This window comes from Schistocerca nitens, chromosome 4, assembly GCF_023898315.1.
Source record: "Schistocerca nitens isolate TAMUIC-IGC-003100 chromosome 4, iqSchNite1.1, whole genome shotgun sequence".
Taxonomy (NCBI): domain Eukaryota; kingdom Metazoa; phylum Arthropoda; class Insecta; order Orthoptera; family Acrididae; genus Schistocerca; species Schistocerca nitens.
This window is the reverse complement of record NC_064617.1, coordinates 512,383,699-512,455,787: the sequence shown is the minus strand read 5'-3', so window position 1 is coordinate 512,455,787 and position 72,089 is coordinate 512,383,699.

The following is a 72,089-nucleotide window of genomic DNA, read 5'->3' as shown; positions in this document are numbered from 1 at the left end:
CAGGCTCCAATGCCACATAGGGTGCAGAATAAAAAGTCCCAGAAGATGAAGAAATTAGTAGTTAAAAATATTCATGATCCACATAACATATCGTATGTATTAAGACTGCCTGTTAAGTTTCGTTTTGCTTGTTGTGTATAAGTTTACTTGGCGTTTATGAACCTTTGAAGTTGGTATTGTTTTGTTTCGGGAATTTGTATTTTGTTTATACTGGTTATTGGATCCATAGGCTTATGGTATTCAGCAGTATTTTATTATGCACTAACGCTTCAGGAAAAGGGAGGGGATGTGACGAAAAATTCCTTTCTCTCAAGTGACACAGTAGGGGAAAAGGGTACAAGTGTGCACTAGCGGTGCGCTAATAATATCAGAAAATAGGAAATGTATGTGCTGATGTCCAATTAATAGTTATGGGGTTGCCAGCAGGAGGGTGTAATGGACTGTCCAACCCAAATAGTAAGCATGTGAGACACAATTATTTCTGGGGAAATCTAAAATGACAAAGTGTCGGAGGAAAGCATTATCCTCTATCTGTATTTACAACGAATGAGCGTGCATTGATTATATTCGGTATACACGCCAGAGATTATAATTATAAATTGCCACGAAAAGAAAGCCATAGAGTATGACTAAAATGGAGCTAAAATATAGTGGAAGCCCTATAAATGGAACAATTTGTGACGTAGCTGGAATAATACAGCGTGAACATTAATAAAACCGAAAAACTGCAGGGACAGTTTCCTGATTGGAACTGGAGGAAAAAAGGTCCTATGAAATGCATCATTGCCACAGTATGTGGCGCCGACGAATGACAATTCCTCTGACCATGTGCCTTGTATTCCTTGTGTGCCGCACGCTGTGTGACTGACGCAGCGTACTGTAAGCAGCAGGATGGTGCAGTATTCATGTCGGGAACAAGCCGAGATGATGTTTGTGTACGGCCAAGCTGATGGAAACGGTCTAGAGGCAGCACCGCTATACCAAAGAAAAGTACCATCACAGACAGAAACCACATCACACAACATGTCAAGCCGGGTCCTTTAGAAAGACGAACGTACAGGGACGCTGCCGACTGTGCGTACAATAGATTTGGAAGAGCGGTTTCTACAGGATACTGAGACGAACCCTAGTACAAGATCCAGCAAGTGGCCCACCAACATGGTGTAAGCCGAAGTATGATTATGTGTATCCTGCATGACAACCGCTCCTATCCCTATCACTTGCAACACACAAGGAACACACGGCACACGGTCAGAGGAACAGTCATTCGTCAGCACCATCTACTATCGGAACGATGCATTTCCAGACAGACGTTAATAGGACCTTTTTTCCTCCATTTCCAGTTACGATTCCGTCCCTTCCAGTTTATCGGATGTATTTATGTTCACCCTGTATTTGACCTACCATCCACAATTACAGGTATGACAATGGGAAAGCTAACACACCCTTCGTTGTTTTGTCTAGAGTGGCCATTAGAGATACTTTCAGTCAAAAACATAATTTTTTAAAACGATATCTTAAACCCGGAAATCCTTAACTCATCAGACCAACGTATAGCGCCACAGGACGGTGAGTTTCCGCAGGACACGTGTTGCAACACAACCAACAGTTCCGCGAGAAACAGCGTAACCATTTTATAAACATAAGCTTTTCAGCTACAAGTACGGTAACGACACTGGTCGCCATTTGTGTAACTTACATTTATTACAAGAGAAGAATGGTACAACACCCAGACGTGCCTGTGCATAAGTTACCTGTTACTTGGTTTAGCAACATGACTCTGGTACCGCGCGCCGCGGAATTTGAATCCGCGCCAGACGCCATGGACATCGAAGACCCATAGAGGTCTTTGCACCATCGCGCCGTAAGCTGTGACGGCGCGCGCCTCCTGGCCCGCTTTTAGTGTGAGGGCGCCACAGTGGAACACCTGGTTGCAGCGGCCAATAGCGGAGCCCCCGATAGAGTACCTAAGCGCCTGCCTCTCGCTTAGCCAGCCAGTCTAATCTCGCGTACGTCTGTTGACACATCGCCTCGCGTTAGACAGCTTACTTACTTGTTCTGCGTACGGGTGGACGTGTTTGTTAGGTTTCCTTGTGACTCTGTTGTTCGACCTTGTTTTTGTTCGTTCTGTCCTTCGTTGGTCGTGTCCGTCCTCTCCCGTTGTTGTTCGCGGGCCTCTCCGCAGGTCCCGCCGCGCTTTCCGTCATTTCTACTGTACGACCGTCCCGGTCGCAGTTACAACGATGACAGGAAATGCTACAGAGCAATTAAAGCCGAATTATAGGTCTAAGCATAAGAAATGTGAGTAAGGAACTCATTAGAAATTGGTGTGATAATTTAAAGGGATTGTGACTTAGGGAATTAACTTTGAATCAAAGCAGAGATATTCCATGGAAGGATGAATTAACAGAACACGTATACCTGTTAGTAAAGTGAATAAATTGTTGTTGTTGCCTTCAGTCCAGAGACTTGTTTGATGCAGCTCTCCATGCTACTCTATCCTGTGGAAGCTTCTTCATCTCCCAGTACCTACTGCAACCTACATCCTTTTGAATCTGCTTAGTGTATTCATCTCCTGGTCTCCCTCTACAATTTTTACCCTCCACGCTGCCCGCCAATACTAAATTGGTGATCCCTTGATGCCTCACAACATCTCCTACCAACCGATCCCTTCTTCTAGTCAAGTTGTGCCACAAATTTCTAAAATGGTTCAAATGGCACTGAGCACTATGGGACTTAACTTCTGAGGTAATCAGTCCCCTAGAACTCAGAACTACTTAAACCTAACTAACCTAAGGACATCACACACATCCATGCCCGAGGCAGGATTCGAACCTACGACCGTAGCGGTCGCGCGGTTCCAGACTGTAGCGCCTAGAACCGCTCGGCCACACCGGCCGGCGACAAATTTCTCCTCAATTCTATTCAACACCTCCTCATAAATTAGGGACCAGTTTTACGAAGGATGAGGAATTCTGCGCAGCAGAATGGTAATGAAGTGTAGAAATAAAATTCTGTTAGAAACGGCTGTGACGACTTTAAGTGGAATACGTCCGCTGGCTACACAACGGTGGCGCAACCAATGTCAGGAGTGTTGAAGTACAAACAGAGATTAATGACTCATAGTGTGCGACTGAGGGCGTCGGAAACCCCTGACTCAGCACCTGGAAGACAGTGCGAACCAGACACTATACTCTTCAGGAACGAAGTTACATATGGTAACTTCTCCTAGGGATCTCATGGAAATGCCATTCAGGATACAGAATCTGCGTAAAAGAACACTCTGAAGCTCTGAAGTTAAACATTAGGTCAGCCAAGAGTGCTGACAGGCTCAGCAAAAATGGGTGCACATTCGGTCACCTGTCCAGGGGAATCACGTCATTGACTGCCATAAAATCCCTGCCTTCTGTTCACTAATTCTCAGAGTTAGGCCACTCCATCAACATCACTTATGCTAGTGAAAGGTCAGCTCTGTAGGATGCTCTGGTGACGCCAACCAAGCGTCTACAGCCGCCGCCACCTTGGAGTCCACAGTTGTGAAGGAAATGTAAACTCTGTGAGCTGCACTCCTGCTGGTGACAACGCCGACTGACTGAAGATAAGGGCCGGCCTGATCCTCCGTGGATGAAGAACAGATCTGTCCATCTGCGAGCTCTTCGGTTTGGTAGCACGTTGCTTGCACCGTTACTCCTGGATATTATAAATGCCTCCTTACCGGCTGGATACTGGAACCGCTGGGCCCTCCACCGAAACGCCATCTCTACAAAAGACGTGCGGATTCTGGTTCTGAGCCTGAGCGCAGCTACACTCATCGCGAGCGCTGGGGTTCCTACAGCTGTTCACACTGTCTACGACACAAACTGTAGCGACGCGGTGGCCGCCCGCCACGATGGAGCCACAGCACCGACCTGAGACAATGCATGAGCCAGAAGATGCCTCGCCGGGCACTGACTTTCCACCCTGCGCCTTCGTGCCACGTGGGCTCTAAGTGGTCCCTGATAGGTTGCCCTGAGAAGAAGACGACGAGTGATTGTGAAAATCTCGTTCATAAATGGTTGTTAATAGAATGATATCTCATTAGTGCTCCAGCGCTCCATAGGATCACTCACCCTCACTCTTTGCTCGACCTTATATCAACGTGTCCTCAGCGCTAGTTGCTACAATATAGCGAAGCTTTTTCAGTTAATTAAATGAGTATTTGACTGTAATTGCTAAGTGAGATTTTATGTAAAACATGGCTCAGAAGTGCTTAATCTGTGATGTGTTCACCAGAAAGATATTGGATTGGTAAACGATGCTGCTTGCTGATATCCGTCATTGGAAGCATATTGCAAACCTATGTAACCATGTTGTAGTCACTTGGAGGTGAATTAATGAATGACCAGAAAGTTATTGCACTTCTCTCTCTATTAACTGTGTTACTGATGTATGGCATAAATGCCTTCCATTCACGAATTGCTGGCACTGATAGAGTGGGCTTCACTTATCACACATCCACAATACATCTTGCAAGATGGGTCTCATAATGTCTTCTGGAAGAGGACTGATCAAATTCAAAATAAGGACAGTAATCTGCTCTAATGCATTGACTGACTTGTGTTGAAATATCTCAAGTTCCATAACATTAGGTGACCTATGTCTGTTACGGGGGGAGCCAATTTAAACTGCTATTCCTCTTAAAATGATGGGTGAACTGAGACTGGGGTGCTGCATTTGATATCCTGAAGCTGCAAAAAGTATTCCAGCCATTGAAAGCAGGGACAATAAAATCGATATTGTCGAATACATATTGACAGCATGTTGCACTTGGGGCAGGCTCTTCATTGTAGTTGCCTGTTGACAGCTCTAGCTTCTGAGATTTTTTGACATAATACCTTACTTTTGTAGTTGCTTTCTGTGATGTAGTGCTGTAGAGAGAATGACGAACTGCCTTCTCGCTCTTCATTTTTCAGACATATCAAGGAGGGAAGTGCATGACTACAATCTGTTGACCTACCTTCCCTCACAAATCTTTCACCTCTGTCATTCCGCTCTGTTACACTCTATCACTGTACAAAAATTTGCGACTGGACGAATTTTGTACCATAATTTTCCTTCGTTGACTGGACTATATTGGGTAGTAGTTCTATACCTAATATGTTGTTGTTGTTGTGGTCTTCAGTCCTGAGACTGGTTTGATGCAGCTCTCCATGCTACTCTATCATGTGCAAGCTTCTTCATCTCCCAGTACCTACTGCAACCTACATCCTTCTGAATCTGCTTAGTGTATTCATCTCTTGGTCTCCCCCTACGATTTTTACCCTCCACGCTGCCCTCCAATACTAAATTGGTGATCCCTTGATACCTAATATAGCTGATGTCAAAGAATTCGCAATTAGCTACTTAATTACGAAGTATTTCGTGCAGCTATGGATAGTCAACACTCTCTGTTCTTACGGCCATTCTTATATGTATTACAAACCTAGGCATGTACACAACGATAACCAGACGGGTATCGATTCCTCGTTGTCTCATTCTCCCTGTTGCAGGAATCTAAGTAATGTTGCGAGTACTACACGATGAATGTAGTGGATTACGATATAAGGATGTAAACAGTATGACACATGGAAGTCTGTGTCGGTCTGGAAGAGTGCAGGGATAGCCGGCGCCGGCGCGGGCGCGCGTGGACGAGGAAGTGTTTACACCGCCGGTACTCGCTCTTGTTGTTGTCTGAACAGATCGCAATGCAACACAATTTTAGAAAGACTACGCTCCAACTCACGTTTGACAACGAATACGCAAGACCAAAGGCTTTTTAAATAGATCGTTTTACCTGCTACAGACCTAACTGGAATACACCTATCCATTGTAAGCAGTACAATGTACGTCAAGATGACCGATGAAGCTGCGTGTGAAAGAACTCTGCCGCTGCTCAAAGAGGATTTAAATTTCGACACTGATGGCCATATCAGCGATGTAACAGTAGCTTCTTCAGGCTTGGGTGTGAGGGTCATTCAGATCTTTGAATTGCCGTATGAGGTACCAGAATCGATGGTTTGCGACCTTATGGAACGGTACTGAATCATACGCCTGAACGCTGGGCGAGTTTTAGCACCTATTCCGTGCTAAACGGCGTCCGACAGGTGCGGATCGTCCTTAACAAACATATCCCTTCTAATTTATATATTGGAGGATGTTGAGCTATTGTGATTTACGATGGTCATCCACGCATATGTTCTGGCTGCGGTAGAGAAGAACATATCCGCTCGGAGTGCATACAACGCCGTGTCATGCAGCTGCCACATGGAAAGCGTCACTGCGAGAAGTTCCCATGCAACTGCTGATGACGTACATGTCGGTGGTCCGCGTGGAGGTGTGGCCGAGTTGGGAGCGTGACAATGACGTGTTGATGCAAGAGCAGACCGAGTTAGGGGGGCATGGAGGTGACACAGAGATTGCAACTAGACCCAGATGAGGGAGGAATCTTCCGCACCCTCAGATATAGCACGCGGTGTGGAAGTGGAGGTCGAGACAGTGGCGGGAGCAATGGACCAACAAACGCTCGACGAACACAGTGAGGAGTCGCCTACGGCAGGAGAGGGCAGGGTGCGCAAACAACGATCGCCGGAGTGTCGCAAAAAGCGTCCTTTTCTAACCTAAGGGACACGAGAGTTATTTGAGCCGAAGAAATGTCTGACACGCAACGCGTGCATTTAGAGAACGCTGACATGATTCCTTGAGATGGTGTCGGGATGTCCTGCCTTTCAGACGGTCTCTCTTCATTGAAACAGACTGAACGGTACTGCCGACGGAGGAGTCAGGGACAATGTGCCGAGCAGTTCTATACGCTACGGTCTGGAACCGCGCGACTGCTACGGTCGCAGGTTCGAATCCTGCCTCAGGCATGGATGTGTGTGATGTCCTTAGGTTAGTTAGGTTTAAGTAGTTCTAAGTCCTAGGGGACTGATGACCTCAGAAGTTAAGTCGCATAGTGCTCAGAGCCATTTGAACCATTTTTTTTTTTTTTTTGACAATGTGCCAGCAGCCACATCGAAATGCATCAGAGGGCGTTTCTGGGATTGATGGCCAATGCGACTGGGCAGTCGAAGAGATACAGGAATTGGCACTCCCACTTGATAACGTCTCGCTTACAGGATGCACATCACAGAACGAAAACAACAGAGGGCAGCTCGTTGGCGGGCACCCCACTGAGCACGAATATAGGACTACAGCCTTTGGATTTCACAATGACATGACGTGAGCATGACAACGACAGCGGGCCAAGCATATAAGGTGGGAATAGTAAACATTAACACCGCACGTTCACTTGCCAAGATGCAACTTTTCCAGGACATAATTTACGCCACAGACTTGGATATTCTGCTGGTGTAGGAAACCTGCGTGGTTACCACGCTTACCTAGCGCCGACTCCAGACGGAGGACGTGGCACAGCGATATTAATCTGGGAAGGGATTCTGATGCGTGAGCTCGATTACCTCCCTTCGGCTTGGGGTTTGGCGATGACCGTGAATGGCATTCGTTTTGTCAACATCGATGCACTCTCCGGATCTGACAATCGACCGGCGCGAGCACGATTCTACTAGGAGGAGATTGCGCCCCTCTTCCATGGGAGATATGACCACATATTGGTAGGAGGGGATTTTAGCTGTGTTCTCACACCAAAGGATCAAACCCCTAAATTAAGCTCCTGCTACGCATTGCACAGTATCTGCCGGGACATGGCATTAATGTACACGTGGGAAAATATCCATGGGCAGCGCGAGGGCTACACGTTTCTTACTAGCCACTAGGCGAGATTACTAGATCGGATTTATGTTTCTGACGCATTAAGAGATCACGTGTTGGCTGCTGGAGTTGGCCCACAGGTTGTACGGATCACCTTGCATATTTATGCACGTTAACCCTCCCACGGTAGCGGGTCTGGAGGCAACCGTAGTTCGTGGAAACTTAATTCATCCTTATTGGTGGATGCCAAATGTCGCCAGCGAATCGAAGAAACATGGCAGACATGCACTTGCCGTCTGCCGATGCACCGTACGGTTCTTTCATGGTGGCTACAATGTGCAAAACTGGCGATACGACGAGCTCTCATAACGTATGGCAAGGAAAAAGCTAAATGGCTCCGAGATACACTTGATTATTGCTACATGGCGCTCCGTGACCTGTCCTCTAGGTCCCCATCGGCCGAGCGTCAAGCAGACGTCCATCGCTTTCAGGCGTGCATTTTATCCATCACGAGACGTAGGCTGGAGGGACTTTCGGTCCGTGCTCGGTGCTTGGGCAATGTCGATGGAGAACATACTAGCATGCATCATGTGCCCAAGAGACATGCGCGTAATATCCTCTCCTTGATCACAGTGCTCCATGATGGTGATGATCGGCCCTTGAAGTCACAACAGGACATTGCTGGAGCATTACCGCCTCCTTTTCACCGGGCCGCCGACGGACAATCGGATAGGAGAAGAAGTTTCGCGACGGATGCAATTGGAGGTGGATAGTCCAGAAGCAGAGGCGTCATTGGAACCCCTAACGGAAGATGCAATACGCACTCACGAAGGGTGCGGTGCATAAATCCCTTGGGCCAGATGGATTGACACTCGAATTTCATCGCGAATTTGCGGATTTAATGATGTCCCAGTCGGTGTTGATCTACAATGAATTACTGAGCCCTGACACGGACGTTTCGTCGCAGTTCATGGCGGGACTGCCTATACCAATACCGAAAACGGCAGGTAGTGTCAGCGCCCATCAATTTCGACCACTCACAATGCTCAATACTGACTATAAGATCTTTGCGCGAATGTTGGTGGCAAGGCTCAAGACTGTAATATCCAAGACACTACTACCAGACCAGGCTTCTCTAGGGATTTGGAGCAACATCCATTCTATCCTAGACGAATTCCGTGACATAATTTCCCTGACGGAAGCTTGTCACATGCGAGCTGCGTTAGCATCGGTGGAATTTGATGGTGCCTTTGATAGGATCAACCACGATTTCCTTGCCTCGAGCAAGCGTCGTATGGCGATACCTCAGGATTTTATTACCGTGCTCATGCGCCTCCTTCCCATCGCTCCTTCGAGGGTGAGAGTCAATGGCAGGAAGGTAGGAACGATTCCTGTTTGCAGCTTAGTTAGGCAAGAGTGTCCATTGTTGATGATGCTGTTTGCAATAGCGCTCGAACCATTGATGCAGACTCTTAGACGGGCTCTTGCAGGCGTCCGCCTCCGTGCGAGTTCCTTCACGTGTCGTGCATATGACGGCGACTTGATGATACTCGTTCGATTGGAGAACGAAGTACGTCAGGTGGTTGCCCTTCTTACTATGTACGGAATAACGACGGGTAGCAAGGTGAATAAAACCATGATTATGCGCATCGGACGAGGGCTGGACGCTCTGCACAGTCCATTTATGACGGTGGACATCTTGCGATGCTTAGGAGTATTGTTCACCCCATCGATACGGCAATCAGCGGCGCCGAGCCGCCGACGTCTGCTCCAGCACGTCCGACTGTACATACGCAACAGTTCACTCCGAACCTAAGACTGCTCTAGAGGGTGGAATACACTGATGTTCATCTGGCCTCGCGACTGCCGTACCTGGCACAGGTACTGCCAATGGCACATGGTATTGCTGACAGGTTAATGGCAGCCTTTGCGTGCTATGTCAGCCAAGGGATGTTGTTTAAGGTCAAATACGAGACTTTAACTCTCTCACACAATTCTGGAGGACTTAATCTCTATACCTGCGGGCGATGCTACTGACATGGAACCAACGGCAACACGGAATCACGTCCGCGATCCTAGACGTGCTTCTTCCCCCGTCCCTTGAACCGCCGGTGGTGGCAAGCACAAAATAACCTTCTTTTTTTCACGTCGCACGATTCTTTGTTGATCTTAGTTATGTTCAGTTACATTCTACAAGGATCTCCACTACTCGTGAGATAGAGGGACAGATTTGGCAAGCTGTCCATATGCCATTCCTCACCACGGCAGCGAGACAGTCAACCGCCAAGGATTGTACGAGATTCACATGGTCGATTCGCCGCTCTGCCTTGTATGTGGCATACAGGACACCGACGAACATTCTCTGCAGTACGGTGAGGCAAAGGATCTTTGGCGGCTGACGAAACGCACAATGGCACTCCTCCGACGCACCGACGAATCCACGATCACGACTAACGCTTTATTTTTCCCAGACGCTGTCTTTTTCCCTCACAGAAAACGTCGGCAATCCGCTGGATTGGAGGACACGCATCGCACTACGTGCTCTCGCGGACCGTGATATCGGCATGGACTCTTGGCATTATCTACTAGAACAACACGAAATCATCCGACGTCACTCTAAATACAAAACGCACTTTGCGAGCTTTCTAGGCAGCATGTGTCATGACCCCCGAAGCCGTGGGGAGCCCCAGGTTTACGTAGTTTCGCGGGTTGGAATATTGCTCCCAGTGAAGTGACGAGAATGTCACTACGGCCCTATATTTCTTTCCTTTCTTTTCCATATGTGTTTTTCCTGGAATATTAAAATTAAATAAATAAAAAAAAATAATAGTAAAAAAAGAATTACATACATGTTTCCTTGCCGCTGCCTCTCCCTTATCCCGTAAGGAGACGGGGACACCGTGGCCAAGCCTCCAAGCACGACCCCTGCGCACTCTGCCCCCTGATATATTGTACCTTCAAAAGAAAAGGAGCCCGTGTTCGATTCATGGTCATAATTTAAAAAAAGTGGTTAAGGCAACTACTCGCGATAAGTGTGAAATCTGGGCTAGAGTCCAGGTCTGGCACAAATTATCTTATGTCATTATTGTAGTAAATATATACCTAAAACAGCTGAGCTGAGGTCCAGGGATTCGCAGCCAGCGAGTAAACTGAGATGTATTGGCGTAAAATTATATATGTTTATTATGCATTAATGTGTTAATGACTTCCGTTCACATGCACAACCATGTGGCGATGGTAAAATATTATACGTTTCTCGCATGCTCTGTTGGCTATATATTGTATATGCTTACTATGCACTGATGTTTCGATGACTTCTAGTCAAATGCACAACTAAGCGGTGGTGGTGCAATATAGCATGTTTTGCCCATGCACATATTGGTGATAAGCACAAGCTGACAGTTGCAGCGTCATTGTTTGAACAAGCATTGTCATAATATTATTTGCTTATTACACATTTGTCTCTGTACCGACTTCCGACTGCATAACGACACATAAGCTGGCAGTTACATCATCAGCATTATTCTAACACCGTCCGCTCCCAGTAGATGAGCGGTTGCCGGGACGGTAGCTCAGCGTGTTCGGTCAGAGGGCTGCTCTCCTTCTGTAATAAATAAACTGAGTAAAGGAATCAACGATTAACTTTAACGAATGTCTTGTGACGTCCGCCCAGACCAAACCCAAAGAACAATGTCCAACAAAATGGAAAAAAAAAGTGGTCAGCGCGACAGAATGTCAATCCTAAGGGCTCGGGTTCGATTCCCGGCTGGGCTGGGTCGGAGATTTTCTCCGCTCAGGCACTAGGTGTTGTTTTGTCCATGATAATTTCATCCCCATCGACGCTCAAGTCGCCGAAGTGGACTCAAATCTAAGGACTTGCACCTGGCGAACGGTCTACCCGACGGGAGGCCCTAGTCACACGAAATTTTTTTTTTACATTCTAACACCAATTTGGAACAAGCATGCTGGCTCTGAGTATAAATAAACCACACTGAACAGCTGCTGTCTGCATCAGTTCGACCATCATTGATTGCTACTACTGCATCAATGTGGCCAGTTTGAGTGCCCTAAAATGATGACGTGAGTCATGCAATGACGAGGTCACAAGAATATTGTAGGAACGCAGATGTCAGTACAGACTGGGGAAGGAGGATGTCTGCATGTCTTTCTCTCTATGAGTTTCTTTTTAAATAATAATTTACGTTTGCAAACAATGCTATAAGATGTTTTTTTTTCTAGGTTTTCTGAACGCCGTTCTATCCATGTATGAGCGGAATAATTGGATGCAGTATACTTTTATTCCATTCCAACCATTGCAAGAAGCTGCAAGCATACTGTCACCACTCTTTGGTGTGCTCCCTGCCGCCGTTGGATAAGCAGCTGCCAGCAGAAAGTCGTATACTCCTAGCTCACTCATTTGTTACATAGTATAATTCTTAATTTCTTTGCGTGTTTTTGGTACTTGCATTGTTTAATTCACAAATTTCGGGCGTAGTATAGTATTTGAGAGTTGTAGCATCGCGTTTTAGTACCTGAATAGTGTAAATTCGCGTAGTCGTCTGTCTTCTGTTTTTGTTTTGAACGGCCAGTGTCGGTTGGTCACAGCCAGTGTGCTCCCTGCCGCCGTTGGATAAGCAGCTGCCAGCAGAAAGTCGTATACTCCTAGCTCACTCATTTGTTACATAGTTTAATTCTTAATTTCTTTGCGTGTTTTTGGTACTTGCATTGTTTAATTCATAAATTTCGGGCATATTATAGTATTTGAGAGTTGTAGCATCGCGTTTTAGTACCTGAATAGTGTAAAATCGCGTAGTCTCCTTCCGCCGCCAAGCAGTGTGTCAGCAGTACGCAAGTAGCAGCATTACTGCATTTACTAGGCAATCTTGTATTTTAATAACCGTTTAAATTTTGTGTCGATTTGTTTGTGCTCTCTGTAGATTAATTCAGACGTTCTTTGCACAACAGTTTTTAGTATGGACAGGGACTGCAATTGCTGTGTTCGGATGCAGGCCGAGTTGGCATCCCTTCGCTCCCAGCTTCAGGCAGTGTTGGCTTTGGTCACGCAGCTTGAGGCTGTTGCCAATGGGCATCACTGTGGGGGTCCGGATGGGGTTTTGTCGGGGACGGCCAGCTCGTCCCACGCATCCCCCGATCGGACTACGACTGTGGCTGCCCGGGATACTGCCCACATTGAGGCTGATCCCTCACCTGTGGTAGAGTGGGAGGTCGTCTCGAGGTGTGGCAGGGGGCGAAAGACATTCTGGAGGGCTGAACGGAAGGCCTCTCCAGTTTGTCTGACGAACCGGTTTCAGGCTTTGTCTCCGGCTGATACTGATCTCCGGCCACAGATGGCTGCTTGTCCTGTTCCAGAGGTTGCCCCTCAGTCTGCAAGATCCGGGCAGTCGCAGAGGGTGGGCTTACTGGTAGTTGGGAGCTCCAACGTCAGGCGCGTAATGGGGCCCCTTAGGGACATGGCAGCAAGAGAGGGGAAGAAAACCAATGTGTCACTGCGTGTGCATACCGGGGGGAGTCATTCCAGATGTGGAAAGGGTCCTTCCGGATTCCATGAAGGGTACAGGGTGTACCCATCTGCAGGTGGTCGCTCATGTCGGCACCAATGATGTGTGTCGCTATGGATCGGAGGAAATACTCTCTGGCTTCCGGCGGCTATCTGATTTGGTGAAGACTGCCAGTCTCGCTAGTGGGATGAAAGCAGAGCTCACCATCTGCAGCATCGTCGACAGGACTTACTGTGGACCTTTGGTACAGAGCCGAGTGGAGGGTCTGAATCAGAGGCTGAGACGGTTCTGCGACCGTGTGGGCTGCAGATTCCTCGACTTGCGCCATAGGGTGGTGGGTTTTCGGGTTCCGCTGGATAGGTCAGGAGTCCACTACACGCAGCAATCGGCTACACGGGTAGCAGGGGTTGTGTGGCGTGGACTGGGCGGTTTTTTAGGTTAGATGGCCTCGGGCAAGTACAGAAAGGGCATCAGCCTCAAAGGGTGCAGGGCAAAGACAGAACATGCGGGGACCAAGTAGCAATCGGTATTGTAATTCGCAGGAGAGCTTCTGTAAAGTTTGGAAGGTAGGAGACGAGGTACTGGCAGAAGTAAAGCTGTGAGTACCGGCCGTGAGTCGTGCTTCGGTAGCTCAGTTGGTAGAGCACTTGCCCGTGAAAGGCAAAGGTCCCGAGTTCGAGTCTCGGTCGGGTACACAGTTTTAATCTGCCAGGAAGTTTCACATCAGCGCACACTCCGCTGCAGAGTGAAAATCTCATTCTGGTATTGTAATTGTAAACTGTCGAAGCTGCATTGGTAAAGTACCGGAACTTCAAGTGCTGATAGAAAGCACCGAAGCTGAAATCGTTATAGATACAGAAAGCTGGCTGAAGCCAGAGATAAATTCAGCCGAAATTTTTACAAAGGCAGAGACGGTATTTAGAAAGGATAGAGTGCATGCAACCGGTGGTGGCGTGTTTGTCGCTGTTAGTAGTAGTTTATCCTGTAGTGAAGAAGAAGTGGATAGTTCCTGTGAATTATTATGGGTGGAGGTTACACTCAACAACCGAGCTAGGTTAAGAATTGGCTCCTTTTACCGTCATCCCGACTCAGCAGCATTAGTGGCAGAACAACTGAGAGAAAATTTGGAATACATTTCACATAAATTTTCTCAGCATATTATAGTCTTAGGTGGAGATTGCAATTTACCAGATATAGACTGGGACACTCAGAAGTTTAGGACAGGTGGTAGGGACAGAACATCGAGTGACATTATACTGAGTGCACATCCGAAAATTACCTCGAGCAATTAAACAGAGAACCGACTCGTGGAGATAACATCTTGGACCTACTGATAACAAACAGACCCGAACTTTTTGACTCTGTAAGTGCAGAACAGGGAATCAGTGATCATAAGTCCGTTGCAGCATCCCTGAATATGGAAGTTAATAGGAATATAAAAAAATGGAGGAAAGTTTATCTGTTTAGCAAGAGTAATAGAAGGCAGGTTTCAGACTACCTAACAGATCAAAACGAAAATTTTTGTTCCGACACAGACAATGTTGAGTGTTTATGGAAAAAGTTTAAGGCAATTGTAAAATGCGTTTTAGACAGGTACGTGCCGAGTAAAACTGTGAGGGACGGGAAAAACCCACCGTGGTTCAACAACAAAGTTAGGAAACTACTGCGAAAGCAAAGAGAGCTTCACTCCAAGTTTAAACGCAGCCAAAACCTCAATGTCAAAGTTAGCGTAAGGAGGGCTATGCGTGAAGCGTTCAGTGAATTCGAAAGTAAAATTCTATGTACCGACTTGACAGAAAATCCTAGGAAGTTCTGGTCTTACGTTAAATCAGTAAGTGGCTCGAAACAGCATATCCAGACACTCCGGGATGATGATGGCATTGAAACAGAGGATGACACGCGTAAAGCTGAAATACTAAACACCTTTTTCCAAAGCTGTTTCATAGAGGAAGACCGCACTGCAGTTCCTTCTCTAAATCCTCGCACAAACGAAAAAATGGCTGACACCGAAATAAGTGTCCAAGGAATAGAAAAGCAACTGAAATCACTCAACAGAGGAAAGTCCACTGGACCTTACGGGATACCAATTCTATTCTACACAGAGTAGAACTTGCCCCCCTTCTAACAACCGTGTACCTCAAGTCTCTAGAGGAACGTAAGATTCCAAATGATTGGAAAAGAGCACAGGTAGTCCCAGTCTTCAAGAAGGGTCGTCGAGTAGATGCGCAAAACTATAGACCTATATCTCTGACGTCGATCTGTTGTAGAATATTAGAACATGTTTTTTGCTCGCGTATCATATCGTTTTTGGAAACCCAGAATCTACTCTGTAGATTCAGAAACAGCGATCGTGTGAGACCCAACTCGCTTTATTTGTTCATGAGACCCAGAAAATATTAGATACAGGCTCCCAGGTAGATGCTATTTTCCTTGACTTCAGGAAGGCGTTCGATACAGTTCCGCACTGTCGCCTGATAAACAAAGTAAGAGCCTACGGAATATCAGACCAGCTGTGTGGCTGGATTGAAGAGTTTTTAGCAAACAGAACACAGCATGTTGTTATCAATGGAAAGACGTCTACAGACGTTAAGGTAACCTCTGGCGTGCCACAGGGGAGTGTTATGGGACCATTGCTTTTCACAATATATATAAATGACCTAGTAGATAGTGTCGGAAGTTCCATGCGGCTTTTCGCGGATGATGCTGTAGTATGCAGAGAAGTTGCAGCATTAGAAAATTGTAGCGAAATGCAGGAAGATCTGCAGCGGATAGGCACTTGGTGCAGGGAGTGGCAACTGACCCTTAACATAGACAAATGTAATGTATTGCGAATACATAGAAAGAAGGATCCTTTATTGTATGATTATATGATAGCGGAACAAACGCTGGTAGCAGTTACTTCTGTAAAATATCTGGGAGTATGCGTGCGGAACGATTTGAAGTGGAATGATCATATAAAATTAATTGTTGGTAAGGCGGGTACCAGATTGAGATTCATTGGGAGAGTCCTTAGAAAATGTAGTCCATCAACAAAGGAGGTGGCTTACAAAACACTCGTTCGACCTATACTTGAGTATTGCTCATCATTGTGGGATCCGTACCATATCTGGTTGACGGAGGAGATAGAGAAGATCCAAAGAAGAGCGGCGCGTTTCGTCACAGGGTTATTTGGTAACCGTGATAGCGTTACGGAGATGTTTAGCAAACTCAAGTGGCAGACTCTGCAAGAGAGGCGCTCTGCATCGCGGTGTAGCTTGCTGTCCAGGTTTCGAGAGGGTGCGTTTCTGGATGAGGTATCGAATATATTGCTTCCCCCTAATTATACCTCCCGAGGAGGTCACGAATGTAAAATTAGAGAGATTCGAGCGCGCATGGAGGCTTTCAGACAGTCGTTCTTCCCGCGAACCATACGCGACTGGAACAGGAAAGGGAGGTAATGACAGTGGCACGTAACGTGCCCTCCGCCACACACCGTTGGGTGGCTTGTGGAGTATAAATGTAGATGTAGATGTAGAAACAATGGCTTCCTGATAAATGACTTATAGGAAGGTAAGGGTTATTCGGAAAGTAAGGAGCGATCGGTCGCGAAATGCAAAATACAGTGAAAATCTGATGAAGTTTGGCACAGATGCGTTGGGCACTGTGCGCAGTACGCCCGTCGATGGCATCATGTCGCTCTTTTCAGTTCTGAGCTCATAGTGAGAACGTTAAGATGGCTAGAAATTAGCGTCTCCTGCCAAGTATGAGGGCCTCGCGAAATATTTCGCCCGAAGCTATGCAATCCACATGACATAATCATCATGCGATTCGTTCTACACGACAATTCTCGACCGCACTCTGCAGGAGCAATGAAGAAGCTCCTGCAGCGTTTTCGATGGGAAGTGTTTGATAACCCACAATACAGCCTGTAATTGGCTACCCCTGAGATTTATCTCTGCTCAAATGAACCGCTGGCTACGAAGACAATATTTTGAGACGGACAACGAGCTGCAGTCCAGAGTAGAAAATGGTCGAAAAGCGCTAGCGGCTGTCTTCTATAACGAGGGATTGAAAAGTTGGCACAACGCTACGACAGTGGCGACTGTGTAGAGAAGTAGCTGGAAGATGTAGCCAACCGTTGCAAATAAAACAGTTTAGATTTTCACTGTGGTTTCCATTTCGCGATCTATCGTTCCTTACTTTCCGAATAGCTCTGGGTGTGCGTGCGTGTGTGTTTTAACTAACGATTTATGTGTGCAGACATTGCCTAAAAATGCCTTGCTTTTTCTCTAGGTGACCTAAGTATAGTATGTGAATAGAATGACAGCCTGCTATATGATATTATTACACCCCAAAATAGATATTCTCATCACAAAACTGCTGAGGCTTTGGTCTGATTGTAAGAATCGTATATGTAAGTAATATTACTTCTTCTTCTACATATAATTCACGCTTGCTTTCAGTACTTATGATGCATGTTCTTTTTTTCTGTAGATGTGCCTGCGAGATTGTAGTGAAAAATGTTGATGATGAAGTGAGTGGGAAAATATTGAAATTTGTGAATAATATGCCAAATGACGGTGTGATGGTTAAAACGCTTACTGGCTGCAGCAACATTAATGAACCTCCATGTTAGTATCAGAAATTATTATTGATTTTACATTTTGTGTGTGTGTGTGTGTGTGTGTGTGTGCATTACACAAAGTATATATATCAATCCACCTTATCGTTTTCAGGAAAGTGGAACCATTTGGAGGTGTTCTTGCACCTACAATAACAACCTAGTGAGCATTCCAACAATGATGCGTTTGTCTCCCCAGATGCGTTCACCACAAACAGGCGTGATGACGATGGTGCATTCATTGTTGCCTGATATACCGACGACGATGTGTTCATCACGAACAGGTCCATCCACAGTGGTCCATTAGCCCCACCCAATTCCATCACGCCCTAAACCACTTCAACATTGACAATGGACTGTACCTAGCTGCAGCAGCCCTACAGCCCACTCTTTATCTGATAAGGAGGTAAAACATGAAGCCAGTTTGGACTACCCATTGGTTGAGGGTGCTTTTGGTGACAGAATCTTGCAAGCTCACACTGACAATTCTAATGTGCGCCACCGAAGTCAAGCCACTTTCCTCCAACACATGTCACGCCGTTATGCAAAGGGAGTTCCTTGAAATCGTCAATGACCCGCAGTTTCCCGCCGTTACGTGCAAAGCTGTTCTGTACTATGCCCTTACACACCTCCCCCCCCCCCTCGCCCTTATACAAGGCAGTGATGTTTAGGAGAAAAGGATTGTCAACTGTTGTTCAGTGTCAAACTGGTAAGATATTCAGCTGTGTACTACACCTCGATGTATACTCGCATGTTTTCCACCCATTTTCAACCCTCTGCCGAAAGATTTTGCTGATAAAAGACCATGTCCAGAATACTGCTGCTCATGGTTGCTTTTGGCGTGCGATAGAAATTACTCGAAGGATGCAGTGTTTATGGATACACACAAAATATCCAATGTCTGTAGGCTTCTCATTCCCCGCAACAGTCCAGGACATACCAAAGTTACAGAGGCAGAACCTTGCTTTCTCAAGTCATGTTTACAGCTGGGATGTAGATAAAGGCGAGCCAAATGATGACGAAGACCTCACTGTAAAGGAGTAAAGTAGTCAAATATCTCTATTTCTCCAGAGTAGCCAGTCAGCGTATCAAACAAGTAGATTTGTTACTGCTCTCTGAGAGCGACAACGACAACTAGGCCTAGATCAAAAGCATGTCCTTCCTACTTTCCGCCCAGCTGAGTAAAGATGGGCATAGACGACATTTGTGCCGTAGATGCCTCAACTATTTTACTAAGAAAATGTTTCTAGAAAGGTATCTGACTGATTGCTTGAGCCAGGAACTGGCATGTGAGGAAATGCCTACCAAGGATGAAAAGTTCTTAAATTTTAAGAACGCCCACCACCAGGACTGACTTTGAGAGCTTACCATTTCCTGTGGCGAGTTGTGAAGATGATCCCACTGTCTATCACACCACCTTCACAGAACGACACGTGCTGTATGTGGCAATGTGTCAAGTGGTAGCATCATAAAACTCTTAATTTCAATACATTCGAATCATACGTCGGTGATACTGCTACGAGATGGTTGCTCTCTGAGCTGTTGGCGCTATTTATAGTTGAAACATTCCCATGGCCAAATCGCAGGAGAATGATGCCTTATACGAGCAGGCCGTTTACTGTCATATTTTTGGGCTGTCATTGGATAGACAAGCGGAAACTCCACCAGGGACCACTGTAATCTAGCGAAGAAGTACTGCAGTACAGCTCATAAAACATGAAACTTGAAATACCCACTGATACGACAAATATCCACCATCTTCAAATCTGAGTTGATATGATGATCGCTCTCTTGCTGAGAACTTTGCTGATTTCGGTCTGAAAGGTGATTAGGTCATAGTCATACCTGACAGTGTAGAAATCTACATTTCATCTTCCAAGCGAATCACGCCTAGAAGAACGATCCACTTCCTGAATTCAGTGTGTTTCATACAAATATCTCTTCAGAAACTTGCTGTGTGTCAGGAGGAAATGCATACCACCAGAACTGCATATCCTGCTGATGCAAGGATTCAACTTGTCAGGAAAAAGGCTAAATTCAAGGAAGAGATCAATGAAACCTCATTGCCAGACGTAACTGCATTCACCAGCAAACTCACAGAGGTTGCCACAACGGAAGCAGAGTATGGGCATGCCGTGAATATTGAAACTCGTCAGGCTGTAGCCAGCCTCGTGTGTCATTCCCATTTTTACTCAGCATACTTAATCAATCGATAAAATTGGTCTAATTAATCAATAAATATCCGTGAGAGTGGGTGATGATTGTAGAGGGTTTCCTTTAATTTATCTTAATTCTAAAGTGCATGTTTAATTCATTCTGGTAGTTAGCGGAGAGTGGAAACGTGGTCCTAACAATTTCCCTTCGGCTTGGCCGTCCTCCAACAGATCAACAGATGAGGTACCTGACTGTATGCACGTTGGGGGGGGGGGGGGGGGTAATCCCGGCCACCAAATGTCTTGTGTGAGCGGCCTCCCATTGTTGAATTCACCGCGGAAGAGAGCAGCGAGCGTCTTTGGCAGAATTACAGAATTAGGCACACACGGGAAAGAATGCATTTGCTTCAGCGAACGCGCCTTGTCCTCGTTAGTTGGCGAATATGAATGTAGAGGTTTCTCTGAACGCAGGCCAATTTTATAGCGAGTTTTATCAACTTTTTGGTTTATTATTCTACCAATTTTCCCGTTTTACAGCTAATATGATAACGTATCCTGCCAATTTCCTTATTTCACGTCTTACCAGTTCGCCAACTTTACAGCCAGTTTTACCAATTTCTGGATTTGGCATCCTATCAATTTGTCATTCTTACAGCCAATTCTGCCAATTTCCAGACCTGCTATCCAACCAATTTGCCAGTTAACTAACAATTCTTGTGCCCAGTTTTCCAGTTTCTCCACTTTCCAGGCTTGGCACCACACATTTAGCTAAACTGGTTATGGTTCTCTCTCTACAGAGCACAGATGGAGAATGGAGAGAATATTGCACGAAAGCAGTGGGGCCTTCGGGCGATTGGCTAGGAGCATGATAACATTGACGTTTCGTAAGTGGCTAAGAGCGAAACGGGGGTGTGGAAGTCAGTAACTTTGAATATAACATGGAAAATTGCTTCAGCACTGGAAATGCCGACACCAGAATGTGATGACCTCAGTGCAATTCCTTGAACGCTGACACCAAAAAGTGCTGATTTCAGTGCAATTTCTGGAAAGCTGTCGTCTAAAAGCGCTGACACCAGAGACTTTGGAACCACAACTTGTACTACTATCCAGCTGTGAAGGGCGTCACAAGAGTCCTGAATGTGAGCATTGCAATAACACTTTAGTCCTGACCACAGTTCTTTATTAAAATTACAAAACAATACGCTTTTTGGAGTTCTGCCATTCTCAAAGGATCTAAAAATAAAATTGAGCATATATCACGCATAATATACTTATGGCTAGATGTTAGTGTGCCTTAATGCGACACTTTGTATCCACACTGTATAGTCACCATCTTCATAGCGGCTGCTGATGTCTCTGTTCCTTCATTTGTCAAAGGCAGCGAAGAAATTATTTTTCTAAGTGATTTGAAGAATATTAACTTTCTGTCTATGAAATATAATAACTACAGCGATCCTGTGGTAGATCACCACGAGCTCGAAAGTTGGGTGCTAACTAATCCCACTTTCCGCCCGTTGTAGATTATGAACATTTGATTTTAAAAAATGGATGATAAGCAAAATATGTAATCCTATATTTAGGAATTTTAAACACACAGCAAGCTTGTCACTGATTACTGCTTACTGCCCCATTCATCCCACTGTCTACCTTTGTTACTACTAAGTTGCCTTTTACGTGTAAGGCTATATTTTCAGTTTTCCTATTTTTATAGCATCAGAATTTGCTTCACTCTTGGTTTTAGTTTTACCTGTCATTCTAATATGTTTATGGAGTTTGTTTTATCGCAATTATGTGAAAGGTAACCAAATGTTTGCAGACAGCTCTATTTTTCTACTGCGTAATACAAATTTAATTGAGAAGTGTGTTTGTGCTTTCGGTCTTCGCATCGGTTATATATTAATGGCTCTCATAACCACAGAATGCAAAGTTTGGCAGTGGGTGGTTCATCTATTTTATGACATATCGACCTGTAATGTATAAGAATTGAAATGCCCTTATTTCTTTCTTCTTACACAGAATTGAATAATTCTGACGTTAGATGCAACTGTATACCTCACCCTTTCTTCTTCTTTTGTTCCGTACATAACTTTTATCATGTACGATTTTGTACGCTAAACTTGTACTGCTCCTGCTGCGTACACATCGTAAATACGTATGCGTGTAACTTTTGGAACTTTTGTAACACTTAGTATTCAATACAAGCTCAGGCTTCATTGTACATCAGATCTGTCTATTATGGAATATGCACACAAAAATCGTATAACAAATATCAGCTTCAAGCAATGCCATGCGTATTTTAGACACAAAATTGGAATTATGACACAGAATGTACTTTAAAGGTTAATGTATATGGTTTAGCAAAACCAAATTATTTTTGTAACCCTAAGGTACATATTTGCTGTATATTGGAACAGCCATTCATGTTAACGGCATCTAGCGGAACTGCTTTCCTTATGCCATCAGCTATGCACTGAAATAAATTGGCACATATGTTTCACGACAGCAACATTGAGGGGATACTATACATTCTATTTGTTGGACAGGAGTCATTTCGGTTAGGTTCACATTGTACGTCATGCTTGTTCGTAATGTATTTGTGATAGTTCATTTAGAAGTCATTCATCTGTTGCTCACGTATGCTAAACTTTATTTTTAGATCCTTTGAAAATAACAGAACTCCGAAATGCGTAATGTTAATGAAGAACTGTGGTCATGACTAAAGTGTTACAACAGTGCAACAAAATGAGCGTTACAGCTCGTAAAGCATTTATGCAGCATATGTCTAAGAAAGTGACCATGATAAAGACTCTCCTATACATGTCTTTACTGCATAGCTCATTAAGAGGCTACAGACAAAGTACGTTCAGAATTCACGCCAAAACGTGAAATAAACAGAGAAAGAGCAGAATTGGATCCAACCCGTGAAGAAATTGTCACATTGGAAGATAAATGAAACTATGCTACTATCCGTGCAGAGAAATATTCGTCTCTTATGTCAGCTGCTCCCCCGCCAAGGTGCGTCGTTGGCAGTACAACAGCGGAAGCTCCAGCCACCAACCGACAATTTCCGCGCCTGCTCCACAGCCCGCCGCGCTGTACACACAGCGTGCCGCCGATCGTGGAGCTCATGCCTACTACACCCTACCCAGTTGCAAGCCAGCAAGCGACACAACTTAATGCACAACAGATGGCAAGACACCACAGATAAGCCGACCGTTCCTACATGGCAAAGTGGTTTCCAATGATGGAAACAAATCCAACCACAGTACTTAATCTGTACGATCAAATGATCAACGTCGGTAGTTACCGATAACTGCAGACGTTATGTTAGAGCGGTGGCGCTATTGTTTCCGGTGTATGTGTCTGTTGTCTGTAGTATTATACACTGAAGAGCCAAAGTAACTGGTACACCTGCCTAACATCGAGTAGGACCCCCTCGAGCACACAGAAGCGTCGCAACACGACGTGGCCTGGAGTCGACTAATGTCTTAAATGGTGATGGAGGGAACTGTCACCATGAATCCTGCAGGGCTGTCCATAAATTCGTAAGAGTTCGAGAGGGCAGAGATCTCTTATAAGCAGTACGTTGCAAGGCATCCCAGATATGCTCAATAATATTTATGTCTGGGGAGTTTGGTGGCCAGCGGAAGTGTTTAAACTCAGAAGAGTGTTCCTGGAGCCACTATGTAGCAATTCTGTACGTGTGGGGTGCAGCATTGCCCTTCTGGAATTGCCCAAGTCCTTCGGAATGAGCAATGGACATGAATGGATGCAGGTGAACAAACAGGATGCTTACTTACGTCAGAGTCGTATCTAGACGGATCAGTCGTCCCATATCACTCCAACTGCACTCACCCCGCACCATTACAGAGCCTCCATCAGCTTCAACAGTCACCTGCTGACATGTAAGGTTCGGGGATTCATGAGGTTGTCTCCATAATCGCACACATCCATCTGCTCGATATAATTTAAAACGAGGCTCGTACGACCACGCAACATGTTTCCAGTCACCAACAGTCCAATGTCGGTGTTGACAGGCCCCGGCGTAGCTTAAATCTTAGTGTCGTGCAGTCATCAAGGGTACGTGAGTGGGCCTTTGGCTCAGAAAGCCCACATCGATGGTGTTTCATTGAATGATTCACACGATGACATTTTTTGATGGCTCAGCATTGAAATCTGCAGCAATTTGCGTAAGGTTTGCACTTCTGTCACGTTGAACGATTCGCTTCAGTCGTCATTGGTTCCGTTCTTGCAGGATCTTCTTCCAGCCGCAGCGATGTCGGAGATTTGATGTTTTATCGGATTCCTGATATTCACGGTACACACGTGAAATGCTAGTACGGGAAAATCCCCACTTCATCGCTGCCTCCGAGACGCTGTGTCCCATCGCTCGTGCGCCGACTATTACACCACGTTCAAACTCACGTAAATCTTTATAGCCTGCCATTGTAGCAGCAGTACCTGATCTAAGGGCTAGACCAGACAGCCACGCTGGGTAACCGCATGGTCTAGGGTGCTTTGTCACGGTTTGCACGGGTCCCTCCGTCGGAGATTCGAGTCCTCCCTCGGACATGGGTGTGTGCGTGGTCCTTAGCGTAAGTTAGTTAGATTAATTAGTGTGCAAGCCTATAGCTACCTATGACCTCAGCAGTTTGGTCCCATAGGTACTTGCCACCACCTTGGCCAAACACTTATTGTCTTACATAGGCGTTGCAACCGTAGCGCCGTATTCTGCCTGTTTATGTATGTCTGTATTTGAATACGCATGCCTATACCAGTTTCTTTGGCGCATCATTGCATTTCTCAGTGTATTTCCGAAACCGAGGGTTTATACTTCCTTGCACAACTGTATCTTGTTGTGTTTGTGCCTTGCAAATAACGAGGTGTTCATCTGTCAATGAATCGACAGTTGATGAAGACGTCACGAGACTGCATTCCCACAAGTTGTTTAAAATTACAGCATTGTTCTAGTTTTTGGAAATCTCCTTCTCCGCAGACATTTTTAGCAAGCCTCTTTTCTATTACTTACCCTCCAGCTTTTATATTTTCTATTGAAATACGTCTCCTGGCGACTTTCGTTCCTTGACATCTCGATTAACTATTTTTATACTCCTTCAGATATTACTTCTCGAGTGTCCTTACTTTTTTGTTGAGTGTCTATTTTTACACGATGTATCAAACTGTTAAAGAACTCTTGAGTACTGTGTAGATTTAACTGGTGATTAGCTGCTGCCGGACGGAGTGGCCACGCGGTTTGAGGCGTCATTCACGGACTGCGCGGCCCCTCCCGCCGGAGGTTCGAGTCCTCCCTTGGGCACGGGTGTGTGTGTTGTTCTTAGCGTAAGTTAATTTAAGGTAGTTTAAGTAGTGTGTAAGTCTAGGGACAGATGACGTAAGCAGTTTGGTCCCTTAGGTATTCACACACATTTGTACATTTTTGATTAGCCACGGTGTTAATAAATAAAGAATGAGTTGGCTCGTTCAGTGGCAGCTTACAGTCAAAGGTGAACACTGACTGATCCCTTTCTCGAGATCTTCCTTAACAGGATGTCTTTAACTATCTACTTTTCGAAGCAGAGTATCGAGAATTATCATCTTCTCCTAGACGTCTTCAACTGATTTGGTGGTATTCTCTGTTACTGATCTGTATCAAGATAAAATAATCTGTTATAGTGTGATTGGAACATGAAATTAGTTCACTAGATTGCGAAGCCATATGTGTGATATTGACTTCCTGGTGGTGAAGAATACAACAGGGTTTACCTCTCCTGCCACGCACCAGCGAGCTTTCAGATGCCCTTCAACTATCACATCAGTCTTATTGTCACATCAAGTAGCTCCCCACACCTCGATTCCAGGAGACGGGGAGGTACGGGCCTCGAGAATCGCTGTTTCCTGCTGAAATGTGCGTGTGCTGCTTAAGCTACCCTTCATTTCGATTACGTACTTCTGAATATCGATCACATCCTTTCACTAAATGGGAAGTATTTAGGTTTAGTGGCGGTCAACGAACGCCTAGGGCGTGGTGGTGTGTCGTAAACGCATTGTGTTTGAAGGAAGGAAAGGAGTCAGTTGCAAGATGGCAGTCCTAAAGAGTCAGTAGTATGGAAGAGGTTGTACTGAGGCAATAAAGCTGTTGTTGTCAGATATGCCCAGTCCTCAGTGGGCTTGGGCGTGTAGTGCAGTGCATGTTGTTCTGAGTTAGTCTGTACCAAGTAGTTTCGCGCGTGAACTGTATGTTATTGTGATTTGGTGCGAACAGGCAATGCTGAGCCGAAAGAGACCGGTTGGAAGTTATTTTTATCAGACGAGCCATGGTCCAATGATTCTGTTGTCAGTCAGACGAAGAGGAGTACATCATACTGATAATGGTTCTGAACTGACTTTGACAAGCACATGTTGCTCCTCTGTACGGATTCTGTGATTCAAGGTGTGGTGTTACTGCTTTCCTTTTCCTTACTGTATGGATTATATCTATTGGCAGTGTGACTGATTAGGTTTTCTGATGAACCACGTAGCAGGGTAACGATTAGACTAAGTTCAATATCCAGCATTAGTATCCTTCGCGTCCGGTATTTAACCCGTGATCAGGAGTTAGTAAATATTGGTAATTCAGGAATCGGGCCAAATGTAATTGTATTAAGTATAGAGGATGCTACGTGTTGTATTAATTTACGTGAAGGTTTGTTAGAGTGATTATTCTAATAAAGCAAACCTTTATTTGAATCTTCCAATTTATTTACCCTGGCCAACCAAAGTGCCCATCTCATGCTTTTTCGAAAGTAATAATTAATAAATATGTTGTGACTAATGTTAGTGTGGGTTATTAACTTTTGGTACCGCAGTATGACATTATGTTAGATTCAATTTTATGAAAGTAAAGCAAGTCACTATGCCGAATGATGAAGCTGGACTTACCAAGTACGTAGTTTATTCTTTTCAAGTGTTGTAGCATTGTGTGTTCATGTGTAAGTAGTTGTATCTGTAATTTAATTTTTATTTTCACGTGTAAGGCTACAACTGGCCCAGTAGCCTACAGAGGTTGTTTGTTAATCGAGCCATACTACAACATCTCTAAAATACTGACTGATTTTACCGTCCCGCAGTAGATGTATTGGCGTCTACTGGACCGCGCCTGGATTTGTACGGAGTTGCAGTGCCTGTGTTATCCCGAATTACGACGCGATGTACCTTTGGACGTGGATGCATACATGCATGGATGTCCAAAGGAGCAGACACTGCGTCGACTGCAGCCGTTATGAGATGTAAGAAATGTGTTTCCAGTTGCGACTATGGACTACCATCTGCTGTCTAATGGAATGACGACAAAGAAAATTTATGTCGGACTGGGATCGAACCAGGATTTCCCACTTGTCGCGAGCGGTCGCCTTACCATTTCACTATCCGTATACGACCCATAGCCAGTCCCAAACTTCCATATGTCATCAACCACGCGTCTATAAACTGTACTCGTACATACATAATGCATGTTTCAGTACAGCCGCGCGCAGTAGCCGCGCGGTCTTAGGCGTCTTGTCACGTTTCGCGCGGCTACCCCTGTCGGAGGTTCGAGTCCTCCCTCGGGCATGTGTGTGTGTGTGTGTGTGTGTGTGTGTGTGTGTGTCGTCCTTACCGTAAGTTAGTTTAAGTTAGATTAAATAGTGTGTAAGCTTAGGGACCGATGACCTCAGCAGTTTGGTCCCATGAGACCTTACCACAAATTTCCAATTTATTTCCGTACAGGCGAGACATTTTACTTGAAAGTCGCTTGCCCGGCGTCGGCGAATAAATATGATACTGCAGTGCCTGAGTTATTTCAAATTACTATGCAATTTGCCTTTGGACATGCATGCTGATGGTAATCCATATTCGCAACTGCGGAGACATTTCTTGTGCTTGTATTTAGTCTGATGCTCATCATCGATATAGATATGCTCCTTTTAGCAGACACCATGCACTGCGACATTTCACCAGATTATCTACGGACACGTTAGCAGCGACCTGACCGCCGCAAAAAGAAACGTGACTGTTTACTAAACACACCCCACCCTCTCCGTCTTAATTCACTCTGGCTCTACAGCTTTACAGTCTCTGCTCTCTGTGATGTGGAGTTGGTTGGTTCATTTGGCGGAGTGGACCAAACAACTAGGTCATTGGTCCCATCGGGTTACGGAACGATGGGGAAGGAAGTCGGCCGTGCCCTTTCAAAGGAACCATCCCGGCATTCGCCTGAAACGATTTAGGGAAATCACGGAAGAGCTAAATCAGGATGGCCGGACGCGGGTTTGACCGTCGTCCTCTCGAATGCGAGTCCAGTGTGCTAACCACTGTGCCACCTCGCCCGATGGTGTGGAGTAGTCAGTAAAAGACACATGGAAATTCAACATTTAAGCCGATTTTCCAGTATTTTGTTCTTGGCAGCTCATACTGACAATCTATCTACAGCCTTCCCACATTTGAGCTTTTGGCATCAGTCTCTTCGTCAGAATCAGATGAGTTATTCCTGCTATCTTCTCGTAGTGCAGTTCTTCCGTACGGACGCTTGCCTGTTCTTGCTCCGCTGTTGCTCTGAGTCCACATCCTCGTCACTCATTAAGCTACAGCCACTGTGAGTGCTATATGTAGGTATGGTGACCCCGTGTCTCTCATGCCAGTGCTTTGACATTTCCGGAAGCTGGCGAAAAACTGCTTGCGCACCTCCTCTGGAACTAATGTGTTGCGGTCTCCAACTGAAAAATTCGACGAGCGATAGATCCATCCAACACCCATAATGTACTCTCATCATTCTTCATCTGTACTGAAAATAAGCTCGTAGGCAGATGAAATTTTAATCAGCATATTCCACAAGCGTGGAAATATTTGAGCATCTCCGAAATGGACCCGAGTGTGCGTTTTGTGTCTCGTGAGCGTACAGAATAAGAGGCGATAAGCACGATCGTTTCTTGCGGAATTATTCCTACCGATTTTAAGTCTCCAGAAATGTAATAATACGCGAGACTTAAATGCGTTAAAAAATTCTGCAACAGAATGACGCCAGCGATGAAGGTCTATAGTTTCGTGCGCCTGTCCAGTAACCCAGCTTGGAAAGTGGAGTGCATTTTTGCAATGACTCCGAACGCTTCGCTCCTCGAGCCACCTATAGTGCAGGGTACACTGCTGTTAAATCAAGCATTTCCGATAGTCTCGTTACTGAGGAACTATTAAGCTGAGAGAACTCCAAAGACTTGCGACGCAATTACTGAAAACCAGTGCTCCAGCGGGCGCACACGCACGCCGCGCCTTTCAGCGCGCCACGCTCGCGATTAGCGGCGGCGCGGTTCAAAGCGGGGCGAGGGCGCGCAGCGGCACGCCGCGCCGCCCCAGGCCTGCGGGAACGAATAGGGCGGGCCAACTTGTAATAGGTTGTCGCCACAGCAATTACCGGAGACAAAGCGCGCGCCCGCTTAGGCAAGCTGCCCGCCGACAGCCGCAGGTGGCCACGCCGGAATTGATGAGTGGGCCATTCTGTGGATGCCTCGGCCGTCCAACATTCACCATCTGTTTTCCCTTACAACAGTTTAAAATAGAGAGCAAATTAGCTTAAAATGATGATTTCTTGATAGACCTCTTTCTCTTGAAAGACTATTTTTCGCACCTCAGAAAGTCCATCGTGGTTGTGCATCGTTGTTATCTGTTATATGTACAAAGCAAAATGTACACACATCATGCTATCTAACGGCAACGGGATAAAGTAAGGCAGCTTGCCGCTGTAAGCTGCTGCCACCAACCTGCGAAGTACACAACCAGTAATCTCAAATTCTGTTTTAAATGTATAGCTGTAAACAATGTTTTTTGTATTAATCTACACACAAACATCAAAAAAAGTTTTGCATCACCACAGTTCCCAGAACTCCTGAACATAGACGTTGACTGTGGATATTGTATCACAGACACAGTCCCTATGCTTGTTCAGAGATATCACTAAACCCGCCCAAAGATATAAACAATCATGCATGAGAAGCGCCTATTAAACAGAGGGGGTTCGACAGCTGATCAGTTCCAGTCATTCCACCAGAAAGGAGGTACACGGCTCGTGTTGTCTGTAGTTCAAGCATGCCTAAACGGTCAATACCGCGGTTCGATCGCGTCCGCATTGTTACTTTGTGCCAGAAAGGGCTCTCAATAAGGGAAGTGCCCAGGCGTCTCGGAGTGAACCAAAGGGTTGTTGTTCGGACATGTAGGAGATACAGAGAGACAGGAACTGTCGATGGAATGCCTCGCTCAGGCCGCCCAAGGGCTCCTACAGCAGTGGGTGACCGCTACCTAAGGATTATTGCTCTGAGGAACCCTGACAGCAACGCCACCACATTGCATAATGCTTTTTGTGCAGCTCCACTACGTCGTGTTACGACGCAAACTGTACGCAATAGGCTGCATGATGTGCAACTTCACTCCCGACGTCCATGGCGAGGTCCATATTTGCATCCACGACACCATGCAGCGCAGTACAGATGGGCCCAACAACATGCCGAATGGACCATGCAGGATTGGCATCACGTTCTCTTCACCGATGAGTGTCGCATATGCTTTCACGTCGGAGATGTGTTTGGAGGCAACCTGGTCAGGATGAATGCCTTAGACACACTGTACAGCGAGTGCAGCAAAGTTGTAGTTCCCTGCTGTTTTGGGTGGCATTATGTGGGGCCGGCGTACGCTGCTGGTCGTCATGGAAGGCGCCCAATCGGCTGTGCGATGCGTGAATGGCATCCTCCGACCGATAGTGCTACCATGTCGACAGCATATGGGGGGGCATTCATTTTCATGGACGGCAATTCGCGCCCCGATCGTGCACTTCTTGTGAATGACTTCCTTCAGGATAACATCGGTCGACTAGAGAGGTCAGCATGTTCTCCAGACATGGACCCTATCGGATATGCCTGGGATAGATAGAAAATGGTTGTTTATGGACGACGTGACCCACCAACCTCTCTGAGGGATCTACGCCGAATAGCCGTTGAGGAGTGGGACAATCTGGACCTACAGTGCCTTGATTAACTTGTGGATAGTATGATACGACGAATACAGGAATGCTTTAATGCAGGAGGACATGCTACTGGGTTATAGAGGTACTGGTGTGTACAGTAATCTGGACCACCACCTCTGAAGGCCTCGCTGTGTGCTGGTACAACATGCAATGTGTGGTTTTCATGAGCAATAAAAAGGGAGGAAACGGTGTTTATGTTGATCTCTATTCCAATTTTTGTACAGGTTCCGGAACTCTCGGAACCGAGGTGATGCAAAACTTGTTTTCTATGCGCGTCTATAAGTGTGTTTGTCCAAGGATTCCTCACATACCCTTGGATAGATTTGAACCAAATTTGGCTCAGATACAGCAGGCCTCAAAAGTATTAGCACTGTGGTTTTACAACTTCCTAGTTCTAACAGGAGCAGAGATGGGGACAAAAACTACTCTTTCCAGCCTTTGCTATAAAGACTGCCTCTTTGACAGGCATGCCGTATGGGAACAGTACTGGCCTGCCAAATCGATCTGCAGGGCAGGATACCTGTCAGGGATAAGAAATGGTTTTCTGGGACTTGATGTCCTGGCTGTCGTGCATCAGAGGTGTGTTGTGTTGGATAATTACTGGCCTGCTTTGCATGGAGGACAGTACGTCAGGGGCAAATAAATGGTTTTCAAGCCCCTCATGTGTAGCATGTTGTGGGAATAGTATCAGCCTGATTTACTGAACTACACTGCAAGATATACCTTAGCCAATGAGTGTGCTTGGGGGCAGGTTGAGATGGACAGAGGAGGGGATGGGCTGAGTGAGGGTAGGAGGAAATATACAGATAGAGGGAAGGAGAAGGCAGATGCTTGAGGCAGGTGGAATGTTGGATAATGGGCAGGTGGGAAAGGAATTAGAAGAGGAAGAGATGGAAAGAGAGATGGGGTGGAGGACATGATCAGAGAGAGGTGGTGGAGGAAATGGACAAAGAGAGGCGGAGAAGCAGATAATGAGACAAAGAGGCTGAGGAGGAGGAGATGGACAGATAGATGTGGAAGGATAATGTGGACAAACAGAAGATGGGAGAGTTGGACACACAGATGGAACAGGAGCAGTGTTTAGCATATATGTTATGCATATGCCAGTGAAGCCATGTGGAAAAGGCTAGTAGTCTATATTTTGCAAGGCTGATTACGACTCAAAGATGTTCTCTGTTCTTCTTTCATGAATACAATCAAGAAAACTAAGTTGATTGTGGTAGATATTTTTGGTATTTCAATTACTGCTGATCTGGATTTCCTTAGATTAATTTATTTTAGATTAATTTATATTTTAAAATAGGCATCACAAAAAGTTTTCCATCTATTCAGGATCTTATAAGCACGAAAAAGCTGCTAACTCTATTATCAATGAGTACACATATATCTATTATTTTAACAAAAATTATGTTTAATATTTTAGTGTAGGGTTGGACGACAAAAAATTTAAAATAAAATTTACTTTGCTCTGTAAATGTAAATATGTAACAAATGCATGCTGTACATGTTATGGGTATCTTAATGGAAAACAAATTTACTGATATGCGTTACTCTATATAATGACTACATCAAACGTTGGACAGATTACCAGGGAGATGTGCGTGACTATTTGGACTATATTAAGAGAAGAACGCATACCACAGTCCTCAGCTGACAAATGAATCGAAATTAGCATTTCCTAAATGTCGTCAATTTTCTTCGTTGCATCAGAGCCCTAAATGGAAAAGACATCCATCTAGTAGAACCAATGAAAGAGTTTCTTCAGTCACAAAAAAATTCTCTGTTGTTCTCATAGTGCACCGCCACACTCCTCTTTATGCTATTCTTTAAACGTACAACATTAGTAAACGTGATGGCGAAAACTTTCAGTCCGGTACACATACTAATTCAGCTTGGCTGTTTCAGACTGTCACTCCAGAGGAGGGCGCCACAACGAATTTGAATTACTTCAGGAAACTGTTAGATTAACTTTCTGCTATCTAGACAGAGACAAAATTTCAGTCGTTTATGTATCACCAGTTCTACAAAAGTTCTGTGTCAATTCTCAACAAAATTTGATTTATGTATATATATATATATGTATAAAAACTATGTTATCGTGATGAAATCAAATTCAAGTTAAAATTATTATTTTCATTATGCATTTAATTTAGAAAATTATGATGGATAAACAAACAGCTTTTCACTTCCACACATGTACTTTATTACAGCCTATGTGTATGTGTTAGTGTGGTGGAGACAAGATGTAACTATGCAACACTATATAGTCAATTTACAACACTGATCGTCCATTATAATGTTTCTTAAAGGAAATTAGACCCATTTAATCTAGTGTAAACCAGAGGGCGATAACACATACCGACAGCATCTTCTTCCACACGATCGCTTTCGCTTGGTGAACAACAGCGGGTAACTGTCCGTTTGCGGGCATCGCCGATGATGCTGCGGACGTCGTGTTACGGTGCTCTCTCTCGACATGAGACAGATATAAAAAAATTTAATACAAAATTCATATTTCATAACCACACAAATAACACTGACAGTAATTCTACTAAATATTTAAAGTCAAATAGATATAATATATTATGAATTGCTAACTGAGCAGTAGGTGGCATGGTGTAACTGTCTTGATATTGGGTTACATTACAATGGCTATCTGTGACTCTAACCATTCTTTTGCTTTCACCGACGTCGAGGCACACAGCAAAAATTATGATTCAAATATATTTAACACATGTGTTTTGGTGAGAAATTGAGAAACATTTACGAATGCTACCCCTATCAAAGCTACAGCCATATGCACGCCAGCCACTCGTCCTGGCGAAACGCCAGAAGAATCATCAAACAAAAACGCCGGCCGAAGAATCCGAGGCAGAAGCCAACAAACAGTCTGAGACCCGTTAATTATCGGTTTAGAAGACATGAAAGAAACTGCATTTCTCAGTAGATGGCCTAATAATGTACGAGGTAATTTCACGGAGTATTTTGTTGTTAAAGGAGCTTTGTCCCAGAGTGAATCAAAAATTCACTGACCAATGACCAACTGTCTCAAAGACAGTTGTGTAAAATTGTTTTACGTAATTATCCATTTTGCTGTGGAGACACTGAACTTTGAATTTCTGTAATTCTTTAATTGTGGTTCTGCATTTCTTACATAAAGCGGATAAAACTACAAAGAAAATATGAGGTTATTTACCACACTTATTCTGATCTCCCTCGTTTAGACATTCAGACGGAGGAATTACATTTGCGGTGATCTATTGCCAGGCCTCCAAACGTGTTTCTCAGTTCTTCTAGTCTTCATGCGGTGCATCCCGTATGTGCGTTCTTCTGTCAACTTCTCTAATTCAAGCGTCAGTGTCGACCTCACTAGGCATCGATGAAAATTTTCAGAATACTCTGCTGAGGAGTCAGATTATCTACTAGTGAAGCGAAGTTTTTCTGCTTCGTGTATGTGCGATAAATGCTGGATAGTACATCCTCTAACTTGTTTCGGTGTATATAATTGATGCAAACTGTCTGCGACATGGGTGGGTTGTATGGACTACTCCACTGTATGTACACCGCCAGCGCAAGTGTGAAATGCCCCATAAGAATACATCCGCAATGTGAAGCGCTGACCATCCGCTTAAGTGTTCAATATACCTATAACGTTTACCATTCTGAACTATGGAGTCAAGGGACTTTAAAATGTTTACAGGTTACATTTTCTTTAATTAACTGCTAAATATCCCCAGCATGTAATAAAAATAGTGATGTAGAAATACTTCACTTACTCACACAACCTAACTAAACAGCTTTTGGGAAAAAAGGAAGAAGGTGTTATTATTACGATGTATTACCTAAAATGTAATACAGGCTCCCAGGTAGATGCCATTTTCCTAGACTTCCGGAGGGCTTTCGATGCGGTTCCGCACTATTGCCTGATAAACAAAGTAAGAGCCTACGGAATATCAGACCAGCTGCGTGGCTGGATTGAAGAGTTTTTGGCAAGCAGAACACAGCATGTTGTTCTCAATTGAGAGACGTCTACAGACGTTAAAGTAACCTCTGGCGTGCCACAGGGGAGTATTATGGGACCATTGCTATTCACAATATATATAAATGGCCTAGTAGTTAGTGTCGGAAGTTCCATGCGGCTTTTCGCGGATGATGCTGTAGTATACAGAGACGTTGCAGCATTAGAAAATTGCAGCGAAATGCAGGAAGATCTGCAGCGGATAGGCACTTGGTGCAGGGAGTGGCAACTGACCCTTAACATAGACAAATGTAATGTATTGCGAATACATAGAAAGAAAGATCCTTTATTGTGTGATCATATGATAGTGGAACAAACACTGGTAGCAATTACTTCTGTAAAATATCTGGGAGTATGCGTACGGAACGATTTGAAGTGAAGTGATCATATAAAATTAATAGTTGGTAAGGCGGATGCCAGGTTGAGATTCATTGGGAGAGTCCTTAAAAAATGTAGTCCATCAACAAAGGAGGTGGCTTACAAAACACTCGTTCGACCTATAACTGAGTATTGCTCATCAGTGTGGGATCCGTACCAGGTCGGGTTGACAGAGGAGATTGAGATGATACAAAGAAGAGCGGCGCGTTTCGTTACAGGGTTATTTGGTAAGCGTGATAGCGTTACGGAGATGTTTAGCAAACTAAAGTGGCAGACTCTGCAAGAGAGGCGCTCTGCATCGCGGTGTAGCTTGCTGTCCAGGTTTCGAGAGGGTGCGTTTCTGGATGTATCGAATATATTGCTTCCCCCTACTTATACCTCCCGAGGAGACATTTTTTTTTTTTTTTTGGTCATCAGTCTACTGACTGGTTTGATGCGGCCCGCCACGAATTCCTTTCCTGTGCATTCACGAATGCAAAATTAGAGAGATTCGAGCGCGCACGGAGGCTTTCCGGCAGTCGCTTTTCTCGCTAACCATACGCTACTGGAACAGAAAAGGGAGGTAATGACAATGGCACGTAAAGTGCCCTTCGCCCCACACCGTTGGGTGACTTGCGGATTGTAAATACGGATGTAGATGTAGATGAGAACTTCTGTTGTGTTTACACACAACACGACCAAAGATGGTGACAGGGATAAAACACAGTCAAAGATATCATGACAGTGAAATCTTTGCTAACAAAACAAAATTATATATCAAAACACAGGCAATTTGCATAGAAGTATAATTACAGATTTCTAAAATTTGAACTTTGCACAAAAAATATACAATTTCTCAAACTATCCACTATTTTGAGCACAAAATAATTTGCAAGCACACTTGACATTCAAATTAAATATTTCCCCATCTAGATTGTTGTATTATTTATTAAAATACATCATGTGATAGGAAAAAGAAACTGTTATTATTGTCGATGCGCCTGCTTTGTTATGGTTAGATTTGTAAGACAGTGTTTCAGCTGCTGTATAAAAATAAGAATCAGCAGACACTGGATGGGCAAGTTAGCTGAGAGATGTAAAAGTAAATATGACAACCAGTGATGGTAGCGTTATGTTTTATAAAGAAAGTTTTTATTTATGTAGGGTAATAGCTTTGCAGCTAACACTTTCAGGTGCTAAATTAAACAACTTACTTCACTACCAGTTTCGTTCTACCGGACGGTACTCTAGAATCTGAATACATGTACAAAAGAAACATTCAATAGCAGACAATTACTATATGAAATCCTATAAAAGTACACTGATTGGTTTCAGGACAAAACACTTGTAAAATGCTGAAACTCATATATGTGTCAGTAGTTTATCATCTAAATTAAAACTGGTTTGTTAAAGTAGCATTTCATTGTTAGCCGCAGTTTTTATTTTCTTAATATCACGAAATAGTATTTACAATATCCAAAAAAGATATCTAGTCATATGCTTCCATTAGTCGTTATAACTAATTGAGTAACTTCTTTGTGGCACTGCGGAAACGAGTTTTCATCTTTGGTACGCCGCTTGAACTTGCAGGCAGTCAAGGACCGTGGCTGTTGTGTCACCACGAGTCGTGTGTAACTGAGTAACGGGAACAGGAAGTGAGGCCGGTCGGAGGCGACGTTAAAGGTTTTGGCAAGGTTCACTATAGTTATTTTGCTGTGGACATTGGTAAGGAAACCTTAGATGATTTCAGCCGTCTAACATAAATATTTACACAGTTATTTATCAATCATTCACAAGCATGATTTATAATGAATTATAACCCAATTTGATATTCAGGTGCATGGTATCACAATGACTTAGAGATCGCGTGTTGTTCATAGGCTGGAAGCTGATAACGGAATCGAATCATATTTATGCCGTCTGATACATATCGCTCCCAATATTATCATTCTCAATTACATTAACATTAGTTTATTGGAATACTGGACATATGTAGAATGCACATAATTTCATAGCTTTTAGAAAACAAATTTATGTCAAGTATTCTGAGAATCCGTGTAGGTCACATTATCTACCTGCACAATTTGAGGACAACATAGTAATTATATTCAGTATTACTGCTAATTATTTTTGCTCTTCCTAATCCATAAGGCCATAAGTCACAAAACAGACACACATTTGTTCTGACTCCATTTTGTTCATAGACGTTGCTACGATCTCTTTTGTCCCTTTAGTGGTTAACCCTTGTACCACTGATCAAATGCTTAAATAATGTACAGCTTTTCCCATTTTGTAATAGTAAACATCTTTATCTAAGCGCGAGTTATTTACATATATATATATATATATATATATATATATATATATATATATATATATATATATATATATATATATATATATATAAAGGTAAGTTTGGAAGCTCTATCCAGTTTGCTGATTGCTGCGGTACACTTACAGTGTGTCTGTGTACATAGAAACAACATATTTTGAGTGCTGCATGATGGTAACGCCTTTCCACATTTTCCGTAGTATGTGTATATTTTGTTTTTGAATTCATGATTCTGTTGGTTTGATGAAGTGTCTCAATGATACATATCTTCTAGTCTAAGTTCAGTAATTGCTGTCTTGGGGAAACATTCTCATTGCACTGCATAAGGCCATAGGCTGAACGTAACCACATTACACTAATTTTAGTAGGACTTTATGAATACTTAGCCACTTCTTCGTGCTCAAGTTCATAGCTATGCAAAATTTCATTGTGTTATATTATCAAAATCTCTTATAAAACGTAAAAATTAGACTATTTCTTTTAAATATTAGATGTGTAATATTTTTCAAATGTATTGTAAATAACTTCCTTATATACTTAATTATACTTCATATATGCTTTTACATATGTTACTTACTGCTACCATAACAGCATGACTTGTACGTAGATGTGAGTCGTTTACTATATATTATCAATCTGCCAATCTTTTACTTACAATAATCACTCACAATACGAACATTTTTGGAAATATTATGGCATTAGGCTTCTGTGAAGAAGATACTGCCATCTGCTAAAACAATACTAAGAAATTTTCTGTAATACACTTCTCACGTACATGTGTAGCTAAAGTCTAATGATGTATAATGTATAATTTTGAAGGCTTCTGAAAATCATAAATTGATTTGTCGAAACCATTAAAGTGAGATAAAGATATCTGTGCAACTGACGACTGAATTTTATTCTGAAGTAATAGATATATCTTAATGAAACACCTCGTTGGTATGGAGATATTAAAGTATTAGCATACAATAGGAATAAAAAGATGAATTTCGCTTCTGGCATATCGCCATAGTGTGTGGTTTCCTGAAGAGTTCCATTCTTCCTCGTGGTTGAAGAATGGGCATCCTCCACGTTTCCCAGAAGACTTGCGGTGTGTGCGAGTTCGCTCATCGACGCAGTTTAAGCTACTGTGGGTGAAGGAATGATAAATCGTTGTATTCGTATCGGTTTCCTATACTTCTGTACTTGTGAGATAGTTTTAAGAACTGAAAATAGCAGCAGCTCCTACTCCACTAATACGCGCCCTCTTACAATTTGGCTGGTGCTCAGAAACTCTCACTGAGTAGATCACTGAACCGGAAGATAAAAACATCTCTTGGAATCTCTATGTAGAGGTTTGCTGCCGTTCCATATAACCATCGCCTAATTCTTAAGAGAAAATTGTCTCGCTAACAGTGAGCAGGTGAGAGTCAAATCAGCGTACCAAAAAAGGTTTAAATTTATTTGGAAAGAACACATTTCATTTATATTGATTTAATCAAGTAAAAACTGTTCTTTCAAATTATAATCTGTTGCAGATGATTGTTGATACTATTCTCACAAACATGAACGCTGTCAAAAAAATCTCCCGCCCTCAGGCTGGAGAGACAGGTTTTGCTCCAGACGTCTCTTTGACATTAGCAGCCTATTAGTGAAATCGCAACCACTACTACCACCTTCAGAATCCAAATAGCTACTGAAACAGTCCTTCGAGAATACTTTCTCGAATCCTTTCAATGTATCCTCTTTAGCTATTCCAGGAAATTGTTAAATATTCACTTTTCAGGCAACAAGCCCTGTATCGGCGCTATATTTGCCTGTTGGCTCAGTCACAGATATTCCCACTAAACGTACGCTGTCTTTCATTGACTGTAGTCCTCTGTAGATTGATTCTGTCTGCGACGACATATCGTACTATTATAAAACTTTCCAACGACCAGAAAATTTCGCTGCAAGAACATTTCCCCAGTGCTGGAAATATACTTGAAGTCAACTCGGGGAAAATTAATAAGTACTGTATTTCCGACAATGGAAGTCTCTCAAGTAGACGCGCTCCGGCCACTTCTGGAAATCCTCGCTTGTCTCAAACACACGAAATTTCCATTCAACACAATGGGTACCTTCGTGTCGCCCTTATTGTACGCTCGTTCACACAAAGATGGTAAATCGTATGTTACATACTGTGGGGACCTTTTACCATCATACATTGTTCGCTGAGAATGTTTATAGTTATTTTTTTCTTTCTGCTTTCGTTGTGGTCATTTATTCGTTCATGAGAACAGTTACGTATGGTTTCCGCTCACATCTAGGGCTTCTTACTGTTTTACGCCGGCTTTAATATAATGATTCAGTGGCGCAAGGCTCATCTGTTTCAGTGTGGTTTTCGATCGAGATTACAATAAATGAAACACAATTTTCTGTTTAAGTCTTATTTAAATTGATTAGAACGATGCTTTTCTCCAGTAAAGCTGCCTTTTCTCACCTTTCTTTAATGCTTTACAGTTGACAGCCTTACATGTACCATTTTACGTAACATTTTGGCGTTGTCTCAATCTGCAGTTAGCATAAAGTATTGTAAACAGGGCAATCTGCCACCCCTTCCAACTACGTTTGGTGTTTAGGTTTATGAAGCAGATATACAAATGTAGAACACCAAGAAATGACAACAGAATCTTTGACTACAAGGTAAACAGAGTAGGTGCTTATGATAATAACGGTATTGTTTCCTTACTCTGTCAACGTAATATCGCTACTGAGAACCGCAACTTTGTACTGTCAAACCTTGCTTTTGTTCCGTCATACGGAACAGTTGTCAGTATTTACTAGTTGACCCCAGGAGAGGGCTGAAAACACGGTATGTATGTTATTTGACATTTAGGTTTATGAAGTAGTAACTGCCAACATTGTCACTGAAAGTCAACCAGTTCGTTCGAATTAAAAGACTTAAAACACAGTCTAGTAGCCTGCGTATATCACTTCCTGTTTACCCTCATTTCCACCATAAGTCGTATGCCACCTGTCAACACGATAAGAAAAAGAAGTTTGCTGCTACAAACCGGCAGAGAGCTATGCTGGCCACAAGAGTACCTAAACATCACGAAGACAGGTTATAGAGGCATGTAGCATACGTGGACGAGCACTGTTCTGTTGAAAAATGGCACAACGATACTGTCGCAGGTAACGCAACACCGTTGTAGAGTGAGTTGCCTCAATCAATACCGGTCGTGACGTGAAGTCGTACACAATGGACACCACACAATGACGCCACGAGTAATACAGCTGTGGTATTCAAAAACTCAAGAATAATGGCTCCTTTATCCACATCGCCGCCATACTCGCTGATAATAGTCATACAGGCTAGTGCAGAAACACCAGTATTCGCTGAACACAACGCGATGCCATTCATAAGCAGTCCATTTTTGAATTTCAGGCGCCGATGTGAACGGGTTACGATGTGCTTCGTGCACAATACGATGACCGTCCATTGTGGTGGTCGAGTGTTGGCGACTGGAACACTGACGACGAGCATGCCTGCCCTCAGGTTTCCACACAGTCCAGCATCAGGCCACTGCCACGTCCGAATGCCTCACAGATCTGGATCTTTGCGCGGTTTGACCAGTCGGTCAAATGAAAACTGACGATGAGGCCCCACTCAATCTCCATCAGTTGCTGATAACGCTGTTTCACACGAGTAAGCGGTCTAGGGGTTACTGAAAGAGATGGCGCAGTGGTCAGCACACTGGACTCGCATGCGGGAGAACGATGGTTCAACCCCCGCCCGGCCTTTCTGATTTAGATTTTCCGTGATTTCTCTAAATCACTTCAGGCAAATGCCTGGTTGATTACTTTGAAAGATCCTTCCCTAATCCGACGGGACCGATGACCTCGCTGTCTGGTCCCCTCCCACAAATCAACCAACCAACCAAATGTAATCCAAATTTTAGCCTGCATGGTTGCTCAGCGTGTTCGGTGAAAGGGTTAGTTGCCCACCGTACTAAAAAACTGAGTGGACAGATCAACGATGAACTTGAACAGGTGTCATAGGACGTCCGCCCCGAACAAATGCAACGAACAAAATGAGATAAAAAGAGGGGGTAACGTCTTTGATTAGTAAGCAAAATGTCGTCGGTCCCGGGTTCGAAACCCACCACAGCTTAAATTTTTATTGATAATCAGCATTGGCGGGTGAAGACTTCCGGCATAAGAAGTCACCCTCATTCTGCCAACGGCCTTTTCAAAGAAGGCGGAGGAGCGGACAGAGATTCAGGGCCCTCTCTTGTCCTCGGGGTGGGAAACTGCCCCTAAAGGCGGAAGAATCATTAGTGATAAAAGGCATGAGGATGCAGAAGGCAAGGGAAACCACTGCATTAAAGACACATAACGTGTATCCACAGGACGTGTATCCTGTAACTGAAAAAGTGTCATGATGATCTCTCCATTGGCAGAAGATTCCGGAACAGTCCCAAATTCGGACCTCCGGTAGGGGACTGCCAAAGGGAAGGTGACTATGAGAAAAAGATTCAATAACTATCGAAAGAATAACGTTCTACGAGTGGGGGCGTGGAATGTCAGAAGCTTAAACGTTGTAGGAAAGCTAGAAAATTTCAAAAGGGAAATGCAAAGGCTCAATCTACATATAGTAGGGATCAGTGAAGTGAATTGGAAAGAAGACAAGGATTTCTGGTCAACAGCAGAAAATGGTATAACGAGAGTAGGATTCATTATGAATACAAACATAGGGCGAAGAGTGTGTTACAGTGATCGTTTCACTGTCTTGTCAGAATCGACAGCAAACCAACACCGACAACGATAGTTCAGGTATACACGCCAACGTCGCAAGATGAAGCTGAAGAGAGAGAGAAAGTATATGAGGATATTGAAAGGCTAATACAGTACATAAAGGGAGGTGAAAATCTGATAGTCTTGGTAGACAGGAATGCAGTTGTAGGACAAGGAGTAGAAGAAAAGGTTACAGGAGACTATGGGCTTGGGACGAGGAATGAGAGGAGAAAGACTAATTGAGTTCTGTAACAAGTTTCAGCTACTAATAGGGTATACTCTGTTCAAGAATCACAGGAGGAGGAGGTATAATTCGAAAAGGCTGGGTGATACGAGAAGATTTCAATTAGATTACATCATGCTCAGACAGATTCCGAAATCAGATACTGGATTGTAAGGCTTTCCCAGGAGTCTATATAGACCCAGATCACAATGTAGTTGTGATGAAGAATAGGCTGAACTTCGGGAGATTAGTCAGGAAGAATCAATACGCAAAGAAGTGGGATACAGAAGTACTACGGGGTGACGATACATGCTTGAAGTTCTCCAAGGCTATAGATACAGCACTAAGGAATAGTTCAGTAGGCAGTACAGTTGAAGACCAATGGACATCTCTAAAAAGGCAGTCAGAGAAGTTGGAAAGAAAAACGTAGGTACAAAGAAGGTAACTGCGAAGAAACCATAAGTAACAGAAGAAATACTTCAGTTGATCGATGAAAGAAGGAAATATAAACATGTTCAGGAATACAGAAATACAAGTCGCTGAGGAATGAAATAAGTAGGAAGTGCAGGGAAGCGAAGACGAAATGGCTGCAAGAAAAATGTGAAGATATAGAAAAAGAAATTATTGTCGACCAGAAAAAGCGTTCGACAATGTAAAATGCTGTAGCATGTTCTAAATTCTGAGAAAAATAGAGGTAAGCTATAAGGAGAGACGGATAATATACAATATGTACAAGAGCCAAGAGGGAACAATAAGAGTGGACGACCAAGAACGAAGTGCTCGAATTAAAAAGGGTGTAAGAGAGGGACGCAGTCTTCCCCTCCTACTGCTCAATTTGTACATCGAAGAAGCAATGATGGAAATAAAAGAAAGGTTTAGGAGCGAAATTAAAATTCAAGGTGAAAGGATATGAATGATACGATTCGCTGATGACATTACTATCCTGGGTGAAAGTGAAGAAGGATTACATGATATGCTGGTTCAAATGGCTCTTAGCACTATGGGACTTAACATCTGAGGTCATCAGTCCCCTAGACTTAGAACTACTTAAACCTAACTCAAGGACATCACACACATCCATGCCCGAGGCAGGATTCGAACCTGCGACCGTAGCAGCAGCGCGATTCCGGACTGAAGCGCCTAGAACCGCTCGGCCACAACGGCCGGCCATGATATGCTGAATGGAATGAAAAATGTAATGAGCACAGAATATGGATTGAGAGTGAATCGAAGAAAGACGAAAGTAATGAGAAGCAGCAGAAATGTGAACAGCGAGATTCTTAACATCAGGATTGATGGTCACGAAGTAGATGAAGTTAAGGAATTCTACTTCCTAGGCATCAAAATAACCTATGACGGAGGAGCAAGAAGGCCATCAAAAGCAGACTAGCCCTGGTAAAAAAGTGTGTATTTGGCCAAGAGAAGTCTACTAGTATCAAACATAGGCCTTAATTTGAGGAATAACTTTCTGAGACTGTACGTCTGGAGCGCAGCAATGTTGGGTAGTGAAACATGGGCTGTGGGAAAACCGGAACAGAACAGAATCGAAGCATTTGATATGTAGTGCTACAGGCGAATATTGAAAATTAGGTAGACTGATAAGGAATGAGGAGGTTCTGTCCAGAATCGGAGTGGAACACAATATGTGGAAATCACTGACAAAGAGAAGGGACAGATGATAAAGTACCTGTTAAGACATCAGGGAATGACTTCCATGGTGCTCGAGGGAGCTGTAGAGGGCAAAAACTGTAGAGGAAGACAGAGATTGGAATACATCCAGCAAATAATTGAGGACGTAGGTTGCAAGTGCTACTCTGATATAAAGAGGTTAGCACAGGAGAGTAATTTGTTCACGCCTGCGCCTTTCATATATCCTACCAAGTCTGCAGCAACACTAAACACAAACATCGCTAATGCACTCTGGTGGTGTGTCAGAGAGATTTGCAACTGTGATCATTTACGTACCCGCTGATGGTGTTTACGTGTACCTCCGACCAAGTCTTATGAGTCTTTTTTTTTTTTTTCAAACAGCTTGTGTCCTTGTAGGTGATAGTGAGGAGAGCGTGTGAAGTGTTAATTTGTTGATGACGTTTAAAAACAAGAAAGGGAGTGTTTCCTAGTATACCTACGCTTCGTCTACTCCTCTTGGACAATACAGAGAAGGGGAATTAGTTTAATGTGCAATGGACGAGTTATCACCGACACCGAAAAAGGACCTCACTTTATGTTGTAGGCTACTAAAATAAGTTTTTGATCTAACCATAGCTTCGGAGCATAGTCTGACGTTAATGAACAGTAATTCTGCCTATTGCTCAAAATGGACGAGGAAAATTTATTCCATTACCAGGATTTTGTATGCTTACTTCAAGGTACAGTTCATTCGCACTAGAATGCATTGAAGTCCTTTGCTACGAAAGTGCCTACGAAATCATAAGGAATATGTGTACAGATATCAATGTCCGTATCAACACATTAACTGCAAACTTCACATAGTAAAATTGCCCCCCCCCCCCCCCTCGCGCCCGCAGTCGAAAAAATAAAACATGCGGAAGCCGGGGACCCTTTTGCTCTGCGATAGTACATTTTGTGCACTAGCTTGCAATCTAATGCGGATGAAGTCCACAGTAAAACGATATTGACAGTGGTCTTTGTTGGCTGTCGAGAACCAAGTGAGGCCTGCCAGCAATAGCCGGTGGCGGTTGTTCGCGTTCGATGAGACGCAGCGTCGACTGCGGACTTGAATGAGACCTCTGGAGCGGCACAGATGGAAAAAAGTCACCTTCCTTTGTCCTGCGGCCAATCGTGTTTGGCCCTTGCTTACTCGCGGGATGACACCTCTAAACGACAGCCGTCGTTTCTGCCTATGGAACATAATTCTGGTTTTCTTGATGACAGCTTTTTATGTGACTGAACTCTGTACTGAGTCTTATCATAAGTAGTCCAAACCGTCTACATCTTCTGCGAACCACACTGTGAAGCACATACTGGAAACAATCTGTATCAAGTCTTCGCTGTGAATCTCTGACTCCTAGAGCGCTAGCAGCTCCGTGCGGGGCGAATGCATCAGGTACTGGCAACCAAATTTTGCAGAGTAAATCAGTCAAATATATTCGTACTTTTTTATACGTGAGTGAGGAGTGCGATATGCTTTGTATCATACAGCATGATGCAGCTAAGCTGTTCGCCTTAAATATTTCGTGAACCATATCTGATACTGTAATTCAGTTTTCGCCCAAATGAATTCCTCTACATCTACATCGTACTCCGCAAGCCGCCTGTTCCACTCGCGAATAGCGCGTGGGAACAATGACTGTCGGTAAGCCTCTGTATTGCCTCTAATTTCTCGAATTTTCTCCTGGTGGTCATTACGTATGACGTATGTGGAGGAAAGTAATATGTCGCCCGACTCTGAAAGTGCTCCCTCGAAATTTCAGTAGTAAATCTCTCCGTGATGCACAATGCTTGTCTTGTAACGTCTGCCAATGGAGTTTGTTGAGCATCTCCGTAACGCTCTCGAGCCGATTAAACGATCCCGTGACGAAACGTGCCGCTCCTCGTTGGATCTTCTCTGTCTCCTCTGTCAGTCCCATCTGGTAGAGGGATCCCAGACAAGTGAACAGTACTCAAGAATTGGTCGAACAAGTGCCTTATAAGCTACTTCCTTCGCGGATGACTTACGTTTCCTTAAGATTCTTCCTATGAATCTGGGCCTGGCACCTGGTTTTCCCACTATTTGTTTTATGTGGTCATTCCACTTAAGGTCGCTCTGGATAGTTACTTCTAGATATTTTACGGCGGATACTGTTTCCAGCGGTTTGTCATCAATACTGTAACTATACAGTAGTGGATTTCTTTTCGTATGTATGTGCAATATGTTACGTTTATTAATCTTCAGAGTCAACTGCCGTAGCCTGTACCATTCATCAGTTCTCTGGAGATTATTCTGCAAATCGTTATGGATAACAGCATCATCTGCGAACAGACTTAGAGAGAATTCAACGTTTTCTGCTAGATCATTTATATATATTGTAAACAGTGACAGTCCTATCAACTTCCTTGGCGTTCTCCGGAAATTATCTACACATCTGTCGGTTTTGTTCCGTTAAAAGCAACGTGTTGAGTTCTGTCCGCAAGGAAGTCTTGAATCCAGTCGCAAATCTACTCCGATACTCGATAATCTTGTAAGCTCGCATTTTTTTCGCTTGACGGCAGTGCTGGACGGTATCAAATGCCTTCCTGAAGCCAAGGAACACGGCATCAACCTGAGAACCATTATGAAAAAGTCCTCGCTAAATGAAGTGTATTCTCTCTTCGAAGCTACATTAATTACAGAGATACCGGCCTTAATGGTTCAAATGGCTCTGAGCACTATGGGACTTAACTTCTGAGGTCATCAGTCCCCTAGAACGCAGAACTACTTAAACCTAACTAACCTAAGGACATCACACACATCCATGCCCGAGGCAGGATTCGAACCTGCGAACGTAGCGGTCGCGCAGTTCCAGACTGTAGCGCCTAGAACCGCTGGGCCACTCCGGCCGGTCATACCGGTCTTAATTTCGCTTTTTCATATGCTGCAAGTGTCGTAGCTCTGAAAGAGACAAATTCAACGGCACTTCACTCATCAGAATCCGGTTAGCACTTTATCTGTTTGGAACTTGAAACCGCTACGGTCGCAGGTTCGAATCCTGCCTCGGGCATTGATGTGTGTGATGTCCTTAGGTTAGTTAGGTTTAAGTAGTTCTAAGTTCTAGGGGACTGATGACCTCCGATGTTAAGTCCCATAGTGCTCAGAGCCATTTGAACCATTTGAACCTGAAACCGTTGCTGTCTTACAAGGATACCCGTATAGTTACGCAGAAATGTTGCGCAAGGCTAATGGGGTACTCCAGTTTGACGCAGCTAGAGAATCCGAAAATGCAAGAGAGGAGAAGAGTTTAATTTAAAACTGATACTAATCACACATGGCAACATGTGTTTCGGCCGACACGACAGCTAGAATGCACAAAGATATGGCATCTATGTTGAGTCACCAGTTGACTACGGTAACTGTTCTGCCTTTCTTTCTGCCAAAGGATTGAAAGAAAGCTGTGCGTCAAAAACTGAACGGTTTTTAAAACAGGGAACTGAGGCATAAAGACTGTTAAATAAAAACTTCACGCCATCATTTTAAAGTGAAAGTATACACTTACATTGCAAAATTACATCAGCAATAGCAACAATAAGGAAACCTGAAAGTAATACTTTGAAATTCCATTTATGTCATGTAATGTATCCCATTCAAAATAAAGGAAGAGTTGTAACTGAAAAGCAATGAATGTAATTAATTCCTCCGATAAGAAGATGTACAGAGTTGGGACCGGGTATATCACAGTCATCACAACAGGGGCATAAAAAAGAAAAATGTTTCATAAAGATTTCAATTTTCATTAAATTCACATACCAGTGGCAAAAAATAAAGCTCTTCCGTTACCGGATTTCGTAGTGGGTTTGTGGTCAGTTTCAGTTTCGTTGTCGGGGAGCAGGTAAGCTTGGTGAGGGCGGACCGTGATAATATGAAATATAATGTGACAAAATGTTTTACGTTACACAAGACACATTGATCAGACTTCGTGAAACGTTCACGCTTCCCGCGCCCGGGTTACCGGGTTCGATTCCCGGCGGGGTCAGGGATTTTCTCTGCCTCGTGATGACTGGGTGTTGTGTGATGTCCTTAGGTTAGTTAGGTTTAAGTAGTTCTAAGTTATAGGGGACTGATGACCATAGCTGTTAAGTCCCATAGTGCTCAGAGCCATTTGAACCATTTGAACTTCGTGAAAAGAAATTTAGCCTGCAATGTTCGACTTGCAAAGAACGCAGGTCTATATGTAATGGCGGCCGGCCGGTGTGCAGATCGGCACCTTACCAAACCAATCGCTTCCCTACTTAATTAAAACTGAAGCAGTGATAAATTCTAGACATATAATTTGTGACAGTCTCTCTATTGGAATACTATGAAATAAACACTTAAATGCATCTGAATACTATCATTCTTTTCTGTAACAGCATAAGTGAGAAGAAAATGTGTCCCTACACGAAGGCTGACAGGAAAAGAAAGACAATTATTTTTTAAACTGTACAACGAAAATACATCAAGGATTTTAAATAGTCAGTGATAAATGATACAAGTGGATCTTTGGCTTTGACTTAGCCGTGGCGGCTCCAGTTCATTTTGTCTTCTCCGTCCTTCCGGCGTCTTCTTTCACTGGCGCCCCGACAGGCGGCGCGAATTCAACTTACAGTTTTCGTAGAAGATCGCTGGCTCCGACAGTTTGAAATAGGCTGGCAGTGGATTGTGAGGTGGGAACGGGCAGGCGGGGTGCAGAATAAGGGTATCATTCGTGGGTACTTGCGCGCTACGGGTCCTTTTCCCGTTAGTTCTGTTAGTTCTGAGATCGACTTGTCACTCCATTGGGTAGTGGCAGTCACACTACATATCAACGGTGTCCTCCTACGGCCTTCAGTGGATTTGCAATTCCCTGTTTATCCATGCCGTTCGGACCTGGACGCTTGCTGTTTTGCCCTCACTGTTTCCGCCTATCCAAGGATCATTTCCGTAAAATTTTTCGTTCAGTACTGGTCGCGCTCTGATATCTGTACCTCTGCTGTTGGTGCCTTATGGATCACTTGGAACATTTTAATTTATTATGATTAGTGTTGGCCTCAAAAGTGTTGTACCTTTGTGTTTATTTCATTGGTGGAAATTTTGGGAGTAAATTAATGATTGTCCCTACGTAGGTGATAATCACTGAGGCCTTTACTTGTTGCGGGTTACCAAGACCATACGCCGTGCAGAACTTTCAAATTCAGTGCGTGGAAATTAAATTTCGCCTCTTGTGTAAGGCAGTTTGCTGTTTCTCTACTCAGTTTTATTAACTTGGTCATTAGCCATGTGGGATAATTTCTGTTTGAGATTTCTTACGTTTTGTAAGGTTTGTAATATTACATTTTAATTATTTTAAAGGGGATTTCCTTGCGTTAATATGGTTGTTTTGAAACTAGGGTGTAGATGGTTATCAAGCCTGAGTACTGATTCAAGGAAACACCGTTTGTAATGCCTAGTCACTGAGCATTCCCTTGAAGGGTAAGCCATTTTTTTCTATATGTATTTTATTCGCTATATCTGTTTGATTTAAGTAAGCACCTGCCCGTGCAGTTTTGGAGCAAAGTTTACCTAAATTGTTTGGGGAGACGTTAATTATTATATTTTTATAGTCCCTTACCAGTAATTTAAGATCTGTTTCCTTTAGGCAACTTTTTTAGCAGTAATATTTGAAGGTCTTATTTCAGTAGTGGTACAAGTCCACTTTTGTTCATTTTGAGATACAGGGTCCTAAAGTTAAATGAGCGCTGAAAAACCTGCAGTTGAGATACGAGAAATGTTCAAGCATATGGCTTCTTGCTAGTGATGAATGTTTCTTTCTGTTTGTTTGGACCATTAATGTCAGAAGCATTATAGACAGAAAAGTGGAGGTAATGGACTTGTACCACTATTGAAATAAGCCCTTCATTTGATACCTTATTTTATGGTGGTTTTTTTGGGGCTTGTAGACGTTATCTCTTAAGAAGGTGGCGACTGTTGTTCATGTAATTTGTATTTCTGTAGCCTATTACTCGGCTGTGTGGTGTCTGTTAGCGGCGCCTCTTAGCCTTGTGAAGCGTGAGCCCAACATTCGGCAGGATCGTGTTGCTACTGTGCCCCTGCACGTACAGTGCCTCCAGGCTGTGTTTGGAGTTTGTCCGCCATTTCTGTAGTAGAACTATTCACCTTGGCGTCTTGCTTTCTTTAAGTTTCGGCTTTCCAGTCTCAAGTCTCTGATGTACTTGCTTTAATTTCTAAATATTCTGCCTAAAGGCCTATTTGTGAGTGATATCATTAAATATTGAGGTAGTTCCTTTGCCTGTTCATGTATTTACGCACATACTTGGTGCGATGAGGAAAATTTTAATATAATTTCCGTTCTGATTGTCATCTCTTTAGATTTCTATTTTTAATTATAACTCACTATTTTTTGCTTGAGCTTGATTTATCATTGTATCCGTTCTGTGGATGTAAGAGAATTTGTCAGATCATCCTCGCTTCGGTGTTTATTCTGAATTACCAATTCTTAACTTAGTAACTGCCACTGTTTCAGAAGATTGTACAAGAGTTATCTTTTACTCACTTATTGTTTAAGAGAGGTTTCTTTATGATTTATTTTGTTGTTGTTGCTGGCACTGACTCCTTAGGGTAGCAAGAATTAAAAGTTTGGTCATGTTATGTCATGTCATGTTGAAAAAGGCTTATTTTCGTTTAACATCCTCCTATGTTCAGAGATATTTGGTGATTATTGTATCTCATTTTGCGCTATCGTGTGCATTGTAAATAAATATTATCATTCAAAGGACAAATGATGCAAGAATACCCAGCCTTCCATTTTATTCATTTCCTCTCCCAATCTGTACCTTGAGGTTTAAAATACGATGTTCTCAATCCTCTTGCGTCGTCGGAACTTGTCCACAGACTTTACATATGAGCGTACACCAGCGAAAACAGTTGAATGGCAACAGATCAAGCGTACATGCAGGCTAACTGACAGCGCGCTCGCGTCCTATCCTGCGACTAGAACACAGCGCTTTCCCGGTCACAAGCGAATAGTGAACCGGCCGCCCATTCTGCTGGCACCGCATACATCTGCGTATTTCAGATGGTACTTCTTCCAGGAGAGTCGGCAGCACATCGTTAGGAAATTATGTCTCTCTTTCACCCATTCAGTGAAGTGAGGACCAATGACGTAGTCTTCAATAATCCCGCGCCAAACATCGACATGCTACCGATTCTGATGTTCAGCCTGCCTCACCCAGTACGGTTTCTCAACGGCCCAATAATGCATATTTGTTATATTTAGTTTTGCATGATTTATTATGTTAGCTTAATCAATAGAGAGAATTCGTTGAAGAGGAAACCAGTTGTCCGGTTGTCAGATCAGGATTCCATGCGTCTTCTGTAGTCCCACTGGTTAACCTGCTTGAGAAGTGTCTCCTGATACCAACTGTTCGCGCAAAATGCGAAAAAGCTTTCTCTGCGCCCCTTTGTACCGATATCGCGGCCACGCCGTACTCTGTTTCCTGTTTATCTGATGCGATGTATTTTTTTATTTCCGAGTGAAATCCCAGATCCGCTTGGGACAGCAATCTGTTTCATATTGGTAACATATGATTTCCAAGTTCTAAATATTGTAAATACTCTGAAACTAGTTACTGCATTTTGAAGAGGGAGACACCATTTACTTCTTTATTTTAGAGCCACGACACTAGCAGCAGAAATTACATTAGTTCTGTTTGAAAAAGGGAAGTTGACATCGATATCTCAGTACCTGATTTAGCTATGAAAAGAGACTATATGTCGTTTAATCAGGACTGTGCTATTTAAGTGACGTCCAAAACAGCATGATCACTGTGTAAGACGTGTATATTTCTATTGTCTATTGTCAAACCACAATTTATGAAAGATGTTTATATTTTATTAATAGGATTAAGTAGGAATAATTAATATTTGTCATGTTGGAAATAATTGTGGTAGCAGGGAATGTCTGCACCAAAGAATTGTTGACAAGAGAGACCGCAAATTAATATCATTTTTAAAAGGGCGGGAGAGACCGCGTATGGATACATTTTAAGAAAAGAGCGGGAAAGACCGCGCATTGATATATTTTGTAATGGTAGCAGGGATTGTCTGCACCAGAAAGCATTGTTGGCGGGAGAGACCGCACTTTAGCGTTCGTAGGAAGTCAGTAGTAAGCGAGAACTGAAGCGAGTCGGTAGCAGGTCCGAAGCGAGAGGTTGAGAGGAGCGGTGTGCCTGCCAACCACCAGCTATGATTTACAAGAGATTATAAACGGATGTACAGAGACATCAGCTAACTATTACCATAAGAGGAACTAATATTATGAATTATTTTTTTGAGAAACTCGCGATTACTGAAGGTATGTTTGTGCAATGCTAGTTGTAAGATTATTGTAAAAAGTAAGTCCCATTTGAACGTTTGTAAAATCATTTCATTCAGAATATAATTAATTTTTGCCAGCAATATTGCATTACTGATTTTAATCCATCCCATCGTAAAATTTTCCAAAATTTTATTGCTGTCAAGAAAAAGTTTAACTATGAATTACTTAACGTCAGTCAAATGAATTAATGAACAACGTCAGCTTTGCTATTAAAGAATAACGTCAGATTTGGTAATAAATACAGCCACTTATTATGACAGCCCACCAGCAGCTAATAAAGTATAGTAAAATAGAGTAAGTATATTCATGTCGCAGTTCGATGTAGCAGTCAGATGGCGATCCAGTAACAGTATAAAGGTAAGGAACAACAATTTTGGGTTATTGCAGATAACGACCGATATTCACGATGACGACACGTTCTATGTTTCGTCGAAATAATCAGAAAATCACTTTTAATAAGCAGCATTTAAATTTGTATGCGAAGATTGAGAAATAGAATTAATTTCAAAGGGAAGATTTCATTTGTTATTACTAAGCAAGACATAAAAATCGTAAGGGAAGGTTTCATAGGTTATTGTAAAAGGGAAGGTTGCGTAACAAAAGAGATATAGAGGAGACGGGAAGGTTTCAACTGGATTTCGGGCCATAGGTGGAAGCACTTCCGAAATTCTAAATTTGTAAACTGTTCGTGCACCGCCTTGATTGAAGCACATCGTGAATGGTAAAATGGCGCTATCCAAAACCGGCACCGAGGCAACTGTGGTGCACCACGAAACACAGATAACAGATACGAACGACTGCTAGGAAGATGTGTGTGAGCGAAGAAACGCGCAATTGTTGAGCAACTGACCACACAGATGAACCAAAGGGCTATCAACTGTGTCTCCTCTACGGCCGTTCAGTGAATGCTGCTGCGTCTGGGCCTCCACAGCACGTGCCTGCTTCATGCACCCAAGCTGACTGCTATTCACTGGGGACGAAGGCTGGAACTTGCACGCCAGTATCGTAACTGGGCATCCGCTGAGTGGCGACAGATGGCCTTTTCAGATGAATCGTGTTTTATGCTCCATCGGACAGATGGCCTAAAACCTGAAACAATAATCAGAATGTTGATCTCGTCATTCTAGAAGAAACAATGGATCAACAAAAGTATACATATATTCTTGGGGACCATATCCACCCCTACATGCATGTCTGTTGTTACTCGGCACGATGGCATATAGCGGCACGATAGTGCAACGTGGTACATAGCTCGCAGTGTACGTGCGTTTTTCGGGGAACACCAGGATGATTTACCGTACTCCCGTGGCCACCAAACTCCCCGTATTTAGACCCAATTGAGAAGGTGCAGGACCACCTCGATGGGGTTGAGAGACCTGGCGCAGCTGACTACGGTACTGCAGTCGGCATGGCTCCGCATCCCTGTCGGTACCTTCCAGAACCTCACTAACTCTCTACTTGAAAAGGTTATTATTCAGGCTTTTGACAGGTAATCACATTAATGGGACTGGACAGGATGTAATCTGCTGAACTGCGCAAAATTTATCTTATTCACAAGGATGCATAAAGAAAAATTTTGGTTTAACAAGGTCGTTACAGCCGGCCGCTAGTGGCCGAGCGGTTCTGGCGCTACAGTCTGGAACCGCGCGACCGCTACGGTCGCAGGTTCGAATCCTGCCTCGGGCATGGATGTTTGTGTTGTCCTTAGGTTAGTTAGGTTTAAGTAGTTCTAAGTTCTAGGGGACTTATGACCTCAGCAGTTGAGTCCCATAGTGCTCAGAACCATTTGAACCACCCAAGGTCGTTACACGCATAGCGCAACATCAGTGCGTCAAGTTTATGGAAGGGAATCAGCCATGTCCTTTTCAAAACAACCATCGGGTATCTACGTTGAACGATGCAAGGAAGCCGTGGGAAACAGAAATCCCAGCTCCTTAATCACCGATTCACTTCATTCGCTAGCAGCATCTACAGTTCACTGTTAAGAATCATCTTAGAGTACTTTTTGTTTGATCCATCTTTTTTGCTAAATGGAATCCTTGGGCGTACATATATATATATATATATATATATATATATATATATATATATATATATATATATATATTCCAGTCCGATGTCTTTATATTTGCCGTTTATGTGTACACTATATTGTCGGTTTCAGAGTTATGTGAAGGGCTTATTTCAATAGTGGTACAAGTCCATTACCTCTACTTTTGTGTCTATAATGCTTCTGACATAAATGGTCCAAACAAACAGAAAGAAAGGTTCATCTCTAGCAAGAAGCCATATGCTTGAATATTTCTGGTATCGCAACTGCAGATTTTTCAGCGCTCATTTAACTTTAGGACTCTGTATCTCAGAATGAACAATATTGGACTTGTATCACTATGAAATAAGCCCTTCATGTATCGCCATTTGTTGTAAATGACTTGTTTAGCTATTTGTTCGTAAAGTGGGCTTCTACAATATGTTCCCTTCTGTGTGTATGTTATTTGATTTGCTCTCAGTAATGCATAATCGTTTGACTGGACAGTTATACGAATATCTGAATATGGAGATATATAACGCTGAAATCCATAAATTATTGTACAGAAAAAGTAAAAGCGGATAGGAAAATTACATATTATTAGCTTACAGGACTAGAATAATGATTACTTATTTTCTGTGCCCATACCCTCAGCATGCTGTTGTAACATTTAATGATTTCACTGTAGGACGCTCAGTGAATGCAACATGATTTCCACGGGTTCTGAACAGTACCCCACGCACAATGTAACTTAGCACTCCTTGCGGATCATATTGGGGCCTGACGAACGAAGTGTGTTTCAAAATGAATATACAGGTTTTAAGGCTTGATACCACTTATTACATTCATCTTACAATTATAAATAACACATCAAATGACGGAGCAACTCAGACAGATTTATTTGTCTACACGTGCGCAAAGGGAAGATCATGCAATGACGAAGAGTGACTGAAGAACGTCTTGGACGAGTGAGAATCTTTCACACGGAGACCCAAGAAATCAGTTCGTCCTTATCGTTCGCAGTTGTTACAGCGCTAAAGCCTACAAACTACGGTTTACGTGTCAACTTCGCAAATGGAATTTTGCTGCGTGAGATGAAAGTTTTCTGACTGGTGTCGTTTACAGTGGTGACTAGACATTTCACGTAAATGGAATTGTGAACACACGTAATGTGTGTATCTGGGGGTCAGAAAATTCTCATGAAATAGTACAGTTGCAACGAGACTCCTCTCGACTTTTTCGGTGAAGCAACTGTAACTAATGTTTCTCATCTTGATGCTCTAGAATTATGACTCTTTCCTCAATTGGAAGAAGCTGAACGGCAGAATTTTATTTGGCAGCAAAATGGTGCGCCCTCTCACTGGCATAACTCAACACGCGATTGGTTAAACAACGTAGTGCCCGACCGCTGGATGACAGCTCGTTTTATACAACGACCTTCATGTTCACACAGTATCTGATCTCATACGATTTTTGCCTTTGGAGCTTCATAAAGGTTAACGTGTATATGTCGTCGCTACGAGCTAATCTATCTCATTTTAGAAACAGCATTGTTACAACAATTACTACAGACCAGTAACCAAGTTTTTGGAAGAAATCGCCTATTGACCTGATGCGTGACGATGGTGCTCACATTGAACTCTTTTAAGAAAAATTGTTTTAGTTGCTCTTTCCTTCGATGTATTATTTATAATTGTAGGTCAAATGTAATAAATGCTACAAAGCCTTAAAACCGATATATTCATTTTGAAACACCCTGTACTTTAGACACTTGCTCAAAGAGAAGCTTCCGCGCCAAGTGCTACGATACACTGCGCTTATTAAGTATATGTTCTTTATTTGCTTCAAGCAGAAAACAAGGACTAGTTAGTCTGGTTCAAATGGCTCTGAGCACTATGGGACTTAACATCTTAGGTCATCAGTCCCCTAGAACTTAGAACTACTTAAACCTAACTAACCTAACGACATCACACACATCCATGCCCGAGGCAGGATTCGAACCTGCGACCGTAGCAGTCCCGCGGTTCTTAACTGCAGCGCCTAGAACCGCACGGTCACCGCGGCCGGCAGTGTTAGTCTGGCATAGTAATGAACCCTATAAGCGACTGTGTGTACTGGTAATGCAGTGGGTGAATAGTCAAACGCACATCAATATGTATTTAGAAATGCAGGTGTCCATGTGAACGTTTTACTGGACTCCACAGTGTCAGGAGACTGGTATGAATAAACTGCCTGTTCACATCAACACACCACAATCATTTCCTTGCCTACCTTGCCTGTCCTAGGGCAGATTACCTGAAAACAGGCAGTGGTTTAGTGGACACGCAGTCCAGCTTGAAGGTTATGTGAGAAATATCACGGCCCAGTAAAGTTTATTGGAGAAAAATCAGTGATCTTTGCAGTTAAAACTGGTGTTCGTCTTGGAGATGAACTGTCGCCGCATACATTCAATCTTTTCCTACATAAAGTCATTAGACAATGGAAAAAATAATAAGAAATCGAAATCTCTCGAAGTGTACTCAGCTTGAAACAGAAAAATATACCACTGGATCTCTTGTTCAACCTTAATAGACGATTTAGCTATACTAGCGCACAGTGAAATTACAGCAATCATACATACAGAGCTCTTCAAAGAATACGCTGAAAAGACTGGCGTACAAATCTCTTTTGAAAGAACTAATTATATCTGCACTTAGTTTGACATTCAAAAATTAAGCGTGTAGTACTGGACAAACGAAGTCTACCCCATAGGTGAGTGGCCAGTGTCGCTGACTACAATGTGGAGGTCCTGAGGTCGATTCCTGGTCCTGCCAGAGGTTTTTCATTGGTGGGAGAAGTAATGGGGTGTACTCAGTCTCGTAAGGCCAACTGAAGGGATTCTCGATCGATTTGTAGCGGTCCCAAACAGAGATGGGAAAACTCGTTCTAGGAGCTTCAGTCCGGAATCGCACTGCTGTTACGGTCGCAGGTTCGAATCCTGCCTAGGGCATGGATGTGTGTAATGTCCTTAGGTTAGTTAGGTTTAAGTAGTTCTAAGTCTAGCGGACTGATGACCTCAGACGTTAAGTCCCATAGTGTTCAGAGAGAGAGAAAACTCGTTGACCTTTGGGAACTAGGTTACTGGTGATAATTCCTTTTCGGGAACCTTTCATTTTTACTCATTCACCATTCCTTTTTTATCTAATTGTGCACACTACATGGATGTTAGGTAAATTTCCAGAAAAAATATCAAGTACTCTCAAGTATTACTTGTACGTGATGAATTCACTGTTTGCCTTATGTAGACATGTTGTTTACTTCGATTTCCTTAGGTGAATGCTTCCTTAAAAAGTTTCACATCAGACAGCTGACATGAGAGGCCACAGTGATCGCAAGCCAGACGGAGAGAGGCCAGCGTAAGCTGAACGGAAGGATGGACTACAGAAGCTGTTCACAATCCACCGTGGACCAACACAGCCGTCATTCAATTTCGAGGAAAGCTGGTAATCGCAGCACGTACAGAGTCCTCATTTTCTGTTCTTTACAGAAAATAATATATACTCATTTCTTCTTTAGTAGCATGAAATAAATGAAAGTAAACTCTCATCTGTCAATGCAACATTAATAATTTTCATTTACAATGTGTGGGTGTGTAAATACCACACATCAAAGTGACATACTATCTGTGTGGGGAAGTCGAGATTTATTTGAAAAAATTTTGACTTCCGCCACAGAAGTACTAAAATTAGAAGCTTTGTATCATGATTGGGATGACTACATAAATATGCTTGGAGATCGTCCGAACTTTCTAAGTGAAAAGGAACAAGAATTTTTTTTTCTAGTACTTGACGACGTAGCATACATTATTGCTTTGAAGATCTTTACAGACGAAAAATATAAACAGTTTTTCATCAGTCACCAGCTGAAAGGGCACCGAGGTTCATGCGTGAAATTAATATGAGGGCATCCATGCCCGGGTGCAAGGGGGTGGGGAAGGAAGGAAAAATATAGCGTAGTCAGGTGTTTTCTTCCAAAATAATGAATTAGGAAATGGTATTACATGGGTTTTTAACAGAGTCGGAACTGGAACTTTCTCATGGTCACTTACAAGTCGTCATTCATCTTCCAGAATGTTAAAAATACTTCTTACACTCTGCCCCCCCCCCCCCCCCAACTTACAAATTATCGTTTGGGCACCATTGAATCAGTCATCAGTTACTTAAAAAAGAGAAGTTCTGAGCGAGTCCAGGCAGCCATTAATTTAAAAATTCATTACACGTATCGCAATGTACTTAAAGTATAAATTTTACACACAAAAGTACTGTACTTGAAAATAAAAGAAAATTAAATTTCACTACTATTTCAATGCGGATAATTTCATTAGACTTACTGGGCAAAAGGGCAGGACACAGGAATGCTTCCCCTTCTCCCATTGATCCAAAATCGTGTACAACTATTATTTTGTACACAGAAACCAAACTAAGGGCACCACAAAAAAAGCAACAAACTTGAAAAATAAGAGTCTCCCTAAGTGCCATGTTCTAGTTTTGGAAGCAATGCGAAAGTTGCAAGTTTTATGCAAACTTTCTTACAGTACACTTTAAGAAAGATATTAGTTGTTGTCTACAATTTAGTCATTAAAACAACTTAATCTAAGAATAGGAAAATCAATGGCTGTTCGTTTAATTCGTCAAACAAAAAAAAAAAAAAAAAAAAAAAAAAGGAACTTGTCTTGCGGAAAATATGTTTTTCACAGTTGATCAAAACGACGAAGAGATAAGCAGATTTTTCTTTTTCTCACCTGAAAATTTGTATATGTTACATAGAACTAATTTTTTATGTTGTTGCTGTTGTGGTCTTCAGTCCTGAGACTGGTTTGATGCAGCTCTTCATGCTACCCTATCCTGTGCAAGCTTCTTCATCTCCCAGTACTTACTGCAACCTACATCCTTCTGAATCTGCTTAGTGTATTCATCTCTTGGTCTCCCTCTACGATTTTTACCCTCCACGCTGCCCTCCAATGCTAAATTTGTGATCCCTTGATGCCTCAGAACATGTCCTACTAACCGGTCCCTTCTTTTTGTCAAGTTGTGCCACATACTCCTCTTATCCCCAATTCTATTCGATACTTCATCATTAGTTATGTGATCTACCCATCTAATCTTCAGCATTCTTCTGTAGCACCACATTTCGAAAGCTTCTATTCTTTTCTCGTCCAAACTATTTATCGTCCATGTTTCACTTCCATACATGGCTACACTCCATACAAATACTATCAGAAACGACTTCCTGACACTTAAATCTATACTCGATGTTAACAAATTTCTCTTCTTGAGAAACGCTTTCCTTGCCATTGCCAGTCTACATTTTATATCCTCTCTACTTCGACCATCATCAGTTATTCAGCTCCCAAAATAGCAAAACTCCTTTACTACTTTAAGTGCCTCATTTCCTAATCTTATTCCCTCAGCATCACCCGACTTAATTCGACCACATTCCATTATCCTCGTTTTGCTTTTGTTGATGTTCATCTTATATCCTCCTTTCAAGACACTGTCCATTCCGATCAACTGCTCTTCCAAGTCCTTTGCTGTCTCTTGATAGAATTAAAATGTCATCGGCGAACCTCAAAGTTTTTATTTCTTCTCCATGGATTTTAACGCCTACTCCGAGCTTTTCTTTTGTTTCCTTTACTGCTTGCTCAATATACAGACTGAATAGTATCGGGGAGAGGCTACAACTCTGTCTCACTCCCCAACATTGTCAAAAGCTTTCTCTAAGTCTACAAATGCTAGTAACGTAGGTTTGCCTTCCCTTAATCTTTCTTCTAAGATAAGTCGTAGGGTCAGTATTGCCTCACGTGTTCCAACATTTCTACGGAATCCAAACTGATCTTCCCCGAGGTAGGCTTCTACCAGGTTTTCCATTCGTCTGTAAAAAATTCGCGTTAGTATTTTGCAGCTGTGACTTATTAAACTGATAGTTCGGTAATTTTCACATCTGTCAACACCTGCTTTCTTTGGGATTGGAATTATTATATTCTTCTTGAAATCTGAGGGAATTTCGCCTGTCTCATACATCTTGCTCACCAGATGGTAGAATTTCCTCAGGAATGGCTCTCCTAAGGCCGTCAGCAGTTCTAATGGAATGTTGTCTACTCCCGGGGCCTTGTTTCGACTCAGGTCTTTCAGTGCTCTGTCAAACTCTTCACGCAGTATCATATCTCCCATTTCATGCTTATCTACATCCTCTTCCATTTCCATAATATTGTCCTCAAGTACATTGCCCTTGTATAGACCCTCTATATACTCCTTCCACTTTTCTGCTTTCCCTTCTTTGCTTAGAACTGGGTTTCCATCTGAGCTCTTGATATTCATGCAAGTGGTTCTCTTTTCTCCATAGGTCTCTTTGATTTTCCTGTATGCAGTATCTATCTTCCCCTAGTGAGACAAGCCTCTACATCCTTACATTTGTCCTCTAGCCATCCCTTCTTAGCCATTTTGCACTTCCTGTCGATCTCATTTTTGAGACGTCTGTATTCTTTTTGCCTGCTTCATTTACTGCATTTTTATATTTTCTTCTTTCATCAATTAACTTCAATATTTCTTCTGTTACCCAAGGAGTTCTACTAGCCCTCGTCTTTTTACCTACTTGATCGTCTGCTGCCTTCACTACTTCATCCCTCAGAGCTACCCATTCTTCTTCTACTGTATTTCTTTCCCCCATTCCTGTCAATTGTTCCCTTATACTCTCCCTGAAACTCTGTACAACCTCTGGTTCTTTCAGTTTATCCAGGTCTCATCTCCTTAAATTCCTACCTTTTTGCAATTTCTTCAGTTTTAATCTACAGTTCATAACCAATAGATTGTGGTCAGAGTCCACATCTGCCCCTGGGAGTGTCTTACAATTTAAAACCTGGTTCCTAAATCCTTGTCTTACCATTATATAATCTATCTGATACCTTCTAGTATCTCCAGGATTCTTCCATGTATACAACCTTCTTTCATGATTCTTGAACCAAGTGTTAGCAATGATTAAGTTATGCTCTGTGCAAAACTCTACCAGGCGGCTTCCTCTTTCATTTCTTAGCCCCAATCCATATTCACCTACTACGTTTCCTTCTCTCCCTTTTCCTATTCTCGAATTCCAGTCACCCATGACTATTAAATTTTCGTCTACCTTCACTACCTGAATAATTTCTTTTACCTCCTCATACATTTCTTCAATTTCTTCATCATCTGCAGAGCTATTTGGCATGTAAACTTGTACTACTGTAGTAGGCGTGGGCTTCGTGTCTATCTTGGCCACAATAATGCGTTCACTATGCTGTTTGTAGTAGCTTACCCGCATTCCTATTTTCCTATTCATTATTAAACCTACTCCTGCATTACCCCTATTTGATTTTGTGTTTATAACCCTGTGGTCACCTGACCAAAAGTCTTGTTCCTCCTGCCACCGAACTTCACTAATTCCCACTATATCTAACTTTAACCTATCCATTTCCCTTTTTAAATTTTCTAATCTACCTGCCCAGTTAAGGGATCTGACATTCCACGCTCCGATCCGTAGTACGCCAGTTTTCTTTTTCCTGATAACGACGTCCTCTTGAGTAGCCCCCGCCCGGATATCCGAATGGGGGACTATTTTACCTCCGGAATATTTTAACCAAGAGGACGCCATCATCATTTATCCATACAGTAAAGCTGCATGCCCTCGGGAAAAATTACGGCCGCAGTTTCCCCTTGCTTTCAGCCGTTCGCAGTACCAGCACAGCAAGGCCGTTTTGGTTGATGTTGCAAGGCCAGGTCAGTCAATCATCCAGACTGTTCCCCCTGCAACTACTGAAAAGGCTGCTGCCCCTCTTCAGGAACCACACGTTTGTCTGGCCTCTCAAGAGATACCCCTCCGTTGTGGTTGCACCTACGGTACGGCCATCTGTATCGCTGAGGCATGCAAGCCTCCCCACCAACGGCGAGGTCCATGGTTCACGGGGAAGGAATTTTTTATATAATTATAAAAAAGTAGAACTGGAGCAAGCGATTACAGAGAAAAGAACGAAATTGGCCGAACGAGACTGAATGTGGAACGAGGAATGGAAAGACTAGACTGGCTGAAGTGAACCGCGGATGATAGTTCGTCAGAGGTCGTTCCTCGATCTTCACTTCAGTGAAATGTTCCTTCGGACCCGTTCGTTCGCGAACATCCCACCTCTAGTTCCAACCTGACAACGGTCGGGAGAACTGTGTGACGACTACATGCCCCTCCATACAACTTCCAATGACGCTATTGGCAGAAGATGACATGGTGGTTGATTAAGCCTGATTGGCCCATCTAGGGCCAGAACTCGGAACTACTACTACCACTGGATAATCAAAAAGATCAGACACCTCAAGCATCTCAGAATGAACATGGAACCAACGAGTAAGTGAGCGAAAATATTATTCTCAACAGAAAAAGCGATATGGAAAACATATTGAAGGAAGAGAAAAAAAATTTAAGAAAAGTCATGATTCAGAATAAAAATTTTGTGGACGTATTAAAACACTCCCAAAAATGAAACACTCAAACAACATAAATGACATAGTAGACAGAAATCCGTTCAGTCAGAAGGTAAAATGTTGGATAGTAGCTAGTTAAAAAGAAGATGAAAACGAAACCAAGTGGACTAGAGAAAGAAAAAATAGCCCACTGAGAGAGAATGAGAAGCATATGGAAGGTCGGGAAAACGAACAAGGTTCATACGAAAAAAAAAAAAGAACACTAGTACACTACTGGCCATTAAAATTGCTGCACCACGAAGATGACGTGATACAGACGCGAAAATTAACCAACAAGAAGAAGATGCTGTGATATGCAAATGATTAGCTTTTCAGAGCATTCATACAAGGCTGACGTCGGTGGCGACACCTAGAACGTGCTGACATGAGGAAAGTTTCCAACCGATTTCTCATACACAAACAGCAGTTGACCGGCGTTGCCTGGTGAAGCATTGTTGTGACACCTCGTGTAAGGAGGATAAATGCCTACCATCACGTTTCCGACTTTGATAAAGGTCGGATTGTAGCCTATCGCGATTGCGGTTTATCGTATCGCGACATTGCTGCTCGCGTTGGTCGAGATCCAATGACTGTTAGCAGAATATAGAATCGGTGGGTTCAGGAGGGTAACACGGAACGCCGTGCTGGATCCCAACGGCCTCGTATCACTAGCAGTCGAGATGACAGGCATCTTATCCGCATGACTGTAACGGATCGTGCCGCCACGTCTCGATCCCTGAGTCAACAGATGGGGATGTTTGCAAGACGACAACCATCTGCACGAACAGTTCGACGGCGTTTGCGGCAGCATGGACTATCAGCTTGGAGACCATGGCTGTGGTTACCCTTCACGCTGCATCACAGACAGGAGCGCCTGCGATGGTGTACACAACGACGAACCTGGGTGCACGAATGGCAACACTTTTTTTTCGGATGAATCCAGGTTCTGTTTACAGCATCATGATGGTCGCATCCGTGTTTGGCGACATCGCGGTGAACGCACATTGGAAGCGTGTATTCGTCATCGCCATACTGGCGTATCACCCGGCGTGATGGTGTGGCGTGCCATTGGTTACACGTCTCGGTCACCTCTTGTTCGCATTGATGGCACTTTGAACAGTGGACATTACTTTCAGACGTGTTACGACCCGTGGCTCTACCCTTCATTCGATCCCTGCGAAACCCTTCATTTCAGCAGGATAATGCACGACCGCATGTTGCAGGTCCTGTACGGGCCTTTCTGGATACAGAAAATGTTCGACTGCTGCCCTGGCCAGCACTTTCTCCAGATCTCTCACCAATTGAAAACGTCTGGTCAATGGTGGCCGAGCAACTGGCTCGTCACATTACGCCAATCACTGCTCTAGATGAACTGTGGTATCGTGTTGAAGCTGCATGGGTAGCTGTACCTGTACACGTCATCCAAGCTCTGTTTGACTCAATGCCCAGGCGTATCAAGGCCGTTATTACGGCCAGAGGTGGTTGCTCTGTGTACTGATTTCTCAGGATCTATGCACCCAAATTGCGTGAAAATGTAGTCAGTTCTAGTATAATATATTTGTCCAATGAATACCCGTTTATCATCTGCATTTCTTCTTGGTGTAGCAATTTTAATGGCCAGTAGTGTATTTATGTATTTTTGTGGTGTGGCAAATAAAGTTTCCCTGATACTCAGGTCTTTATAATTATTGGATTTTGCTAATAATTAGTAATCAGTGAATTCGTTTTATCGACTATTTAGTTATGTATTTTCGCGGGAGAGTGATAAGGCTCGATGTCACACCTTTACCTACGTCGCCCGCCCCCCCCCTCCCCTCCCGCACCTCCAGAGTCAGCTAACGATAATTCAGTGGCCACTGGACCATAGGCCGTCGTTCAGCTTGACAACGAGAGACGGAACCATTGCTGTTAACGAGCGACTCTGCTCGATCAATTGGTATCGTTCTACTCACTGTCTGAAGGCATCGCCTCCTAATTTTTAATCAAAATAATAAATGAAATGAAGAAAATACATTACTGTATAAAGGAAGTATCGCAAGAAATTTTACTGGCTATCAAAAGTCCAACTGCATGTTGCTACCGCCAGAAAAATTGATGAGCAGCTGCTGGGTTTCCAGCTAGGCGACAGTGTGGGACATCATGTGAAAACCGCGGCTGATATCCTATCAATATTTAAGGGGATGTCGCTACAGAGGGATGACCTGTTTGTGAGCTGACGCTGTACAGCTCCTCACGAAACTGCCTCTTTCTTCCTTGGCACTCCTGAAGCATCACTTCGAGCCGTAAACTGTAAAACTCTTTGAACATGCACTCGCCGCCACCTACTTCAAGTACACGCGGAGTTTTATGAACAAGGAGGTGAAGTAGCCACGGAAGTGGAGCGGTCCTTGGAGTGGCCAATCTCTGTATGGAACACTTTGAGGAGGTGGCTCCGAAATTTCCGCACCTAAAGCCTAACCACTTCTTCCTCTACGTCGGTGAAACGACGCTGGGCCTCCGCGAGTAGCTGCACCTTAATTACAGCCCCATGGTTCTACGTTTGGGACACACATTTTAAATGAGAAACATACCTTTGATTTTTGTAACAATAAGTTGCTGTACTAAATAACGGCTGTTGGTAAAGTGTACTAAAGGAATATATAGTAACAAAACTCTACGAGAATCTTACAAATAAGGACGAAGGCTAACAGTTAAGTCTGACACGTAGTCCCATATTAGCAGCTAGACGTCGAGGTTGTGGTCAGCTGTGGTTAGCACTCGAACGGTCAAGAATGCCAACGCAGAGATTCTAAACTGGCCCGTGCTCCCCCCCCTTTCCCTGCCCCTTACCCCTGCCATATTCCCCCTCCCCTTTCCCCCAGCCATGTACACATCTAAGCGAAGGGGGTGACTGCTCTTCGTGTATGAATTGTAGGTAACGAGATCGGCAACGAGATGATGACCATGGAACTATTTGAAACATTACAGTATCTTAACTGTGTCATCTGGCAATAAATCTGAGAGCTTATCGTCAATAGCTAAGTCTGTATTCACACACCAACGGCATTTGTGTCTATGAGGAAATTCGTGTGGCGAACGTGATGCACTGAGTGTAATTGGAATATACACTTTCAGCGCAGGGTTAACAGAAATATTTTTTTCAATCTGTCACTGTTACTGTTAAGGTATCTGGTACATATTCTACGAGCATCAATCAGCATTTGCAAGTCATTTTATCTGCATTAGTTCCATTATGCGCTCTACGCTAATCCAATTTCTCATACATTATACGTCCCAACGAGCAGAAGAGTGTCAAATACCCGCTGATTACCACGGTAAATATACGAATACTTGTTTTCATATTTTCAAGCTTTCTAGTGAACCTATTCTTTGTTGAATAATGCCGTATATTTGTAAAATTTTGAATAACATTGTTGATGGAACAATTCACTTTCCCTTCATTTTCACGCGTTTAAGATCACCTTCCTAAAACACATTCTTTTCTCCTTTTCATAAAACAGTTGTTCTGTAATAAATATTTTCATCATTTATCTCCCCTCCTTTTTTGCAGTCTCGATTTGGGAAATATTACATAGCTTTTACTTTTGGATCTCCAAGCAGCGTTTTTGAAATGTCTTTAGTCTTTGCTTACTTTTCCCGTTCCTTTCGTTCTTTATAATTGTTTCGATATAAACAGGCTATGACGTTAAGATCTATCAATTATCCACGGCTTGGTCACCTGACTTGACATTGACAGGCCTTGATACAAGTTTTTCGTAACGAAATGCTCCTAGTTCCCAGTAGAAAGATAATCAGTTCGAAAGCGCCACGGCAATATTTGCGATCCCAAGCTGGCGAGCACGCTGTGAGTTACGAGGGCAGTGGGCGATAAAACGCCTGCCTTTGTGGCTCAGTTGCCGTGTCATGACAACTGCTGTTTGCACGGCGTGATACGAATCAGACGTCTGCTAAAATGTTAACAGCTGCTGTTGTCCAGCAATGAATGTGTTAGGAGGTAAGCTGAATGGCGTGTGATTGTCACGCTGTGGCACAGATGCGAGTGATGAATGTGAGCAAACTTTACCGCTCAGAGACAGGCGCATTTCAGCAAGCATCGTCGAGTTCTCCGCTATATTGAGGTTAATGATAGGGGTGTCCGTAGTGATCCATAAGCAACATCTACCTTGTGGGTGGTCTGGCAAAACGGGACATCAGTCAGAAACGGGTAAAGCTGCAGAAGTGAGAGGCTGGTGAACGCCTGTATTCTGTTTATGTCAGCTCTAGGTCTGCTTCTACGACCATCACTGGATGTAAATGTGGAGTCTCCTGCACTTGTTTCTTGCAGACACTGAAGATGATAGACGTTAAGGCGTAATCGACACATCTAAAAATAATCATTTGAAAAAAAAAATTTTACATAACAGTTTTTTTTTTAATTAGAGTAAGATGTACAAAATAGTTTCTTATAGCCTCACACAGGTTCCTAACCCCATACAGATAGCCCTGAAAATGAGTGCTATGAATTTTTAATAGCTATGAAAATACTTGTAGAGCATGAAAATCGTGGAGCACATGCAATAGATTATAGTTTGCAGGTGGTCTATCAATGCATCAGTTATGTAATGCAAGCGCCCCACGTTTTTCTCTTTAAATTCTACAACTATTTTCACAACTACTAAAAATTCACAAACACACATTTCCAGGACTATCTGTATCGGGTTAGTAACCCGCGTAGGGTGGGAGAATTATTTTACATTTTTTAGCTCGTTTTAAAGATGCGTATTATTAAAAAGGTTTTTGTTTAAATGATTATTTTCTGCTTTTTTATCCAGTGTATGTCAAGCTTTTCAATCGCTTTCCAACATTTTGATGAGATTATAACAGAGACATGTGATAAATTTTAGGATTGTTTCAGTTTCTCTTCAACCAGTACAGTGCTTCTTGCTATGATTATCTCACGAAAAGACCTAGAAGGTAAAAATTAGAGAGAATAGAGCTCACGCGGGAAATTGCCTGTGATCGTTCTTACCACGAGACACATGCAAGTAGAACAGGAAAAGAGGGGAAACAGTAGTGGTACACAAAATAACCTCTGCAACACACCAAACACGAAAGCGGGTTAATATTGCACTGTCATAGAGTTCTCGAGATATATTGAAAGTTTCATGTCTCTAGTTCATCGAGAAGTTAGTTTCAAATCAACTGCGAAATTTGTACCGAACAAGCAGACATTAAGGCGATCTAATAGAAAATAAGACACTTCTCAAATGTTGTTCTATCTCAGTTGCATATTTTTAATCACATTTCATGTTTCGATAATTTTTGATCGTTTTCAGATCTAAGTAGTTGCGTCAGAAACCCATCTTGTCTACTCAGAACCACATATCAGAGGAAAGAGGAAGAATCCACTGGGTGCCATGTAAGGCAAATGCAGTAGTAAGTCATTATTCGATAGCGCAAAAAAGCAACGTGTTTGTCCTGATCAGAACGATAAGGGCCGCTGGCATGGAGCAACAATAACGCGTTCACCATGCTGTTCACAGTAACTTACCGCATTCCTATTTTCTTATTCATTATTACACTTACTCATGCATCATCTCGATTTGCTTTGTATTTGTATCTGTGTACTCACTTGACCAGAAATAGTTTTCGGCGTGGAATAGCAATTTACTAATTCACATTAACTTCAATCTGGCTGTAGAGCAGCGGCTTTTCTCTGGCTTACCACAAGGCGTACAGTAGGAAAGACTGTCGCCCTGTTCAGTCTTCCTCAGAGAGAGACAGCGTCCCAATAAAATATGAGCGGCATTCGAGAAGTAATGCAACACTTTTTTCTGAAAGAAGTTCAGTTTTATTCAGTATTCTAATACACCAAATTTTCCTCACTCTTTTGCCTACATAGCCCTATTTTTCAACATAACTTCTGTTCAATGAAACGGCTTAGCGCCACCTTACTGGAAGGGCCTGTACGGCAAATGGTACCACCTGACTGGTCGACGTCGGAACCAAAGTCTTGCTGCACCAATAACCTCCCTACCATCTACGAATTGCTTCCCGCTCAGTGCATCCTACATTGGACCAAACAGATGAAAGCTGGAAGGTGCGAGATCCGGGCTGTATGGTCGATGAGGAAGAACAGTCCAATGAGGTTTCGTGAGATCCTCTCAGGTGTGCAGAACTGTGTGAACCCTTGCGTTGTCATGAGAGGGAGAACACCGTTTTTTGTGGCGACGACCACATTGAAGTCGTTTCTTCAATTTCCTGAGGATGGCACAATACATCTCAGGGTTGATCATTGCATCATGAGGAAGAACTACTGACTGAGGGTGGTGCTTTCAACTTCTTCTTCGGGGGAGAATGGCTCCATTCCATGGATTGCCGTTGTGTTTCCGGTTCGAAGTGATGAACACATGTGTCATCGCCTCTGACGATGTTCGAGAAAATATTGTCACGTTGAGCCTCGTGGACGAGGTTGTCAGCACTAGCAACAGAGACGCCCTGTTGAGCAGCGAGGTGTCTAATTGTGATCCTTCGATCATCTCGAATGAGAGTGTCCGCACGTTACAACATTGCAGGAGTCAATTATGTACGGCTGGTCCGCAAGGGGGACATCAAACACGTTTCTGCGACCTTGTTGCGATGATGACAGACATCTCGTCCAACTCACCGTACTTTTGTTCATTGCCAGGTCTCTGCAGACATTCTGCTAGCGCCTATGAATATCTCTGGTTTTTCACCAAAAGAATGACAGCTCTGTGCTTGGAATGCACCTCCGTTACAGACGCCATGTTTAAGGTTACGTGAAGCACCGCCACGTATCGGAACTTCGCGAAATTATAGGGGCTGAAGTGGGAATATTCCACGATGTCTCACAAAAAAATTCAGTATTTTTTTCAAATAAAACTGGCCGAGAACAGAAATGTTGCATTACGTATGGAACGCTTCTCGTATAATTTGAATTATAGTTAGTAGATTCATATTGTACTCAAATTTTAAAATCCTTTGGTTTATGTCTAGGGTCACTCTGAATAATGTTCCGAAAATCGATTAAATTAGTAGTGAGGCAGGCCGAAGTGGCCGTGCGGTTAAAGGCGCTGCAGTCTGGAACCGCAAGACCGCTACGGTCGCAGGTTCGAATCCTGCCTCGGGCATGGATGTTTGTGATGTCCTTAGGTTAGTTAGGTTTAACTAGTTCTAAGTTCTAGGGGACTAATGACCTCAGCAGTTGAGTCCCATAGTGCTTAGAGCCATTTGAACCAGCCAGTAGTTAATTAAATGGTATGAAACTATTTTTTTCCTGTATTTAGAGATCACCGGAGACTTGCCTAATCAGAGGACTGTTGCCTCCTGGGGGCGGATGACTAATTCGCTACATGGCGATTTGCAACATGGCAACTAGTCACAGAGGCTGGTCGAGCCATTATTTTGAATTTCTTGCCACGGCTTCCTCGCGGTGCAGGGACATTAGATCATCGCTCCCATTAGCAGAATTGTTCTCACTCCAGGTACCCCAACCTTTGAATCGTGAGACCAGGTCTTACTGTCCAGAACAAGTCCTAACTTCCGCCCTGCTTAGGTTGGCCACGGGCGTCTCTTTCTGCCGGCGGACGCATTGGGAGATGCACTGCCGTCAGAGACAAAAATGACGAGCCAAGCCCTCCGGTTCTCAGTCGTTTGCTGTTCTTGGTTGGAGTCGGTTCATGACCTTCAGTAGCGTACATGTATACGCTAGTTATATACCGTTGTACATGTTTGCTGTTCTCGGTTCCAACCATGGAATCACAGCTCGTGTTACTGCTGTTCCACATTGGCGATAATGCAGCAGCGGATATTTCGGCCGTGAATTCGTCGAAATACAACGGTTTGCATTTCAGTCAACGGGCGCGATGATGCTAGCCATGCTCTTGTGAATAGTGGGGCTTCAGTGTATTCATTTCTCATGGCTTTTAACCATTTTGACGAATTTCTCAGGGTACGCTTTCTCAGATCAGAGGCTGGACAAGCTATCAAAACGCAATTTGCAATTATTTGTTTCTTTTGTGTTAACGTGCGGCAAGAATTTTCAGGCTAGACTGTCTGTGGATACATCGTAATAAACTTGTAACAGTCTACCTCAAATTTCAATGTGCTTTCTTTGGAACAATATATGCATGTTTTTATCGGGTCTGTCGGACTTCTGGTCTGCTGAATTCACCTGATGCCCCCTATTCATGTAGCTATCAGAAACGACTTCTAGACAAGATAGCGCCCGATGCTGGCTACGATCGAGGTAGCAGAAAATTAGCAGATAAGGCTAAATATACCTGTTAACTGCGAATTAGAGGTCAGGCAGTTTTTCATCAAAGTTATTATCAGTATCGCTACGTTCTTTTAAAAGGAGCGTCAACATATCAGTTCCCCTTTTAAAATGCTCTAAATTACTTACCCTACTAACGGAACTAAGATTCCACACTCAGACCTGTAGACTGACAATTTTGTATTTTAGTAATGACGCTATTCTCCTTAGTGGTCCCCTCACAGAAATACGAATGGCTTATTGTTTTATCTCCCAAATATTTTAGTCAATTGATTGCCATTAGAGCAGAACGTCCTCGAGAAAAATAACGTCTTCAGTTTGCCCTTGGTTTCAGCCGTTTGCAGTCCAAACATAGTAACGTAATACTGACTAAAGCTACAAAGCTATATCGGTCAATCAACCGAACTGTTGCCCCTGCAACTACTGAAAAGGCCGCTGCCGCTCTTCAGTAACAACAAGTATGTCTGACGTCTCCCCAGATACCGTTCCGATGTGGTTGCACATTTGGCTGTCTTTATCGTTGAGGTAAGGCC